The 72,089-nt window shown below is 39.1% G+C and overlaps 1 protein-coding gene across 4 annotated transcripts; it reads left to right on the top strand.

The window, feature by feature from the left end:
- Positions 1 to 14,329: 14,329 nt before the first annotated feature.
- SERTM1 (serine rich and transmembrane domain containing 1) lies at positions 14,330 to 54,685 on the top strand. 4 transcript variants are annotated; one of them, XM_054701439.1, is made up of 3 exons: positions 14,330 to 14,369; positions 18,334 to 18,417; positions 53,708 to 54,685. In XM_054701439.1, exon 3 carries the CDS (start codon positions 53,893 to 53,895, stop codon positions 54,214 to 54,216), a length of 324 nt encoding a protein of 107 aa, XP_054557414.1. In that variant the 5' UTR covers positions 14,330 to 14,369; positions 18,334 to 18,417; positions 53,708 to 53,892; the 3' UTR covers positions 54,217 to 54,685. The 4 variants fall into 4 exon arrangements, 3 of the variants coding, with proteins under 3 accessions (XP_054557414.1, XP_054557413.1, XP_037383084.1); XR_008554198.1 differs by lacking the exon at positions 53,708 to 54,685 and adding an exon at positions 26,174 to 26,347 and having other exon boundaries at positions 14,342 to 14,529; XM_054701438.1 differs by having other exon boundaries at positions 14,342 to 14,529.
- Positions 54,686 to 72,089: the final 17,404 nt, after the last annotated feature.

Below are 72,089 nucleotides of genomic sequence, written 5' to 3' on the forward strand. Positions count from 1 at the left end.
TCCATAGGCAGATTGTTAGAATTAACTTAAAAGAAATGATAACATGACATAAAATTGTATTCTATCAGAATATCTAACTCCAGGCAACATTGCTGCAACTGAAATAAAGTTCTAAATTTCTTTGATGGTGCATTACTGCCATAAAAAGAGAATAAAATGCAAATAAATTAGCAAATGTTAATGTCAGCCCGAATGAGTTAATTTGTATTAAACAATTATATTGCTTATATGGTCACATAAATCAACAAAATGTCAGTTGACTGTTCCATGTCAAGTGCCAAATTTAGAGACTTTCATCAAATAAATTAACATTCATTTTAGAAATTCATACATACTGGCAGAAAACAGAATCTAACTTTAGTGGTTGAAGGAATTTTCATAAAAAGGTGGATCAAGATAAGATGTGGCCTGATGACAGATGTGAAGAACCTTAGAAATTAGTCACAGAATAATGATTTCACAAATACACCTAATGGGGCCAGGGAACCCAGGAAAAACCAAGGCTATGGGAGATCTGCAGCCAGGAATGCAGCTCAGGAATCCATATTTTGCCAGATAACTCTGCTGAAAGCTGGGAAGAATCAGGTAAGACAGTACAATCTCTTTCTCCCATCACTTATTCATGTCTCAGTCAGTATTTTTATTTGATTATAAATTTCTGCTGATCCAGATCACTGAATCCTAGTGCTGCTGTCTTCCCATGGTAACCAGTAAATCATACTCTTACAGAGTTGATGTAGAGTTAGCTATTTTGGGGTACTATACACAAATTCAAGTTAACATCATAAGTGTGTTTTGATGAGTAAGTATATTAGTAATTAAACCTTAGTACTAAGTCCTATTTACTGGATTCAGGAACATGAAATAGTTATCCTAAAAGGGGCAATTTACTTTCTCAGTTGAGAGGTTACAATTATTATACCTTCCAACGTCCAATCTCCTATATGTGATTCCTACTGTTCGAACCTAAACATAAGTGAAAGGGTCAGGAAAGGCAGTTCAGAGGGGAAGCTTCCTAGGGTACCGAGGAAGATGCAGGAAGGCACAGAATAGATTTAAAAGGTAAAAAATGAAGGATAACCAGCATCCATGGAACTCCCAAAATTCTGAATGCACTCTACCAGCCCAGTTTTGAAAATAAGATTTGTGTCATCTTTGTAACTTATTTATGAGTCATTGACATATCTACTCTGCATGATACTTATAGTGATGCCAATTAGTTGTATGGCCTGGGCTTTGATTAGCTACACATCTGACCTTTGAGTAACAGAAAGGCCCAATGGGTTAAATTGAGAGATGCTCATGTAACATTTGGAGGCAATAGGTTGCTGGCAATGGCAGCACTAAAGGCAACATAGCTATAGTCAGTTGTTGTCCGAACTTATTTTTCATGAATTTCCCATCAAGACTGCAATATAGGGGTCTCCCTGGTGGCACAAGGGGTTAAGCACAGAACTATGGAGCTATCCACAGCCTCTGCAGCACGAGTTGGATCCCTGGCCAGCCAGGGAGCAACCCATATGGTGCAACAGACCTCTCCTGTCTCACCTGCTGCTCCCCTTTCAATGTCAATCAGCCAATCTGCCTGTTTTGCTCCCCACTCTGTCTCTGGTGCATCCTCTTACCCCCCGCAGCCCCCACACCTCTAGCCTGTACCCCAGCTCTTGTATGCATAAATAAATAAATCTTTTTTAAAAAAAGACTGCTTCCATAGCTTAGTTATTGTAAATAGTGGTGCTATAAACATAGGGGTGCAGATGCCCTTTTGAATTAATGATTCTGTGTCCTTTGGGTAAATTCCTAGGAGTGGAATTGCTGGATCATATGGAAGCTCCATCTTTAGCAAGTTGAGGAATCTCCACACAGCAAAAATAGATGACTGGATCAAGAAGATGTGGTACATATACACAACGGATTATTACTCAGCAATCAAAAAACATAAACTCATGCAATTTGCAGCAACATGGATGGAGCTGGAAGGGATCATGCTCAGCGAAATAAGCCAGAAAGAAAAAGAAAAATACCGGATGGTCTCACTCATAGCAGGAATTTAGAAAATCTAAATAAGGGACCAGGAAAAAGACTAATTATAATAAAGTAAAAATCAAAATCAACAAGCAACTATAAACCAAAGACACACTGGGAGGGGGGAAGAATGAGGGAGTAGGGTCAAAATAACGGGGGTGGGAATCATATGGGGAATATAACCAAGATGAAAATGCATACATTGTGAAAAAATTAAAAATGATGTAAAAATATATAAAATAAAATAAAAGACTGCAATATAGATGCTGCAGCTCTGGACATCATGTCTCTGAGGAAGAAGAAAAGCAAAGTTTAGGGGAGAATAATGCTAGCTGTATCTCTCCATTTTTATCAAGAGAACAAATACTTTTCTAGAAAGTCTAATCACATCCTACCTTGGTTTCATTGGTCACAACTGCAACATATTCCTAATTACAAAAGAGACTTTATACGTATGTATTTGAGTAAATGTTCTTCCCTCCATAAAATCCAGATTCTAGCAACAAGAAATAAGGAGATATATAATAAGCAATTGAAAGTGTCTGCCACAATATTGTGTGATGTCCTTGTCTGCTTTTATTATATGTCCTTTTATTATCTGTCCTTATATGTAACTCAAAAGACTCCCTCCCATACTCATTAAACTTTAGATACAAAAAAAGCAAAATAGAAATCAGACAGTCCCAAAGATCTATGAATCTAAAAGCTGGTTCTTTGAAAAAATAAACAAAATAGACAAGCCTCTATCTAGACTAAGAAAAAAAAAAAAAAAGGAAGAAAATAACAACAAACAGAATCAGAAAACAAAAGAGAAGTTACAACTGAAAGCTCAAAAATACAGAGGATGAAAGAGACTATTGTGAACATCTATATTCCAATAAATTGGGTAACCTGAAGAAATGGACAAAATATGAGAAGTATACAACCTTCCAAAACTCAGTCAAGAAGAAACAGAAAGTCTGAACAGATGAATCACAAGCAAGGAAGTTGAAACAGTAATCAACTCCACCCCCAAAAAGCCCAGAACCAGACAGTTTCACTAGTGAGTTCAACCAAACCTTCAAAGACAAACTAACAGCTATCCTCAATTCTTTGCAAAAATTAAGAGAGAACACTTCCAAACACATTCTATGAGACAAACATTAATAACAAAAGCAGACAAGTACATCACACAAAAAAGAAAACTGTAGACCAATATCTGTGATGAACGTAGATGCAAAAATGCTCAACAATATCTTAGCAAACTGAATTCAACAATACTTTAAATGCATTGTGATCATATCATCACTTCTCAGCTTTTGTCTAAGATCAAGTAAAGATGAGCATACATCATAGCCACTACATAACTTTTCCTTATGTTTTCCTCTATCCCTTTAATCTTACTTTTCACTTAAAATTATGAAAATAGTAAAGTGGGTCTATTAGACCAAAAAATTAAAAGAATGTAATTCTCTCCTTTTTGGATTATTTTGTGTTCCTGAATCCTCATTACTACTAGGGCTTATATATTTGCTTCCCCAAATTAGCCCAATTACACTGTTAATGAATTTGTATTTGGGTCCCAAATATAACAAATTCTGCAAGACTGTGATCTAGAGATAGCAAAGAAGGCAGTAGCACTAGAATATAGAAATAAAGTCAACAGAAGTTTTATTATGATAGTTAGAAATAGTGAATAAGATGTCCCTAGATGTACCAATTCTATCAGTTGCAGAATAACATATCATAGACCAAGAGATATGACAATCTAATTATTGCTTTATATCCTGTGATCCTACCGCTCATCTTAATAAATAGCTGCAAAGTAATAGTCAAAGTAACTGTGAAGGGGAGAACAGAAACCACATTTCAGACTTCACAATGGCAGTAATTTATGCCACTTGTACATACCTGGCATGGGATAGGACCTTAAGTTACTGTCACTTCAGTGGGTTTAGTTTTTTTCTACCATTGTTTTATTCTGCATCACATTGCATCTATTTTCATGTTAATTCTGGAGCAAAACTAATCTTTCTGCCACATCACCTTGTTTTTTTGTCACACTCCTTTTCTGGCCACATCTTCCCTAGAGCACTCTTGATGGAAGCATTTGTAATACAATCAACCAACAATGCAAACTTGTTCTTTGGTCTAATTTGACACTGACTTGCAAAACGGAAGGAAAATCCTATTTTGAAGGGCAGAATTTAAAACCTGAACAATGCAGGTACATCTAAATCACTGAAAGAACAATGTGTCAAAGATACCCTGATACAAAACACTAGATTTAATTTAGTAATACTGTTTTATGTTTTAGTTAATCAGTATTGTAGAAATATAACAGAAAAAGGATTCCTTTATCATAGTGAACTATGGTAGACTATAGGATATAACTCTTGTGAAGCTTTAAAAATTAAGTTTGAAATGGAATTGTATGATCATGAAGCCATGTCCTTCATCTAACATGGACAAAAATGTCTCAGACAGCTCCTGAGATACTTCCTTTTAAAAAAGCTAGTAGAACATACCATCATTTGCCCTTTTTTCTTCATCTCTTCCTCTATATCCTGCCGCCAAGAACAGCCCTGGAGCTCCTGACACCATCTTGGATCATGACAATGAAGGGTACACCTTAGGAATGATGGAGTAGTGACCTAGAAAGAGTTTGGGTCTCTGAGGACCAGGTTTGGACTTTCTGTTAGGGGGTCTCTATATGAAAGAGAAAAAAGCTTCTATTGAAGTCACTCCTGTTGGGATCTTTTTTATCATCATCAAACTCAATGTTATTAGAAACAAGCACATAGTAAAAATAATGACAGCAAACATTAATTGACCTCTTTGTCAAATACTGTGCTGACCACTTTATTTCCATTATCATCATTAATCTTCACAACAACCACACAAGTCAGGTGCTATCACTATGCAGAGGGAAAAAGTAGAGCTTGGAGAAGTTAACTTGCACCTGACTCCAGGACCCGTGCTCAAAAACAACAATCAGGCCTCCCCTGGTGGCGCAGGCGTAGAGAGCGCAGCCCTGTGAAGCTGTCCACAGCCTCTGCAGTGTCGGTTCGATCCTAGTCAGCCGGTGAGGATACCACATGGCGCGGCAGACCTCTTCTGTCGCGCCCGCTGCTCCCCTCAGCAGTGTATTTCGTCAGTCAGCTTGTTCTGTTCCCTTCTCTCTCTCGGGTGAATCCTCTCACCCTCCCACGCATCTGGCCTGTACCCCAGTTCTTGTATAAATAAATAAATAAATCTTAAAAAAAAAACAAAACCCTGGTGAGAAATATCTTTGTGACTTGAACTCGTGGTTTCTCTATACCATACATCTATGTAATTTTAAGTACTATTTCAAACCTTCCCTACTTTCAAACACCCTACCCATTATTTTTAACACAAATACTAGAACTTCTTATAGTACTCTGTTATCCAAGGTTAAGGAAGGAGGGATGACATTTATTCTGATAGAGAATATATATATTGGCATGTGCTTTGTAGCACAAGAAATAATTTCATTTTCCTTACTGCTGCACAAGGGGAAAAAGAAGTAAAAGATAGATACAACATCTGGAAGACTGATTTAGCAAGAAGAGATATGGTCAGAGAACAATCTGCAACCTATACTGTTTCATTGCAATTTTCTAAAATATTTATAGTAGTTTATAGGTCAACAGTTATATAAATAAAGAAAAATAAGCTTTAAAATGCAGAAAGAAGAGTGCTTGCCAAAGAAGTTAAATAGAACTAGCTTTGGTGGACTGTTTTAGGATAACTTTTTTTTTTTTTTTTGAATTTCCTTTCCTTTAATTTCTTTTTTTTTTTAAATATTAAATTTTATTTTTATATTCCCCCATACAATTGCAAACGCCCCATTCTGACCCCAATCCTTCCCTCCCGCCCCCCCCACCCCAAAAAGTGTCTCTGGTTCATAGTTTTTTGTTGATTTTGATTTTCACTTTCTTATATTCATTTCCTGGTCCCTTATTTAAGTTTTCTAGATTCCTGCTATGAGTGAGACCATCCGGTATTTTCTTTTTCTTTTTGGCTTATTTCGCTGAGCATGATCCCTTCCAGTGCCATCCATGTTGCTGCAAATTGCATGTGTTTATCTTTTTTGAATGCTGAGTAATATTCCATGGTATATATGTACCACATCTTCTTGATCCAGTCATCTATTTTTGGGCATTTGGGTTGTTTCCAAAGCTTAGCTATTGTAAACAGTGCTGCTAAAACATAGGAGTGCAGGTGCTCTTTGGAATTGATGTTTCTGTGTCCTTTGGGTAAATACCTAGGAGTGGAATTGCTGGATCATATGGAAGCTCTATGTTTAGTAGGTCCAGAAATCTCCACACAGCTCTCCATAGTGGTTGGACCAGTTTGCACTCCCACCAACAGTGCACAAGAGTTCCTTTTTCTCCACATCCTCGCCAACATTTGTTGTTGCTAGTTTTTTTAATATGTGCCATTCTCACTGGTGTGAGATGGTATCTCATGGTAGTTTTGATTTGCATTTCCCTGATTACAAGTGATGTTGAACATTTTTCATATGTCTGTTGGCCATTTGCATTTCCTCTTCAGAGAAGTTTTTTTTAGCTCTTCTGCCCATTTTTTGACTGGATTAGTTTCTTTGTTGTGCTGAGTCTCATCAGCTCTTTGCAGATTTTGTGATCAATCCTTTATCATTAGTGTTGGGTTGCAAAAATGTTCTCCCAGTTGGTGGGGTTTCTCTTTGTTTTTGTTATTGTCTCTTTTGCTGTGCAGAAGCTCTTTAATTTGATGTAGTCCCAGCTGTTTATCTTTCTCTTCACTATCACTGCTTTGGGTGATGTGTCTGTAAAGATGTCTTTGATGTGCAAATCCCGTAGTGTTTCGCCTATATTTCCTTCTATGTATTTTATGGTTTCAGGTCTTATGTCTAGTTCTTTAATCCATTTTGAGTTGATTTTTGTGTATGGTGTGAGGTAGTGGTCAAGCTTCATTCTTTTGCATGTAGCGACCCAGTTTTCCCAGCACCATTTATTGAACAAACTTTCTTTGCTCCAATGCATAGTCTTTGCTCCTTTGTCAAAGATTAGTTGACCATAAATCTGTGGGTTTATTTCTGGATTTTCTATTCGATTCCATTGGTCTGTATGTCTGTTCTTGTTCCAATACCATGCAGTTTTGATGATTATGGCTTTGTAGTATAGTTTGAAGTCTGGGAGTGTGATGCCTCCATTTCCTTCTTTTTTTTTCAGTGGAGCTTTGGCTATTCGGGGTTTTTGGTGATTCCATATGAATTTCATCAATAATTGTTCTATTTCTTTGAAGAATGCCATTGAGATTTTGATTGGAATAGCATTGAATCTGTATATTGCTTTTGGTAGGATGGCCATTTTAATAATGTTTATTCTTCCAATCCATGAGCAGGGGATGTCTTTCCATTTCTTTGTGTCTTCTTCTATTTCTTTTAACAGTGTTTTATAGTTTTCTTTGTATAGGTCCTTTACCTCTTTTGTTAGATTTATTCCCAAATATTTGATTTTTTTTGTTTCGATAATAAAAGGGGTGGTTTTTTTGATTTCTTCTTCTTCAGATTTATTGTTTGTGTATAGGAAGGCTACTGACTTTTGCGTGTTGATTTTGTATCCTGCCACTTTACTGAATTGATTGATGAGTTGAATTAGTTTTTCTGTGGAGTTTTTGGGGTTCTCTATGTATATTTCATATCATCTGCAAATAGTGATAGTTTGACTTCTTCTTTTCCTATTTGGATTCCTTGGATGTCTTTCTCTTGTCTTATTGCTCTGGCTAGGACTTCCAGTATTATATTGAAAAGCAGTGGTGAGAGTGGACATCCTTGTCTTGTTCCAGATCTTAATGGAATTGCTTTCAGCTTTTCACCATTGAGAATGATACTGGCTGTTGGCTTGTCATAGATGGCCTTTATGATGTTGAGGTATGTTCCTGTATCCCAAGAATTTCAAGGGCTTTTATCATGAATGGGTGTTGCACTTTGTCGAAAGCTTTCTCAGCATCTATTGATATTATCATATGGTTTTTATATTCTTTTTGTTGATGTGTTGGATAACGTTGATTGATTTTCGGATGTTAAACCATCCTTGTGCCCCTGGAATGAATCCAACTTGGTCGTGGTGAATTATCTTATGGATACATTGTTGGATTCTGATAGCTAAAATTTTATTGAGGATTTTTGCATCAGTGTTCATTAGGGAGATTGGCCTATAGTTTTCCTTTTTTGTGTTGTCCTTATTCGGTTTTGGTATTAGTGTAATATTGGCTTCATAGAACGTGTTTGGTATTGTCCCTTCCTTCTCAATTTTTTGGAAGAGTTTGTGAAGGATAGGCACTAATTCGTCTCTGAATGTTTGGTAGAATTCATTTGTAAATCCATCAGGTCCTGGGCTTTTGTTTTTGGGGAGGTTTTTAATTACCATTTCAATTTCGCTGCTTGTAATTGGTCTGTTTAGGTGTTCTATTTCTTCTTTATCTAGCTTTGGGTGATTGTAGAGTTGTAGGAATTTGTCCATCTCCTCTAGATTGTTGAACTTGTTTCCATATAACTGTTCATAGTAGTTACTGATTATTCTTTTGATTTCTGCTGTGTCCGTTGTGATTTCTCCTCTTTCATTTATGATTCTGTGTATTTGTGCTTTCTCCCTTTTTTCCTTTGTGAGCCTGGCTAGGGGTTTGTCTATTTTATTTATTTTTTCAAAGAACCAGCTCTTGGTTTCATTGATCTTTTGGATTGTTTTTTTAGTTTCAATTTCATTTATTTCTGCTTGGTTTTTATTATTTCTTTTCTTCTACTGGTTCTGGGGTTTTTTTGTTGTTCTTTTTCTAGATCTTTGAGCTTTGAGATTAGGTTGTTTCTTTGAGTTCTTTCTTGTTTTTTGATGTGAGCTTCTATTGCTATATATTTTCCTCTTATTACTGCTTTTGCTGCATCCCATACATTTAGGATATTGGTGTCCTCCTTGTCATTCAATTCAAAGAATTTTTTAATTTCTTCTTTGATCTCCTCGTTAATCCAGTGGTCTTCCAGTAGTGTGGCTTTTAATCTCCATGAGGTAGGATAGTTCCTTGCCTTCTTTTTATGATTTATTTCTAGTTTGATGCCTTCGTGGTCAGAAAAGATGTTGGTATGATTTCAATCTTGGTGTATCTGTTGATGTTTGTCTTGTGCCCCAGTATGTGATCGATCCTGGAGATGATCCGTGTGCGCTTGAGAAAAATGTGTACTCCGTTTTTTTGGGTTTAGTGTTCTATAGATGTCTGTTAAGCCCAAATGCTCTAGGTCCTTATTTAGAGCTTTAGTTTCTTTACTTATTTTTTTTCTTGTTGATCTATCCATTGTTGATAGTGGTGTGTTGAAGTCTCCCACTACATATGTGTTTTCTCTGATGTCTGTTTTCAGAGAGGACAACAGTTGTCTGATATATTTTGGTGCTCTTTCGTTTGGTGAGTATATGTTAATGAGTGTTATTTCTTCTTGAAGTATTGTCCCCTTGATCATAATGTAGTGACCATTGGGGTCTCTTTTTATTTTGTTGAGTTTGAAGTCTGTTTTATCTGATATAAGTATAGCTGTTCCTGCTTTCTTTTTGGCCCATTTGCTTGTAGGATTGTTTTCCATCCTTTGACTTTGAGCCTATTTTTATCTTTTGTAGCTAAATGTGTTTCCTGGAGACAGCAAAGGTTGGGTTTTGTTTCTTAATCCAGGCTGCAACTCTGTGTCTTTTTATTGAAGAGTTTAGTCCATTTACATTTAGAGTTAATATTGATATGTTAGCATCTGTATTTGCCATTATGTTTGTCTTTCCTTTGATTTTATTTATTTATTCTTTAATAACTTTTTTTTTTTTTTTTGGTCTTCTTTCGTTGTTATTCGTCCCTCTGAGGTTCTGGCTTTAGGATTCCTTGTAGTATTTTTGGAGTGGGGGTTTAGTCGCAATGAAATTCCGGAGTTTCTCTTTGTCTGGGAAGGTCCATATTCTTTCTTCATGGAGGAAAGAGAGCTTTGCGGGATAGAGTATTCTTGGTTGGCATCTGTTTTCTTGGAGTCTGTTGACTATGTCCCTCCACTCTCTCCTTGCCCGTAGTGTTTCTTCAGAGAAGTCTGATGTCAGCCTGATTGGTTTTCCTTGAATGTTATCTGTTTCTTCCCTCTTGTCAGCTTCATTATTTTTTCCTTGTCCTGGATTCTTGGGAGCTTTACTATTATGTGTCTTGCTGTGTTTTTCCTTTCGTCGTGGAAGTTTGGTGTTCTTCTTGCTTCTTGTATATCAATTTTCAGCTCCTTCTTCTCATTTGGGAAGTTCTCTTCAATTATATCCATGAATATTTTCTCTGTTCCTACATCTCTCTCCTCTCCTTCTGGAATTCCTATAACTCTTATATTTCCTTTCCTCATGGAGTCAGATAGTTCCCGAAGTCTTTCTTCATTCTTTTCCTTCGTACTTCTCTTTCCTTTTGTTTTGGTTCTTTTTATTTCTGTGTCTTCAAGATTACTTATTCGTTCTTCCATTTCATCTATTCTGCTTTCATTGCTTTTCCCAGAGTTCTTTAGTTCCTCCATTAATTCTTTGATCTCCTGCATTTCTCTTACTTCCCTCTTTAGGGACTCAATTTCCTTCTTCTGATCTATCACTTTTTTAATCATGGCAATTTTAAATTCTCTTTCTGGAAGGCTCAGAAGTTCTTCCAAGTTGCTGTCGTTGCAATCTGGGGAGTGGTTTTCTTTTTGTGGTGTGCTTCTTTCCTGAGGAGTTTTTAGGTTGCGTGTGGTTCTTCTACTCCCTACTGTCTGTTTTCTAATTTGTCGTATGCATTGGGACACTGTGTTGCTCGGACTGACTGACATCTTGGGTGAACTTCTCCGCTCCCCTCTGGCTCTTCCAGGAGCCATCTCTGTCTTCTGGGGAGCTTTCTGCTGGTTTTAGGCAGTTTTTACTGAAGAAATGTCCCTGTTCTCAAATGGCGAAGCGGGATGCAGTCTCTGCGCCTCCGGTTTCAGGCACACTCTTCTGCGCACCCGGTCTGCCCCGGACGTGGGTGCCTGCTCCCTCTGTGGGCTCAGACTGCTGGTCGGAAGGGGCCTGGCGTGGAATAACTTCCCAGCTGGCCACTGGGTCCTCCAGAAACCTTCTGCCCTTTTCAAGCAGTCTTAAGAAATGTCCTGTTTTATAGGGTGTTAGTGACTTTTTTTTTTCCTGGTCGCTAGGTGGCGCCAGAGATCTCTTCTATTGTCCTTGGGGGGCTGTTTTTCGCCTCCCCCCACCCCGTGGGACAGAGAACAGAGCGGGAATGGTAGGGTACACCTCAACAGCTTTGGGTGCTGTGTCTGCCTTGTGCCCCACCGTCGTGGAGAAACCACGCCCCGAATTTTGGTGCCCCGGGTCTCAGTTCAAAGCCCTCAGTTCCAGGACGTGGGCTGTAGCCCAGTTCAGTGGCGCGGGAAGGGCGCCTTTTGCACAGCTCCCGTGCCTGGGCGCCTGGTTCCTGCTCACTCAGGGAGGGACCTTCACCTCAGTGAGGACCTCCGTGCGTCTCCCAGCAAGCCTAGGTCGTCTCCCCGCAAGCCTAGGTCGCAGGCGCAGGGACCTGGGCAGCCGCGATCCCAGTCTGCACTTGCTTTTCAAGCGCACCGAGCGCGCCGCGTTTCCGCGCCAGCTTACCGGCAGCCTGGGCTGTGTGCGCGTCTCCCGGGGTCTTTGTTCTTCTCTAATGGCGCCAGGAGCCGTTCGCTCACCGCCGCGGCGGATCCTGCAGGGTTCGCCTCAGCTCCCGTTCACGGGGTGTGGTGGCTGCAATAGTTCCTTTCCACGCACAGTCCCGCTTGCTGCGTCGTTTGTTCTTGTTGGCCGTTTTGGTTTGTTGTTTCCTCCTCTCTGCCGGTCGGAGAGTGCCGCCTCTGTGGGCGGGGGAGGGAGCAGGGTTCTGCGCTTCCCTCCCTTCTGGTCCTTTTATGCCACTTTCTTCTTCGGGCAGTTCGCTGGCGTCACCCGTTTATCTTCTGTGTCCCAGTTCTCACTGGGACCTGCCGCTTTTCCTCCCTATTCACTTTTTTTAATGGGAGATCTTACTCGCAGCGTCTCCTCGCCGCCATGTTGCTCCGCTAGGATAACTTTTGTAATGAACTCATTATAGTTTCTATCCTGTAAAAAATTTTCTTTTATCCTCTCCCTAGAATATTTGATAAAAAGCTGACAGATTTTTGGGTTTCAACCAATGGTATTCCTGTTCTTCATACAACATTTTCAGTAAATATTCACTGGGTCCCTATTAAGTGCTGGGCATGATATGCTCAAAAGTGAGTATAAAGATAAAGAAGACGTTGTCCTTGCCCTACTGTTACGGGGTAGACAGATGAGGAGAATGCAGTGAGATGCAGGGGCCAGAGAGGGCAGATGTGCTGCAGAGAAGGCAGAAATGGCAGGCAGAGGCCAGAACAAGACAGGCTAGTCTCACTGGCTGAGAGGTTTGGACATCACCAATGGCATTAAGAGCCACTGAAAAATATTAGGCTTCGGGGTAACATCAGTTTTGTTTTAAAAATCTAATTCTACACAAGAGCATGAAAGATGGACTAAGTGAGATAAATATGGAGGAAACTAAACTACAATAATCCAAGCAAAAAAATAAAATGTCAAAGGACCAAACCAAGGCAGGGGAGTGGGATTAAAAAAGGGCTGGATGTAAAGACATCTCATAGAGAATATCAATAGGCTTAGTTGAAGAGATGAGAGAGGGAAAGGAAAGAATCTGTGAAGATTTTAGGTTTTACAGATTGTTGGAGTATGTTTGATATTTTAGATGTAGCTGAGTTGAAGAATATATTTATAAGCTTTGGCTGATTAGTTTTTCTTTGGCTCTTCCTCTTAGTAGTGGACAAATCATATTGACTTGTTAACATTCACCTTCCTTCTCTTTAAACTGAAGATAATCTTTCTTTAAGACTTTCAAATAAGGCGAGGCAGACCTCTCCTGTCTCACCCGCTGCTCCCCTCAGCAGTGTGTTTCAGTCAATCTGCCTGTTCTGTTCCCTACTCTGTCTCTGGTGGATCCTCTTAACCCCCTGCATCTCTGGCCTGTACCCCAGCTCTTGTATGCATAAATATATAAATCTTTAAATAAAAAGACTTTCAAATAAGACTTAACTAAGGTAATGTAAGAAAAGACCAAGCAAAACAAGAACTGGAACAAAATAAGACCTATGTCAGTTAGGATTCAATTAAGGGAGCAGAAACCACACAAAGTACATCAAGTACATAAGTTATTTAGTGCAAGGAATTAGAGGTCTACAAATTCACTGAAAAGACTAGAGGAATGAATGTTATGGCTACTTGGTTTTTATATACAACATTGCAACTATAATCTGGAGATTATGAAATTGGCTTTGCTACCTCTCAAGAAACAGCTGTCAATGTCACAGGTGCTGCGCTGTCCACAACTAACAATTGTCAGCAAATTGTGAAGCCAACTCATCGCAGAAGTCATGTCTGTCAAGGACCATGTCAGCCACCACTGCTGCTGGAGAAAATGACTTTGCCTCCCTAATGTAGGCAGATAATTCTCTATGTTTTTCATCAACTTTTTTTCATATTTCTCTTTCTTCTTTCACTTAGGTCTCTCTTCATTCCCACCTTTGAGGTCACTGATTCAATCTTCTGTTTGTTCTTGTCTGCTTCCATAACTTTCGGGATGGGGGTCTGCTTGCCCTTCTCCTCTTTTGATCTTTTTATTTTCTGAATCTCTGTTATGTTGTTATTTAAAGCTTCATTTGTTTTTCTGAGTTTTCATGGATCTCTTTGACAAGCTTTCCTGCATTTTTTTTCATTTCTTTGAATTTCTTAATCATGTTAATTTTAAAATCTGTATCTGATAGGAAGAAAAAATCTTCCATATCTTTATAGTTAGATTCTGGAAAGAGATTCTCTCCTTGCGATGTAATACTTTGAGTGTTCAATGTGCCCTGTGTTGTACTGTTGTCTGCCCATTTTGCTGCTTTAAATTTTCCCTGTTTTTGAAGTTATTTGTATCAGTATCTTAGAGATTTGCAGTACTTACACTTTTCTGGTAGATGACACTGTAGTTTGTTTTTTGGTCTTTGGGAGGTTTTTTTATTTTTAATTTTTTTTTTTAGCTTTTCCAAGCTCTATATAATTTTAGATATTTAGCCTTTTGGGGCTTTCATGTCTGGAGATCTGATCTTGCAGCTTTGGAGTCAAGATGTGGGGGAAGGTCCTGTCACTGGCGGAATTAGGATGGGGGTCTGCTTGCCCTTGTGACATCACTAATATCCCTCCTCTCTGGGGTTCCAGTTCCAAGTCTCAGCAATCTGCATGCTGACTGTGTTTCACAAGGTCAGTTTTAGTCCTGAGATGTTGGGGAGGGGAAACGCAGCCCAGCACACTGTTCTTTTCAGTGGATCCATCTTACTGGGAGCACCTTAGCTCTTCTGCATGTATCTCCTTTCAGTGAAGGATGTGTGCCTTTCGAACATTCAGCTTTCCCCTGCCCAAGGTTTGTATGGCAGCCACCAGGCATTTCTCGACCTCGACCTCTTATTTTATGAAGCATGAATCTCCTCAAGGTCCCTTCTGTTGTGGTCTATGCTGGTCTACTGTGTTCAAGAGGTGTTTCATCTTCACTCCAAGCCATGGGACTCTTCAGATTTAGTCCTTTTCTAGTGACACTCAAATTATCTTCCTGGAAGCAAGCAAGGAAATTCCTTTTATGCCATCTTTTTTTTTTTTTAAATTTTTTTTTTTTTTATAGAGGCATGTTTTTATTTATTTATTTGTTTGTTTGTTCGTTCGTTTTGTTTATACATGCACTGGGTACAGGCAGAAGCGCGGGAGGGTGAGAGAATTCACCAGAGCCAGAGCAGGGAGCAGAGCAGGCAGAAGGACCGAAGTACACTGCTGAGGGGAGCAGCGGGCGGCAGGAGAGGTCTGCGCGCCATGTGGGACCCTCCTCCGGTGGCCGGGAGCAGCCGGGGATCGAACCGGCGCCGCAGAGGTCGCCGGCAGCTTTGCAACCCAGCGCTCAACCGCTGCGCCACGGGGGAGGCCCCCTTTTATGCCATCTTGATCCAGTCTTCATCTCGTATGTTTTATTGGAATTCAGTGAGGCTTATTTGTTCACATCTGATCTATGGCTGACGAGTTGTCACAGAAACTGTATAGCATACAACCTAAAGTTAAAAATAGCCACTATTGGCCATTTACAAAATAAGCTTGACCACATCTGTATTACATTAATGTTCTTCAATTTGCACAGATTTTACCCAATTTACCCTAGTGAAATTCTGAAAGATTGTTTCTTTTAGGAATCAGAAACTTTTTTTCCTCTCTCCCTTTTATCCTCTTCCAATCAATACCACTGACTGCTGATCAGGACCAGAAGAAAGGCCATATAATATTTTAAGGTGTTAATTTAAATTGTTGTACTTCTATTTATTTATTCTATTTATTCCTTCTTTTTTATTCCTTCTTTTTTGAACTTTATTTTCCTCTTAGATTTATGATTTATTAGAGTACAGTTGGAAATTAAAAATGTGTATAGGTGCTTACATATAGTGTATAATATAAGCAATTTTCAGTTTGATATAGTCCTAACTTGTCTATTTTCTATTTTACCTGTATTTCCTGTGCTCTGGTATCATCTCCAAAAATATCATTGCCAACACAAATGTCAAGAAGCCTTGTCACTATGTTTTATTCTAGGAGTTTTGTAGTTTCAGGTATTACATTTAAGTGATTAATTCATTTTGAGTGAATTTTTACAATGATGTAAGATCAGAACCCAGTTTCATTATTTTGAGTATGGATATTCAGTTTTCAGTACCATTTTTTAAAAAGGCTATTCTTTCTCACATATTTGTACTTGGCACCCTTATCAAAGATTAGATAAATGTATATTCATGGATTTATTTCTGGAATTTCTATTGTGTTCCATTGGTCTTTGTGTCTGCTTTTATGCCTGTACCATACTCCCTTTGCCAGCAATTCTTTCAGTCCTTGACTTGTATACACATTAATCTCTTCCTTCACCTTCACATGACCTTCTCCCTCTGTCTTTCTCTGTGTCTCCTCTTATACAGACACCACACATATTGAATTAAAGGCCTATCCTACTCCAATATGATCTCACCTTAACTTAAAAATAAATTAAATCTTCAAGAAAACATATTTCCAAATAAAGTCACATTTTCAGGTACTAGGAAGCTGAACTTTAAAACTCTTTTTGACAAATGCAATGTAACCTATATACTCATAAATTTAAAAATGGTTCTAAAAAGAAAAACTGTGCTAGAAGAATATGAGCAAAGAAATCAATAAATGTGAATAAAACAAAACCAAAAATGTTGCACAGAATGATAAAGAAATATTTAAACAAAATGTTAAAAATAAAAATAAATTTAAAATAAGAAAAATTTATATATATGGTAGTAATCAAAGCTCAAGTCATCTAAGATAATCAGAAGAGTAGGGCTACTGTAATTTTTAGACCTTCAGTCAAATATGCAATTGAAAATTTTAGTAGTTAGTTCTGAGAGAAAAAAATTGAAAATATACTTTCCAAATAGTATTGGAGAAAATTTTTCTATTAAACAACTAATTTATAATGAATTCAAGAAAGAAAAAAAAAAACAAGTAACATTAAACACATATGCATGCACAAAATGACAGAAATAATTCCAAATGTATCAGTGATCATGTTAAATGTAAGTGCACTGAACTCTCCAATTGAAAGGCAAAGACTGCCCAGTAGATAAGAGGTGTTAAAAGAGAATTTCCTAAAACATAGGGTAGATAAATCTCTGATTGTTTTAACCCAGTCTTGATATAGATATGTTAGAATCAGGGAAAAAACTTTTTAAGGCAAAATTATTAGAGATTTAAAAAAAGATACTATAAAATGATAAAAAGTCAAAATTCACCAAATGATAGTGAATTCTCAATTTTTATGTATCTAACAGTGAGGTCTCATACAATCAAAAGCTGAAATTATTGGAGGAACAATAAGGAGCAAACTCTGAGCCTATGAATGATATTGCACCTCCATCACATTTTAATAGACTCCACCCATCTCCATGCTCAAGAGATCTCAGGTGCCTGGGATTACAACTCCCAGTATGTCATGAATCTAATTTCTTGAACCAGGATCCACAGGGAACTAGGGGTGGAGTTAAGCAGTCATGCTTGGTATATAATTTAACACATGTGATCTCAGCTCTCTTGTTTTTTCTGACTTTTGACTTGCACCCTGGTGTCTCAGCTCAGACAGCATTACTGTTGACCAATTAATCTTCTCCATTTTTCTGTTCTCTTTTTGCTCATTCCCCTTATAAATAAAACCTTTTTGACAATTTTTCTCTGCATGCCTGCTTTTGAGTCTTGTCCTGAGTTCCTAAGAACACACAAGTCACCTTGTTTCCCTCTGGGGCTGCACTGAACAAAATAATGCACCATTATAATAGAGAATTTTAAAAATCCTCTCTCAAAAATTGATCAAGGCCAAAACAGAAATTGTAAGTATAGAAATTTTTGTTTGAAAATACAATTTGCCAGTTTGATCTCATGGATCCCAGCAATTAAAAATACATTTTTAAGTATCTATGAAATATTTTCAAAAGTTGGCCAGTTATTAGGTCACAAAGCAACTCTCAGAACATCAAAAGAATTAATATAAATACATTTTGAAGTTGTAGAAGATAGAATTTTTTGGATGGATTAATGCTGCACCTCCCCCTGCAGTGACCTTTAGGGCTAATGGCTTTCGCCAAGGTCCCTAGGTCCGGCTGGGCAAGGAACCAGCGCGCAGGGGGAGAACAGCAAAACTCCCTAAAGCAGGGGAGTACATCAAAGTTCCCTGAAGACATGGATAAGACAGAAGCCTATCAAAGGATTACGACCACCAGGAGCTAAAACCTTATCTCATCTTTCTAGAACTACAAACTTTATCCCTTCATTGTCTTTCTAAAACTTCCTTCTTTCTTCCATAAAGGTCATTTGTTGTTAATTAAAAAATCATATGAAATCCTTAACACAAGGCTGACTCAAATGAAACGTTACTAAACCCTGTAATAATTAAAATATAGTTTAAGTGAAAAAGTAGCTAGTAAAACAAAAAATGCGATCATATAGCTTAAAAACAAAACTAAGGGATTATCTACTTAAGAAAGAGGCTAGGTCCAGATGTAAACCACTCAGCAATAAGCTAAATCCATTCACTGCTCCTGTATATATACTGGCAACTAACTCAAAATCGCACTCAGATTTACACTCTCTCTTGAAGTGTGTCTGTTTGTCATTTCTTCAGCCGAATCCCTGACCACCCTGCGCAGTCTCTCAACCCTGAGACGGCCTCATCGTTCACTGCTGTGCTGGTCCGCGGCAGATTAATGTAAGTAATAAGAAAAAGAGTTATCAAGGATAACTGCTCAATTATAATTTAAGAACTCAGTAGATGGTCATTCCATTAGCTAAGACTGTGAATGCAAGACAAAATAAAGATATGAGGGTAAGGGGGGAGCCTAGAAATCCATAGTTCTATGTTGACTATGTTACAGATACTAGATATAAAAGTGAAGATGCCAATTAGGACCTTCTGAGGAAAAATAAAGTTTAACATACAGATTAGAGAATCATTAGCATAAAATATGGTATTTTACTCATGAGACACCTAAAAGAGGTATCTATTGAGTAAGAAAGTAATAATAAATAAAGAGGAACTATAAGATAAAGAGAACTGCAAATTTAGAGATCTAGATGAGATTAAAAAGGCAAAGGAAATTAAGGAGTAATCAGTGAAATCTGAGATAAACTAGGAGAGTATAGAACCATGGGCATCAAACTGAGATAAGCTCTTCTAGTAGGAAGAGTGATTATTCAGTCCATTGGATAAGAACAAAGAAGTGGTCATTGTTTTGAGCACTATGGAAACCATTATGAACTTGGCATTATGGAAATCATTGAACTAATTCTCCATGGTGTGGTGTGAAGGAATTCTATTTGGAGTGGATTAGTTGGAGAATATAAAGAAAGGAAGTAAAATATTAACTACAGAAAACTCTCTTCAGAAGTTTAAGTATGAAGGAGAGTAGAGAGATGGGGAGAATAAAATAAGGGACAGAAGGTAAGAGTTTTTATTTTTAGGCAGGACATATGAGAGGAGGTTATTATGGAATGGTGTTATACAAAAGGATAGTGATGATGTGACAGGTGAGAGAGATAACTGCAAGGGCAATGTCCTCAAAAATTTGAGAGAGGAGGGAACCCAGAGCATAAGAAGTGCTGTACTTATACCCAGTAACAAGAAGGGAGACATTGCAAGGGTACAGATGAAGACGAGGATGTTCTTATTTCAGTCATTTTCTCAAGGAAGTATAACCGCCATTTAAGAAGTGAAGGAAGTGGTATAGGAGTACTGAGGGAAGAAAAGACATGTAAAATAATTGTTTAGAAGTGAAAATTTGAATGTGCCAGAGTAGTAGGATTGCTAGGTAATGAGGTGTGTCTTTTTGAATGTTGTAATCATGGATTGAATGTGAAAACAATCAGCATGGTGAATGTGAAACCAAGCAGCAATATTAAGCTGCTTGAGTGCAGGGAGAGAATCAGTTGAGCTCAATCAGAGTTGGACTTATGCCTAATGAGCACAATGATAGGGGAGAGGGACATATGACTTAAGGTGGCTGGAAGGTTCTGATTTCAGTATCACATGACCTACGGCTTTGTTTGCATATGCCCTAAAAATAGTTTTGAAAAACTAGATACACTCCACTCATTGTTTAAGGTAATATCTAATTTTCTCATTATAAGTTAAAATGTGATAAGACTTTTTGACATAATACGGTTTGATATGTCATTTAAAAAACTGTCTTAGTTCATTGAGGGATCCATAACACAATAAAATGGACTTAGTGACTTATAAATAGCAGAAAATTATTTCATACACTTATGAAAGTTAGGAAGTCCAAGTTCAAGGCACTAGGAGACTGGACCTCTGATGAGATCCCACTTCCTGGTTCATACTTTGCATCTTCCCACTGTGTCCTCATGTTGGAGAGGAGAGAGCAATCTTGGGCTCAAGACCAAATCACCTCACAAGATCCTACCTCCAGATGCCATTTAATTGGGAATTAGGTTTCAGCTTATGAATTTTGAGAGGACACAAATATTCAGTCTATAGCAATAACCAATGCACTTTAACACTATATCAATCTGGTATCCACCATTACCTATTAAAGAATGTACTTATATGTGCTGCTCAATTTGAAATTTTATCTTGTTTTTCTATTTGAATTTATACTTCCAGCCCATTTACTCTCCTTAACGACTGAATTTTATAATATATTTTTGTGCTCACAAGTTTTTATTTATCACCTTCACACATTTCTCTGCAACAAACATATGGATATAAAGTGAAGTTTAATATAATTTTTATATTTTGTGCAATCATAAGGTTCTAAGTACTAAAACTTCTAGATTAGTTACTATTATAATTATTATATACATTGATTAAAATAATTTCTATATTAAAACTTTTTTCAGAACATATATTTAAGTTTGACAAATAGCTATTAAATATAACAAGTAACATTTTATTAAAACTGTAAATTAAGACATTTTTTCTTAATGAATTACTTCATTCATACATGAATGTTAATTTCTTGACTAAGTTATAGAAAACAAAGGCCATCAATTATTTCTTCATTTTTCACTATTATACCTATGTGCTAAGAACCTTTTGCTCACAACTAAGTAGATAGAAAATGGAAAACGTCTATATGGAAAACTTCTATAGCAATGTCATTCAATTGCTTGAACTAATTGTTTCAACTTCTGAGTTGAAAGCCAAAAAGTATCATATGAAGATAGGAAATAGGTAAATAGTATATCAACTGATAACTCATTTTACTAAAAGCAAAGAAGAGGAACACTTTTAACTTGCAAAAGGATTTGTTAATGGATTATTAGAATCACTTGGCTTCTCAATTTCTAAGAACTATACCAAAAATGCTTTACTGAGATTTATCTGAAAGTAAATAATACTTGCTATTCTTTCACTTTAAGGCATATTGTTTAATTCAATGTACTCAGGAAGAAATCCACAAAAGTGAATATTATTGATTTCATTACACTTTTGTCGATATAGTGTGTGATGAAATGCTATTTAATCATGTTTCTTAAATCAAGCTTCTTATGTTGAGGTAATTGTAGATTCACATTCAGTTTTAAAGAAAACCCAGAGAGAGAGCCCCTAAACCTTTCATTGGATTTCCCTCCTTTAATAACAAGAGTTTCTAATATATTTTCATCAGTACTTTTAAGGCATAGATTTAGCTCATGCAATATCATGAAAAGCCTTGCATGCAATCCAACTGATAAAGTCAATAATCAATGTTAGGTCAACCAGCAAAATTAGACCCAATTGCTTAGAGGTTGGTTCATTTTTAAATTGTTTTACATATATATATATTTTGAAGATTTATTAATATGCTGAGAAAAAAAATCAGAGTATTATTTTGTCAACCAGATCACTTGTTTCTGCAGATAAGATTAAAATAAATTACATGGAATCAATTGAATTATTTCATCATTTCCAGTCAGTTATAATAAAAACAAGACAATAATAACATATTGTAATATACATATTACAAAATACATATTTTGTAATAATGCAATTAAATGACTAGCTAAAACAGTTTTTTATGACATGAGGAATATGACAACTGCAGCGGCAGGAAGGCATAGTGCAGGATTTCTATGATCCTGTGCAGACGGATTCACGGAGGAGTCCTGGAACCCTCTGTGGCTTTTGCAGGACTTCATTGGGATTTACCAGGTACATGGCAGGCAGGGGTGTCAGGAGGCTGGCAGGCCTCCCAGCCCCTGGTGAATCTTCACTCTTTCTGGGCTCTCTGGCGTCCTCTCATGGCCTCTGCTTCTCTGCTGGTGCTGTTCTTGTTCTGGTGTTCTCTCCCGCTCTGCTGGCATCCCCAAGACCCCGCCCTTATAAACACAGTCTCTCAGCCCGGGTGTACCCACCTACATATGCCCACACTCTATTCCAGGCACCCGCTATCAGGCATGCATTCAGAACCACAGGGATCCATCATCAATGCTGTTGACGTGAGGGCAGAAATGCCTGACAAACATTTACCCTACGCTAGTTTGGTAAGTGAATGTATGTGCAAGCATCTAGCTTTGTGTAAGGGCAGGACAGGACATGGGGCAGGTTTTCTAATATCCAGCAGACCGGGCGAAGGAGGACTCAGAATCCTCAGTGGTTTTTTGCAGGTCTTTTATTGGGATTTACCCGGTACACAGCAGGCAGGGCTGCTGGGGGGCCGGGAGGCTGGCAGTCCTCCAGCCCCCAGCAAATCCTCACTCTATCTGGGCTCTCCGGTGATCTCTGCTTCTGCTTCTCTTTCGGCTTCTGCTGGCATCCCCGTGACACCACCCTTAAAAGCCCAGTCTCAGCCCAGGTGAATCCCATCTGCCTATGCCCACACCCTACTCCAGGTGCCCGCCATCAGGCATGCATTCAGGACAAGGATCCATCATCTATCCTGATGGCGGGAGGGCAGAAAAACCTGACATTTTTCCTTACCCTACACTTTGTTTTCATCCTTTTGGAATGTTTAAAGAAGAATTAATACAAAATCAGATATTACTTCATTAATTTTGTTAGATATGGTGGTCTTCAATATAATTTCAAACTTTTCCCAGAATGTATTAAAGGGAAAAATATATACTAAAACCTGACCAGTCCTACAGGCAATTTATAGTATTTTGTTTTGTTGTTGTTGTTGTTATTAGGAAGTAAAAATTATTAAACAGTTTATAAGGTGAAATCATATTAATATTAACTTAAATTAGAAGTATTTATTATTCTTTTTACTAATAAATAAATGATATTTAATTTGGAAAAGCATATTTTTTAGTTATTTTAATTACATCAGTTGCATGACCTAATTCTCTTACTTTCTATTCTATTTCCGTTACTTTCTATTAATCCAGAGTCTTGAAAAAACCTTTGTACTGATATTTCCTTTTTTTTTTTAAAGATTTATTTATTTATTTATACAAGCACTGGGTACAGTCAGAAGTGCGGGAGGGTGATAGAATTCACCAGAGCCAGAGTGGGGAAGAGAAACAGGCAGAACGACAAAATACACTGCTGAGGGGAGTAGCGGGCGGCAGGAGAGGTCTGCGCGCCATGTGGGACCCTCACCGGTTGCCAGGGATCAAACTGGCGTTGCAGAAACTGCAGGCAGCTTCACAGACCAGCGCTCAACTGCTGTGCCACCGGGGAGGCCCTGTGATATTTCTAAGTATCAATACCATGAATCTGTTTTACTTAAGTTGGTCAAAGTTCTTTTCACTTCAGCTAATAAGCAATCTTAGAGTAAAGGGAAAAGATTAACCTCACAGTGGAGAAACCTGACAAACATTCTCCCAGCAAGGTGAACAACATTAGCATTGACAGTGGTAAATCATGTTGACTATGCATCAATATGATATCTTGGATCCTGGATCTTGGATAGGAGGTGATAAAAGTATACTTCACTGCTACACTCTTCTTCCCCTAAATCTATAATTCCATTCTACTCATGAGAAAAATATCAGACAAAACTCAACTGAGAGGCATTCTATAAAATACCCCCACTAGTCAACTCAAAATTTTCAAGGTCATCATAACCAAGAAAGTTGGAGAAACTGATAGCTAAAAGAAGGCGAAGGAGACATGATGACTAAATATAACATTGGACCCTGGAACAGAAAAATAATATTGGGTAAAAGCTAAGAAAACCTGAATAAAATATGGGCTTAATGATATAATATCGTCATTGGCTTACTGGTTGTGAAAAATATACCATAATAATGTAAGATGTTAATGGTAGGGGCAATATGAGATAATAGGGGTATATTAGAACTCTGTAATATCTTTACAAATTAAAATTTTTAATTCTTAAAAAAGCACTAGGGACAGGAAATTTGAATAGCTTGGGTAAAAAATTTAAATGGATTTTTAAATCTTGGTTTTCATTTTCTGCATTTTTTCCCTTTGCTTTCCTCTTGTGGGATTCTCCCTCCAGAGTGACTACAAATCAGAGGCAAACTCACTGACCAAAATTGTTTTTAACCCCACTACACTACACCATGCTATCCAATATCTGAATTCAGAACATGACATGTGGCAAATATACTGTTCATAAGACCATGTTTCCCCTTAAATGAAATACACAGATGACATGAATACCTGAAAAATCTTAAGGGTTTTAATTATTTCAAAATCAGTATTATTTTTTGTCTTTTTTTTTTTCATAGAACTGGGGATAGGCAGTGGTGAGATGATTCACCAGAGACACTGAGGGACACAAGAAGCAGATCTACTGAAATTCACTGCTAAAGGGGAAGTAGTGGGCGAGACAGGAGAGGTCTGCTGTACCATAGGTGGGTTAGCTCCTTGGCTAGGTATCAAACTCCAGCCATTGAGGTGATAGTGCTAATACTTAACCCCAAGGAGTTAAAGCCACCAGGGAGATCCAAAACCAAAAATTGATATTTTGATTTGTTATTCTATTTGGCAGCTCAAGACTTTACAGTCCAATGGGATACACCTCAGGAAAATTTGGGATCAGTGAGGGTTTTGGCTTCTCATACATGCTTGGAAAATACATGCCTGTGAGTTCTCAGGCAGCTCAATTTAAGACAAGCAATCATTAAAAAGGTCAAAGGTTTCCTTAAGACTATCTTTACACAAGTCCTTCCTTGGAATGTCTTCCTGTATGTAATGGGCACCTAGTGTGAAAACCACTGGAGTGATGAATGTTGGAATCTCAGAGGGGTAGGAGGGAAATGAGGACAAGAAGGGAATGATCCATTGTGAAGCAGAGTTTAGAGAGTTTGATGAAATTTAAATGGAAGTTCCTGGAAAAAGAAAGTAGGAAAAGAAAGAATGAGAGCAAAAAAGATAGGAAACAAAATTTGTTTTAAGAGAGAGAAAGCAAGAGAAAAGACAAGTTTGCATGCTATTTGGAAGAATGGGAAAGCATCAGAACCAAGCAGCATCTTCAAGAAGGTCTCTGAAAACCTTTTTTTTAAAGATTTATTTATTTATTTATACAAGCACTGGGTACAGTCAGAAGCGCGGGAGGGTGAGAGAATTCACCAGAGCCAGAGCGGACAGCAGAACAGGCAGACTGACAAAATATACTGCTGAGGGGAGCAGTGGGTAGCAGGAGAGGTCTGCATGCCATGTGGGACCCTCACCCAGCAGCCAGGGATCAGGATCGAACCAGCGCTGCAGAGGCTGCGGGCAGCTTTGCAACCCAGCGCTCAACCGCTGCGCCACCAGGGAAACCCTTTGAAAACCTTTCTAAAAGGTTTCTCAGACATCTTCATGAAGGCCAAGTCTACTCCTGCTCAATCCTAATCATGTCCATGTACAAGTTCCTGGCTCTTGGGAGGTGCTCGATAAATATGTGTTCACTGCTTGAACGTAGTATAGACTGCAAGGCACTATTCAGAGGATTTTCTCTATCTCTCTGCCTTGCATATCAAGGCAAGAAGTGAAAACAGGGCCTCCCCTGGTGGCACAGGAGGTTGAGCGTAGCACTGTAAAGCTGTCCACAGGCTCTGCAGCGGAGGTTTGATCCCAGTCGGCCAGCAAAAATCCCACGTGGCATGGCAGACCTCTCCTATCTTGCCCGCTGCTCCCCTCAGCAGTGTATTTCAGTCAGTCTGCCTGTCTGTTCCCCGCTCTGTCTCTGGTGAATCCTCTCACCCTCCCGCACATAGGGCCTATAACCCAGTTCTTGTATGCATGAATAAATATTGAAAAAAATAAAAGTGAAAACATGGTTACTACTGGCTTTGTTTTTATTGTAGCATTTCCCAAAACATTTCAATCACATGTACTTTATATGGAAATATCTCATTTAACTTTTCTAAAAGACATTTTAACATATGAAAATTAAAAAAAAAAAAAATCCACTCTGCAATTGTAACCCTACTGGGTCTGAGTTCCTCCTTCTCCTTCCCCTGCAGGGTTCGTGAAAGTCCATGCCTCCTTAGTCTGCACCTTGTTCATATGTGCTGTATTGAAAGAATTAAGATCTAATTGTGCTTTCTTCTTTTCTTGACTTTAGAACACATTTGCTCAAGATGCATATTTTCCCCAGCTACTGATTGCTGATTCTTTTACACCAGAAAGTCTGGGGAGGCGGTGTCTGCACACCAACACGCCACTTAACTGTCAATCCCATTTACACACAACTTTCTGATGAGGATCCCTTTGAGTAAAGTCTTAAATAAGGCAAAAATACCAGATATATTTGGCTCAGAACCTTTTTCTTACAGGTAGTCAACTCTAGAATTGTTAAATTATTCATTATGCTACTGGAATAATTATTCATTATTCTATTATTGTTTTGCCATAAAGTAAATATATTTTAGTTCATGCTGAAGACTCCTCCCTAAATAGATTTTCCCAATAGTACCTGAGGATTACATTGAGAAATAGATAGCAAAGCTAATGCCAAGCACTGGGAATTCCTAGTGCTATACATTAGAGTGAAGATTCAGCCTAAATATTTCAAACTCCTTCACCCACCCCTTCTCCATGTTCCCCCTAACTCGCCTTCCCAATTTCTAGCTAATTCCTTCAAAGTTTGTTTTTCTATCCTAATACCCAAGTTGCCCTTTTGCTGTTATGAAATTGTAAACCATGTCAAGGAAAACCTATCTTTGAGAAGTACCTAAGTGGCACATTATAAACTGCAAAGCTCCCATAGAGCAATTTAAAATGATGAATATACTTTCAAACTTGCACATGGACTTCAGCCAGTCACAAGACAGAGATGTGGAGGATGCATTAAACTCCCCATCTGCTCTTCACATTGCTCATCATTGATTTATAACCCACAGTAAGTCATTTGACCACACAAACAGGGCTGACGAGCAAATGCAGCACTGAACAACTTAGGTAGGTGCCCTATGAAAAGATATGTCTGTGGCATTAACATTTTTCTCCTACCTGCACCCTGATGTGACTCACTGCTATTCCAAGAACAGTTCTGCCCACAATTCTCAGTAAGAAGAAAATAAAACTCTGAGGTATATTTTAGACTTTGAGAAAATAAATAAAGCTCTTAGGGATAACTTTAGACTTGAAAAAGAAACTCTGATGCATCTTCTCTACCTTCAAATACAGCAGCATATGTAAATCCATTACTCCCTGGGTCATTTGTCATTAAAAGAGTCACTTTTCCCCCTAGATTGTGTACAGTCACTGGCAAAGTGAGACATATAGATATTTCCATTTTTGCAAATGATGAGAGGGCACAGTATGTTTCAAAAGATAAAATGAAGACTCACAGGCACAGCTAATGCTGGTGTGATTTCTGAGCAGAAACTTCAAATAGGCAGCTATGATGGTAAGTGTCTGCCATGTTAATCCTGTCCCATCTCCTATAACAACTAAGGGTAACAGTAAACTACGTAAGGCCATATTCTGCAGCTGGTAGAAGGCAGAATGTGAAGGTAAGAATGTTTGGTGTTGGTATCCAACTTGTTGCATGGCTGCCATCTTGGCCCTTCTGCTCCCAGGCATTCTTCAACTGGCTGCCTGCAGCATCTTCTCTATGGGAATGTTCTATGAGACACTATCTTAGAATATCCCAGGTACCTCTCGCTGCCATTCTTTATCATTCACTCTCTACCCTCCCCAGCTCTGAGTGCAATTTTCCTGTTCTAATCTAGCTCATCTTCTAACTATCATACCTTTAAGATTTCAAATTTAAGAATAAATTCATATGATCTGCTCAGGTGTTACTGGCAAATGTAGAGAGATACACTCCTGGCTCTTCTTTCCCTCCAGCACATTTTAAACAGGGGTTTATTATAAACCGTTATCTCAGCCCAAAGGAAGATTCTCCTGCTGGGAATTTCAAGTGAGGGAGGGAAAGAAAGGACATCTTTGGAGAGGCAGGTCACTGACTTATGAAATACACAATTTGATGGTTATTTACTGGATCCCAGAGTCTTTAGGACTCTGGTCATATAGAAGAGTCTTACCTTTGTTACTGAACTAATGTGGAGTTGTTATAACACTGCACATAAAAATCTGAGCAAAATAAGAGCAAATGGAATTTCAAAGGAACCCATGAGTAGCCAGTGTTAATCAGCTTCATAGAAATGCATTTTGGAAATGTGAAAACAGTTTGGTACAGAAGGTACATTTAGGAAATGAGTTAGCTTGGAATTCCCTGGAGGGCAGATGCTCATGGGTTCACCCATTCCCTCTCCATCTTGAGGACACAGACTCTGCAGTCTGGTTCCTAGTTGCTATCTGCCAACCACCTCTTCCTTTCCTCTGCATGTATTTTGATTTCTGCTAACTCATAACTTCTGCTTATTCATAACTTCTGTTTGCTCATAATTTCAGCCTACACCATAACCCCTCATACTCCTCGGGTGCGTGATTTTAGCTTCTGTTCTGGATTCTAATTGACCCACTCAAATATTTCCAACTTGAGTATCTCAGAAGAGATGTTACTTGGATCAGGGATCAGTTAATTAGCAATCTCGTTTTTGAGGTAGAACCTTTGTAATTGGCCTCAGTGAAAGTATTCTTAGTTGCAAAATTCAATTTGGCTACCTTAAGCAGAAAAGGCAAAGAAAAAAGAAAACAAGAATTTATTGGAAAGATATTGGATCAGAATGATGCTCAGAAAATGAACAGAAGCAAAGGGGGCTATGCAGACACAATCACAGCCAAATCATACCCCGGAATTAGCCAAGAGAGGGCACTGTTGCCATCACTGAATTGCAGGAGTTATAACTTGTAACTGAAACCTGAGTACTGGTAACCAGATATCACTGCCTGTTGCCCTCCTGCCAGTGCTGGTCCTCCACACTGGACATTGTTGCAGTCCGTGCCACAAAGTGTTCTCCTCATCTCAGCTCTCTTATATGACCAACTCCAAGAAAGGTGTGTGTGTGTGTATGTGTGTGTGTATATATCTTTTTTACAGTTTATTTTTTTTAATTGAAGTAATTGGCTATAGCACTGTATATGGTTCAGAAGTATTGGAAGGTATATTTAAGTGGTCAAGTCTAAGTCACATGCTCTCCCTAGCTGCATGGAGGTGGGGTGGAGATAAGGAGGAGGATGAGAAAAAGTATATGGCCTTTTGGACTTGATCAGTAAGAAATGGGCTCTTCTTCTCAACAAGTTTCAAGCAGTGGAAAAGTCCTTCAGTATATCTGTGGACTGTCTTATTTATTTTTTTAAGAGTTATTTATGCATGAAAGAACTGGGGTAAAGGCCGGGGGGGAGGTGAGAGGATTCACCAGAGACAGAGTGGGGAACACAACAGGCAGATAGACCAAAATACACTGCTGAGGGGAGCAGTGGGTAAGTCAGGAGAGGTCTGCTGCGCCATGTGGGTATCTCCCTGGCCAGGGATCGACTTGTGCTGCAGTGGCTGTGAATAGCTTCATAGGTTGCATCTTAACCCCTTGCACCACCAGGGAGGCCCTGTCTTATTTATTTTTATCTACCTAGTACCTGGGGAAACTGCCTGGCATCTAACAGGTACCCTAACATAGTTGTCAATTATCAAAGGAATCATGATTCAGTAATTTTTTTCCATAATACTAAATAACATAATTTCTCCATACTTTTGGAAAGACTGATTTAAACAAACAAAAAAGCACCTATTGACACATCAATGGAAAAGCAAAAGAAGAGTTTTATGATGTACAGATTTATGACATTGTGGCAGATGGAATGTGAGAACTACTTAAAAGAAGAGAGATTAAGGCAGGAAAGAGAATAGAGTTTGGAAAAGGAACATCAAAGTGGGTTAGGGGTGGATATGGAGGAATCAACAAAAGGGAGAAGAGAGAGTCCAAGACACATAAGAAACAGAAAGTAAGTTTCCTAGTAATTTAGAAGGAAATTAGAAAATTCTGAAAGTTGCTTTAATGCAGCAAGGAAGGAATGATAATGCTAGCAATTTAAATACTACATGCAGGACAATGGCTAGAAAGTGTGTGTGTGTGTGTGTGTGTGTGTGTGTGTAACGGCAACAACAACCTATTAAGATGGATTCTGTTATTTCCATTTTATAAAGAAAATGCGGCTCAGAGAGGTTAAATGATTGGCTTAAGTCAAGCAGGTAGTGACAATAGCAGATTTTAATGATCCTATCTGAATCCAACTTTCACAATTTTCCCAACAACCCATCTCTCTCTAAGTAAGACAGAAAAGGGCTACAAATTGGGGTGGGGGATGATCATGTGCAGTAGAGATTAGCACTGTTTCCAAACCTGCCTGCAAACTACGATGCCCTTAAGAGGTGACTAACCTACTTTTGAAGTCTTTCTATAGAAGTAAATTTGACAATTAAAATTCTCTAGATTGTTTGTATAGGAAATTTTAATAAATAAATAGACAAGAGAAGCTTCATCTCACATGTCAGGCTAACTGCCTCAATTATCACTGTACTTGGACACAATAAAGGAGATTTGTGCCAGCTCAAACAATGGTGGTTTTTTTTTAATGCACTTCAATCCAAAGGAATGGAAAAGAAGATTTAGATACTCTCTGCATTTAAAATAATACCCTAAAAACAGATTTGCATGGTTTCCCTGTCATATTTAGGTGGTGAGTGTTTTCCTAGTGCATTTCATTCATGGCCCTGTTGACTTTAGCAACTACTTAACAGTCAAGCATGGCTAGCGTTTACCTGCTGTCATCCTGGGAAGGTAGACTACCATGATACAGAAGGCTGAGTGTTTGGTCAATCACTAATGCTAACAGAGACTGATTGCATGGTCCCCAAAATATATGTCCACCCAGAATCTGTAAATCTGTAACCACCCTACAAAGGGTGTTTGTAGATGAGATCATCCTTGATTCAGGTGGGTCCTTAATCCAGTGAAAGTGTCTTTAGATGAGTATGAATGCAGTAGGACAGAAGAAGAAACAAAGCAAGATTATGAGAAGACAGAGACAGTTGCTGCATCTACAAGCTAAGAAATACTACGAATTGCCAGCAGCTACCAGAAACTAGGGAAAAAAACAAACCATGAAATGGTTCTCTTTCAGAGTCTCTACAAGGAACCATTCTGCTGACACCTTAATTTCTTGCCTCCAGAACTATGAGAGAACACATTTCTCTTGCTGTAAGTCATCCAGTTATGGAAATTTGTTACGGCAACCCTAGGAAACTAACACCACTAGCAAAGTTCAGGAAATGTCAAGAAAAGTCTTACAGATAACTCATTTAATATTTATTCTGCACTGAACTACAAGCGTATGTAACACACTAAGGGAGTTCATGGATATTACTCTTTGTGATGAGGTTAAATTTAAAAATCTAAGGTAAATTATAAGGTACAAAATAGAGAAGGGTGCAGATGGATGTAACAGTGCTCATGACAGCAGCAGGTGAATGCGTCAAGTTTAGGACAAATGCAAGTGTGTTGGAAGAAGAGCAGGTCTTTGAATCTGCCCTCTTGACAATGCAGCTCATTTCACTGCCCTGCATTTTATAGCAAATACATAAATATTCAAATGTTCAAAAGATTTGCACACACACAATTCCCCTGGAGAAGGAAGGGGGAGAGGTACTGACATCACTCACTTACCAAGGGGGTTTTCAGTTAAGCCACGTGCCTGTATCTGCTCTTCCTTGGAGAGCTATTAAAATTGTGTACAACTAACAAGATTCCAGGAGCTGGGCACTGGTGGGTGGCAGTATTTGTGCAAGTTTAAATGGTTGCTGAGACATGGGCAGCATCTTTCTGTATTGATCCGCAAGATTTGCTTTCATGGACAAGTATTGGGATGAATGCAGCAGGACCTGAAAGAAAAGGTAGCCAACTGACACTTCAAAGGGGCTGAGTCCTTCATAGGTCACTCGGGAAGGAGAGTCATTTGGATTGTTGATTGTCAGAGCAGAAGAGGCCTCAGACAGCAACAGACCTAAGTCTTTCATTTTTTCAGCTGGAAAATAGAAAGCCAGAGGAGAGTCAATTTGTGAAGGTCACAGGATTGATTTGAAAGCTAAGTTATTTATATACGTTAAATGGTCTCTTCCAGGGGTCTTTTACCATCTATGACTGTCTCTAAGCCGTTGTCCAGCAGGACTTTTATGATTGCCTGTCTTCTGGGCAGTGATAGAAATTGCCATCCTATTCAATTGATGATTTGGCTGAGGATTCAGAAGGAAAAGAAGAGACGGGCTGAAGGAGTCAACTGAGGCTTAACACGTCCTCCTTTGGGAGATGCCCTTACGCAGCACAGAACACCCCCTTAGGACCAGTGAGGCACTGGGGCTCATGGTTTGGAGTGGGGGCTGCGTGGGACTCATAAAAGATTTAAGAGGGTAAGAAACTTGGCAGAAAGTAGATGGCTTCGTCTGCAGAGAGAGGGCTCCAAACCCCCAAACAAATTGCACTCCCCCACCGCGCCACACACACTCTTTAACTGCACCACACCTGTCTTCGCCAGATGGGGCTTCCAGAGCAAACGCCTCCCGGTCCTCTGGGATTTTCCAAAGCTGGCGCAAGCTCCACCCTCGCTGGAGTGGGGCTGCTGCCCTAACAGCAAGCTCCCACCCGAGAAGTGGCTGGGGCGGGGGGGCGGCCCGGTGCTCCCCCATTGGCTGTGTGGACCGGAGGGGCGGAGGAAAAACCGCACAGTCTGGCCGGCGGGCACCCTCCGGCTCACTCCCACTGCGCCTGCAGCCGGCTAGTGCGCCCAGCGGGTAGCGGCACCACAGCGCCCAGCTTTACCGCGGACGGTTTTGCGGGCGCAGATCGCAGAGACTGGGGCACCAGCAACGAGCTTGGCGCGGCCCGCGTCTTACCCCGAGCGCTGGAGCACGGCCCCGGAGGCTGGCGCATCCCATCCCGCAGGTCAGTGGAGGGCTCCCGAGACCGCCCGCGAGGCACAAGAGTGGGGAACAGGAGATCTGCAGGGTGCCGAGCGCGAGAGCTGGCTGGCTCTCTGTGTGGGGCTCCCAGACTCTTCGCCTGGGGCGGCGTTGGGATTGCGAGGCTCCGCTTCCTCCGACGCTGCCTTCTACACTTTCCGTGGCTCCCAGAGGTTTGGCTCCTTGAGGTGGACATCCCGAATCGGTCCGCGCAGTCCTTACGGCCCCGAGCAGTCTGCGCGGCCCGCTTTCCTGATTCTCGGGATGATCAGGGTGACAGGAGGACACACTGTCCTTGGCCGGGGGATAACCCACTTCTGTCCCGGACACTGGGAACCGGGAAGGTCTGCCCTAGAATCCCCTGCTACAGAGCTTGAGTCCTCTATGCAAATGTAGACAGTTCTACACTTTCTGCAGACTGTTTTTAGGTGCATTCTGGCCCCCCCACCCCACCCCCTTGGAGTGTGTGCGGTCATTCTTCTGCTTGTTTTGCGCTTACCTGCATTTCTAGGGTTCCATGTTCCTTCGTGGGGTCTTGCCACGCGCACACTGGCGGTGTTCTATTGATCCATACCGGTCTTCGGTGGTTCCAAATCCAGGAAGTTTTACCTGGTTCTGAACATTAGCTTTCCCCAGCAGTGGTTTCCTGAGTTCCACGAAAGCCTGGTAAGAAACGACACTAGCCACCTTCCCCCTTTCCGAGGGCTGATGAGGTGCTGGAATCCTGCGTTTCCATGTCGAGGTGTTAGGATTATGGGCGCAAGTTTGAGTTCTGATGTAGGCGGGAAGTGTGAGATGTGCCCTCCTCCGGGGAGCAGGACCTTCATTCACAGAAACATCTCGTTAAGGCTCAGGTTTGCGCTCTGTACTAGTGCCCTGGCTCCCCGCTGCTCTTGGGTTCAGTGTCAGACTCCAGAGACAGGGTTTCTTTCTTGATCTTACTCATTTTCCCTGCCCGTTAAATTTCCTTGGGAAATTTTTCTGCTAAAATGAGTAAGGATTTAGGTGCTTCTTTGGTAGTGGATAATGGGATCGGATGGCTGGAAGACAACTCAAAGCCATCACATTTGGTTGGGGCCACAGGGCAGGTTTAAAGGGCAGAGGAAATAAGAATCGATTATGTCCAGGGTGACTCGAGGCACCACTCTCCAAAATATGTCTCCTTGGAAGCGTTTTGCTTTAGATTTTCATATTCATTGTCAGACAATGGCATATCAACAGGAAAAGAGGCAGGATAAGTGATGTTCTTTTCTTAAAACGTTTACTTCTTAATGCATTTTCCCAGCACAATGCATCGTCCTTTTGTTAAAGAAGGTATCGAACTAGCTTAAGTTATGTGACTAGTCTGCGTGCTTCAGCTTGCTTGTGATCTAGCTTTTAGAAATTCTTGTATTTTGTGACGTAAATGATTCATTTTCCTGAGTATAAAAACATCAAGCCCCACTCTCATCACCAGGCAGGTACACCCTTTAAAGTCCACTTGTAGTTGAGCCCTGATGCGAATGGTTTTTTGAAATATCTGCCAGTGAGTCTCCCTTCTAACGGAATTGCAAGGACACCTCTCCCACAGGGTATGTCCTAGACGTCTTCAAAGGCAGGGCATTGTGGGAACATTCAGACAATCTCAGAAGTATTCTGGGAATACTGAGCTCCAGAAAGTGAGTGGGATATTCCATTTCTGTGTTTTGGTTTTGAGGGGCTTACTTATTTATTTTTGATTCAATTACATAAGGAAAGGTTCTTTGAAGAGCTCAACAAACATCCATGGGTCTCATTAAAGAATGTTCATTTAAGGTAAGATCCATTCCATTCTCCCTGCTGTTGGTTAGTTCAATTCAACAGATTTCAGTGGATACTGTGATGTGCACAAGCTTGCCAGGGGTTAAGAGATAAATAATGGTGTAATGGTGTGTGGCATCAAATCCATCAGAGGATTTATTTGCAGGTTTTCTGAGTTTCTTTTCCTTTTTTTTCTTTTTTAATAAGGGAGATGATTGGTGAGAATGACAGAGATGATTGGTGAGAATGATTAATCATACTAATGATTAAGTAAACTTAGAGTCATATATTTATTCAAAGAGTGAACGATTAACCCATCACAGGAAAAATCACCTGACTTGTTCTCTACTCTAGATCAAGTCTCAGCCTATCTGATAATATCCCTTCATGTGTGGGCTCACCCTTCTGCTTGCACCTGTATTTTTTACCCCTCCCCCCACACTTTTTTAAAGCCTGTAGAGCTTATATAAGCATTTCGTTGTATTTAATTAGTTACTAGGAAAAAAGCAGAAAAAGTGAATTCATGACTGAATTTTTGTTTTACTCATTTGGGTTTTTAGAATAGTAATTTATTATCTGGATAAAAATAGAACTATGGATAAAAATGGATAAAAATAGGACATCAGGAACTATGTAGGTTCCACTTGCCCCATTCCTGGCACCCATGAGCTATTCAGGAAATATTATTAAATGAAATCTGAAGCCAAAAACTACTGGTGCAGAAGAATGTCATTTTCTTCAACTAGATATGTGTGGAAGATATTATATTATTATATTACTATATTTACATAAAGCAGCACAAGCTTAACTTTTTTAGACTGTCATTATGGTTAGTAATGACAGCTATAAAATAATATAGCCTCTCAGTTAGTTAATGGAAGAGAGAGCCCAGCAAAGAAACTCAGACAAAGCAGGATTCCTTTCAGCTAACAGATGTACCTAGAGGATTCAGCCAGAGGCTTAGACAGAAGTCAGTGATATGGACAGGTAGACCAGCTTTTGATTCAAACTCAGGAACTTCATCAGTGCATCACTGGTCATCTCAGGTACAGAGTTGAATGGGACCCCTTCAGTTCTGACTCTGATTTGTGGCAGAGGTGTTCCTCTAATACAGTGTTCTGAAAAGCCTGGTCACATCACACAAAATGCCTCGTATGGTACATGTTAATGCTTATATGTAACCAGAAAATGGTCATAATTTGTTGATAACAAGTGCTGGCAACAACAACAACAACAAAAACTTGGAGATTCTGAGCAGTGAAGAAGCCATATACACTTCAACAGTGTCTCTCAGCATGGAATGGCACAATTCAACCAAAGAAGTGCCAATATTTAAAGTCTTTGAATTCATATCAGGAACAGGATAGACTGTCATTAATATTTCCTCAGTTCCTAACTTTTAAAGGATCACCTACTAGGTTATTTTAAGGAGGAAAGTCAATCCAGATTTATAATTTGTATTATGCACTTGATTGTTGAAGCCCATATTGTTACAGACAACAGTATATAAGGGTTTGGAAATTGTATTGTTGTTATGGATACTTAAGAAGGCAATATAGGGGCCTCCCTGGCGGTGCAAGGGGTTAAGCACAGCACTATGAAGCAATCCACAGCCTCTGCAGCATGAGTTGATCCCTGGCTGGCCAGGGAGCAATCCACATGGCGCAGCAGACCTCTCCTGCCTCGCCTGCTGCTCCCCTCAGCAGTGTACTTCGGTCGGTCTGCCTGTTCTGGTTCCCCACTTTGTCTCTGGTTGAATCCTCTCACACACTCCCCCACCCCCGCCCCGGCATCTCTGGCCTGTACCCCAGCTCTTGTATGCATAAATAAATAAAATCTTTTAAAAAAAATAAGGCAATATATACAATTTTTGGTGGGAAACAAAAGGATAGGTGGTAAGAAGAACATGTTTTAAATTCATGAATACAGGAAGGTGACTTAAATCACAGATAAAATACTTAATATAGGGAACACTCAACACACAGATTCAACACTCCCAGAGGAAGCCAAAATAGCAGCTTTCTTGATTAATTTGCCAGAGATATCTGGTACTGATAAGAAGTACCTGCTAATTAATATTTTTTTTAAGATTTATTTATTTATACATGGAACTGGGGTGTAGGCCAGAGGTGCAAGGGGTGAGAGGATTCACCAGAGATAGAGTGGGGAGCAGAACAGGCAGATCTACTGAAATACACTGCTGAGGGGAGCAGCAGGCAAGACAGGAGAGGTCTGCTGTGCCATGTGGGTTACCTTCCTGGGGGATGCTAGCTTGATAGTCTGTGACTGAACCCTTGAGCCACCAAGGAGTCCCTGTACCTGCTAATGTATTTACTGTTGTCAATTAAACTTTTAGGTTTGTTTCTTACTCACTTTAAATTTCCCTGTGGCCAGGATTATAGCAGAGGAATCTACTTTTCTCATTTCTTAGATAGACCATCCACAATATCCTATAAACTGCAACTGTGATGCAAGGTGCAATGAAGCTCTATTGGGCATATTGACTTTCTGGTCTCAACCTGAGAGTCTTAAACTTTGAAAGAAAAGGTATATATGAATCATTTCAAAGGTTTACATTAAGTACATACAAGATCAAAAAAAAAAAAAAGAGGAGGGGAGGAGGGAGGGGGAGAACAACATGAAGGAGATGGAGAAGAGAATAGGGGAGCAAAAGAGGGAAGGGAGCATTTTCACTGCATAAGCTATAATTAAATTTGATTTCTATTTCTTTTTTCTTTTATTTGTTTTTTTTTTTTGTTTTTTTTTTTTTTTTTATAGAGGCATGCTTTATTTATTTATTTATTTGTTTGTTTGTTTTGTTTATACATGCACTGGGTACAGTCAGAAGCGCGGGAGGGTGAGAGAATTCACCAGAGCCAGAGCGGGGAGCAGAGCAGGCAGAAGGACCGAAGTACACTGCTGAGGGGAGCAGCGGGCGGCAGGAGAGGTCTGCACGCCATGTGGGACCCTCCTCTGGTGGCCGTGGAGCAGCCGGGGATCAAACCGGCGCCACAGAGGCCGCGGGCAGCTTCGCAACCCAGCGCTCAACCGCTGCGCCACCGGGGAGGCCCTCTTTTTTCTTTTAAAGCAATATAGGATACCTTCTTTTTTTTTAAGATTTATTTATTTATTTATTTATACAAGCACTGGGTACAGTCAGAGGCGTGGAAGGGTGAGAGAATTCACCAGAGCCAGAGTGGAGAGCAGAACAGGCACATTGACGAAGTACACTGCTGAGGGGAGCAGTGGGCGGCAGGAGAGGTCTGTACGCCATGTGGGACCCTAACCCGGTTGCCGGGGATCAAACGCGCTGCAGAGGCTGCGGGCAGCTTCGCAACTCAGTGCTCAACCGCTGCGCCACCGGGGAGGCCCTGATTTCTATTTCTTAATGAAAATACCTTTATAACTTTTTCTGATCATAAGACACTAAATGTTCTTTGTATCAAAATTCAAATGCAGAAATGAACAACAAAGAATATGAGAATGTAGGGCCTCCCCGGTGGCACAGCGGTTGAGCGCTGGGTTGTGAAGCTGCCCCCGGCCTCTGCAGCGCCGGTTGGATCCCCGGATGCTCCCCGGCCACCAGAGGAGGGTCCCACATGGCGTGCAGACCTCTCCTGCCGCCCGCTGCTCCCCTCAGCAGTGTACTTCGGTCCTTCTGCCTGCTCTGCTCCCCGCTCTGGCTCTGGTGAATTCTCTCACCCTCCCGCGCTTCTGACTGTACCCAGTGCATGTATAAACAAACAAACAAATAAATAAATAAAATAAATAAATAATGCATGCCTCTTAAAAAAATCATTAAAAAAAAAAAAAAGAATATGAGAATGTAATATCACCCGTTAACAAAAACATGTTAACAGCTTGGTCCACAGCCTCTTTAGTTTAGTTTATAAGCTTTTGCATTTTTGTGAGATTGTGTATGCAGGGAGAGTAGTAGTAGCAGTGCTAATAGTTGCTTTTTTACAAAAATATCCTATGCCCTGTTTTGAAGTTTACATTTTGATGTAGCCAATATGTTGTTCAACATCTTTCCATATTAGAAAATACAATAAGTTTTATTATATTAGAATCCTCTATTTTATGTTTCATTCATCATTTATCAGTCTTTGACTAATGGACATCCTGGTAGTTCCGGTGTTTAGCTACAGAATACTTCCTTGTACTTTTAAACTTATCTGATTTTTCCCCCATACAACAAAATCTCAGAATTATTTACATTGTTTTTTAATTTAATCCTACTTCTTTATTTTAATTGAGGTTATATTCGGATACCCCCATAAGGTATTACCACCGTAACATACCCACCACCAACACACCCATATTCCACCACCATGAAGACCACTGTGTTTACATTGTTAACCTATAATGCCATACATTTTTGGTTGAAAAGGGAAGCACTTAAATAATGCCCTACTGTGTAGGTATTTGCCTACTGTGACCCAAGATGACTTCTATCTGCTTGGTACATGATATCTTTTTACCTTTAAAGGCATTTTTATTGATACTTAATATTGCTATAGAAAACCACATAAGTATATAATTTATTATTTATGTGCTTCATTTGTACACACCCATGTAAATGGAACCCAAGTAAAAAACTGAAATATTTATCCCTTCATGCCTCAAAATAAAATACCCTCCTCATGACCTTCATATACTTTGGCAAACTTTCGTTCTAACAGTTGTTCATGAGAAAGTCCTTGCCGAGCTGGTTAACCTCAGTTTCCATAAGTATTAGACTAAGGGTGCAATGCCTCTAAGATTCACAGTGGAATACACTGATTGGTGGTCTTTAGATGTTCAAAAAGATTCTTTGCCAATAAATTTGGTCTGGATCCACTGAATGAGTTTCCAAGATCTTTCATTCTTTCCCCATATATATTTATTTCCCCTGTCAATTTTGGTCTCAAACTTGTCTCTTGGATCTGGCTTGGCACATATTTTGAGTCATGATGAAACTGGATGACAAAAGAAACTAAATAACTTGTTTTGTATCTGATTTCCTCTTATTAGCCACCAGCTCAGCTCTGAACACAGAGTGGATCTGGAGATGGAAAAGGAGTTCTGGGCTCCCAGTTTGTGGTTTCTGTCACCAGCTGTCTCCTTCTGCCACATTTTTTTTTCAGAAGGAATATAAACAATGATGTTCAAACTTAACTTTTGGAGACTTCTGTTTCCTCACTTTAAAGGACTTTCAGCTCCCTAGCTCTATGAAAAACATTTCCTCTTCTTGTTGGTTGTTTGGTTTTTGTTTTGGTATCATTTGGTATGTTTTCCTTTTTTTTTTTTTTTTTTTTTGTAAAGGAAAGTTAATATTGAAAGAGACCATAAGGAAAGAAGGAATAAATTAGGAACATACTAAATGTTTTAAGTTAGTTTCACAATGAATGAGAAGAGAAAATATTTGCTTCTTTTGTGCTCATCTGTTTTTATTTACCTTATTCTTTTTCTAAGAAGCTAAGGTCTGGATTAGTTTCCTAGCATAATACTGCTTAGGATATGACTGCTCACATTCCCATAGCTATTATCTAAATGAAGCACTACTCAAAGTATAGCTCATCCTTTGAAGATGGTCATTATAAAAACCATATGTGATCAGAACTAATGGAGCTCTAATATCTCATTGGCTTTCTGTATACAATAGTTAGTTAATAAGTATTTGTTAAATAAATATTTGGATGCCTTAAAGAATATAGTTTTCAACCAAAGGCAGTACTGCTGACATATCACTTGTATAATGAGTTCTTTTTCCCATTAGTGGTCATGTGTCAGTCTTAATGTCTTTTTTGTCTCTCACTTATTCCCACTTAAAGCACCTGGTACATGTTTAAGTGAGGACTATGTTTAAGTGCAGGACTATCTTTATACAGTAGTACTTCATGCTCTGACTTGTTAGGGAATACATTTTGGCTATGCCAATAGCTAACTCTCATCCCTTTAAGTCTTACTCTTCTATGGAATTGAAGCTAGTCAAAATATCCTTTACAATCTTCTTTCTCACCAGTCCCACACAGAAGTTTTAATATATTACATATATGATTCACACAAGTATCGTTATTCAGAACTTCTCTTCTTCGTAGCCAGTTTCTTGAATACCCATCATAACCTCTGCTGGTGACCTTATGTCACATAATTGAAGGTACCAAAGAACAATTAAACCAAAAATCTGCCTTAAAACATTGAAAGTTTATACTCATTGTTCACACAAATGTTAATAAGGCCAGCAAGGTGTGAGGTATTCATATGGTCACCCTGGAAAACCAGATTGACAGAAACTAGTCCTTGCTTACATGATTGCTGCTCCAGAAGGAGGAGATGTGGTAAATCTCACAATGAGTCTTACATTTTCTACCCAGAAGTGATACATGTCACTTTTCCCACATTTCATCCAAAACAAGTAATGTGATCACCCTAAAATCAGAGCGTGTAGGAACATGCAATCCTAAAAGTTGCCTGGAAGGAAGAGAGAATAGCAGAAACTCCTGAACAGCATTAATGACAAGTCCCAAATTTATCCCTCTTTTACCATCACACTCCTAGAGAGAAGGAATGAAATGGACATAGAAATTGAGCCCACAGGGATATAGATTTTAATTCAAGTCCTTCCTCAATGACTGGGTGACCTTGGGCAAGCTTTTAAATTCTCTGATCCTTAATTTCTGTATCTGTTACATAAAGGGCTAATAATAACTACCTTAAAGAGATGAGAAGATTAGAGAAAATATGCATGCTTCATGTGTGCACATAAAGATATATACAAACCTAGTATATGCTGGCTACTATCATTCGTGTTGCTGTTCTTGTTTTTCCTACGCTGGTTTGTCTGGAACTTCTTTCTCCTATATAGGCATCCATGATTTACCTGCCTCTCTCTATTATGTCCTAAAAACATTCCCATTCCATGACTTGGTGATGCCTCCACCACCTTGTTCCCCTCCCCTCTACTTCCTACCACTCTTCTGGGATGATCTACACCCTTCATGCAAACCTATATCATTGAAAGAAAAGAGAAGTAAGACTAAATAGAAAGAGTGAGTGATGTGTGAATGTATGTTTCTGACCAAGGTTGATCCTACAATTGAATGAAAACACAAGCACAAACCATAAAGGATAGGGGAAGAGCTTTACAAAGGACAAAGTTCATATGAAAAGTACTGCTGATTTCCCTGAGAGAAATTAAATTATTTATATATTTTTTGCTTTCTTTTTTAATTGAGGTAACATTGGTTTACAACAGTATATATATGATTCAGAGGTATAGGATGACACCTCTTCAGAAGTAGGTTACCACACCACACCCACTACCAAATTATTTATATTCTTGAAAGAATGTATCATTATTTTATATAGGTCACAAGTAAGGTAGTATCTTTTCTACAAACTATTCTGACTTTTTTGTTTTACATCTTTCATTTTTAAGTTGAAATACCTTCTGGGAAACTTTGAGCCTACACTGTTTATTGCTTCCATATTGTCTTTGACAGATTCTGGTCTTGAGTCGTTATCTAAAATGACAACAGGCTGCCAAGGACTTGATTTCCTCCCACACTTGATAGCCTGCCATATCATTTTGTTCCATGTTATAAGGAACATGTAGACATTTTTTTTTTTTTTGTTAGCCAGACTTTTAAGTTCATTCTGCATCCTGAGAGAAAGAGGGAGAGAGAGAAACAGAGGCAGAAAGAGAGACAGAAAAAGAGATAGAAAGATAGAGAGAGAGAGAGAGAGAGAGAGAGAGAGAGAGAGAGAAAAGAAGAAGAAGAACAGGAAGAGAAGGAGGAGGAGGAGAATGAATGAAAGAGAAAGAAAGCACTAGACAAACTCTGCTGTTTGGTGCACACCAAGGATTATCAGGACCACGAGAAATCCCAAATGGGAACATACTCTCCTGATGAAGGACACAATATCCACTTTTCTGTGTCTCCATATACCAGGAAATCCTTGGATGAGTAATTTCAGAGCCATGAGATAGCACTTTATCTCCTTATATCTTTGGTGTAAAATTTGATTCATCTGGTACTCATAATTTTAGAGTACCTACCTATATCCTCAGTCATCTGATTTATGATTCTTGGTGATAAGTACCGTTAATATCAATGCTTCTTATTTTTTCATTTGCAGGTACATTCTGCAATGTCTAGACTCAATTCATAAACTGTTTATTGACACCTTATTTCAAAAGATATTGACCCTAAACAGTAAAAGGGTTTATGGGATCAGACAGAGTTTCTTGTCACACTAGAAACCTCACCCAAGCCAGGGTGGCCTGCTAGTAGTTGCTAGTTTAAAATTTGTAAGGAGTGTGAGTTCTTTGTTCTGCAGAACTTGCAATTTGAAACCTGTTTGACACTTTCTGCCTAAAGTCTCCTATGTGGGCTTAGTCTATTTACAGCTATTGTTCCTTCTAATCCCTATGTTTTAGCCGGATCTCATTGGCCATTGTGGGTTCTCAATGAGAACCAGTCTACCTCCTCATCAGTCCTCATTAAAAATGGTTCTCTCTTGACCCAAGATATCTCCAAAGTCCCTACTATTGGGTATTTTATTTTATTTTTTATTTTTTTTAAGATTTATTTATTTATACAAGAACCGGGGTACAGGCCAGATGTGCGGGAGGGTGAGAGGATTCACCAGAGACAGAGTGGGGAACAGAACAGGCAGACTGACGAAATACACTGCTGAGGGGAGCAGCGGACGAGACAGGAGAGGTCTGCTTCACCATGTGGGATTCCCGCTGGCCGGCTGGGATCGAACCCACGCTTCAGAGGCTGCGGACAGCTTCACAGTGCAGCGCTCAACCACCTGTGCCACCAGGGAGGCCCCCATTGGGTATTTTAAATTGCAGGGTAGATGTCCTTGGCTCTGAAGATGACTGATGAATAAAATGAATATAACTAAATTCCATGGATTCTGGAAGCCCATATTGAAATTCAGTGGGTGGTATCAGGGATGAAGTCATATGTAAGGGTGACTGGTGAATCACCATATCTTATCTTCAGGTAGCATCTCCTACCACCCTGGATCCAATTTCCAGGCATATTAAACTTCTAAATCATCCTCTGATGCTTCACCTCTATTCACTTGGAAGAAGTAGGTATCATGACCTGGTGGTAGTAACAAATATTTAAATTTTTTAATGTCCACTGAAGAATCAGACATCCATTATTATATTTCTTTTTATTTATTTATGCATACAAGAACTGGGGCACAGGCCAGAGGTGTGGGGGGTCAGAGGATTCACAAGAGAAAGAATGGAGAGCATAACAGGCAGACTGACTGAAACACACTGCTGAGGGGAGCAGCGGGCAAGTCATGAGCGGTCTGCTGCACCACGTGGGTATTGCCCTGGCCGGGGATGGAACCCATGCTGCAGTGGCTGTGGACAACTTCATAGGCTGTGTCTCAACCCTTGCGCCAACAGGAAGGTCCCGGTTTTTATATTTCTTTAGAAGATTCTAACTTCTGAACTGATTTACTCCATATTATACCAAGCACATTTTCTTAATATCCTTGGAGATAAATTCATTTTTCCAACTTGTTTGTTGAAAAATCCAAGCCTACTGAAAATTTACAAGAACAACAACCTATATGTCCTTGAACCAACCAATTATTAACATTTGACACATTTGCTTTGTCATTTTCCTTTGTGTATGTATTTGTGTATACTTTCAAAAAAATTGGATGAACCATTTGAAGGAAAGTAGATATTATGATACTTTATAGCTACATGCCTCACCATGCATTTCCTAATGACAAGAACATTCTCCTAATCACACTTAGGGAATTTTGTATTGCTATAATACAATTACCTAATGTAGGCCCTCCCTGGTGGCAGAGGGATGACAGTCTTAGCACTATCAAGCTATAGCCAGCCACTGCAACATGAGTTTGATTCCCGGCCAGGAAGCTGACCTAGATGGCATAGTAGACCTCTCCTGTTTTGCCCACTGTTCCCCTCAGCTGTGTATTTCAGTAGATCTGCCTGTTCTTCTCCCCATTCTGTCTCTGGTGAATCCTCTCACCGCCCACACCTCTGGCCTACACCCCAGTTCTTATATGACTAAATAAAAACAAATCTTTTTAAAGAAACCAATTACCTAATGTAGAGTCTATATTCAAACTTTCCCAGGCTTTCCTATAATATCCTTTATAGAAAAGCTGCTTTTTTCTTTTAATTGGTGCAAGGATTTTGAATTGCATGAAGGGAAGAAATCTTAAAGTCTGCATCTGACTTTTTCCCGAGTATCCAGCTGACTTAATATTAAATAGCAAAATATGGCCAAAACTGGATGTACTCAAAACTTAGCTTTCTGAGCTGCCAATTTCTAAACATTATTCCTTTTAAATAATAATATGGGCTAATATCCAGAAGGGATGGGCAATTTATACATTATAATCAAATAAGGTTCTATTTTTGTAGTTATATTATGAGTGGTAATGGTTCATTAATTCATGTAAATGCTATGCTTTGATTTAAAATGCCATCATGTGGAAGACACTTGTGAGCTTGAGTCCCTTTGGGAAATACAAGACTTAAAACACTTAAAACACAATTTCTGATATTTTAATCTATTTTTAAGGAGTAGGTTTTTATTACACCATAGCTTAAATAAATGACTATAGCTATTAAAAAAGATATGGTGGCCTGAAAATTTACTAATACCAAAGTTCTTTTCCAACAACCTGTGTCATCACTTTATTTCAAATTATATCTGCACATGTGATTTCATAGCGATAGAATGGCTATTAGTCTTAGGCATATTCTCAAATATAAAAATAGAAAATTGGATACATTTGATGATTTAATTTCTTTCTTCCCTATGCCTCAATTATCAATATATTTCAGTAGAAATGAAGTTTCGTGTTTAAGTTGTGGAGTGAATGAAATATTTACTGTATATCCATCCTTGTTGATTGAAAATTTATAATACAAATGAAATTTGCAAGGAATTTACACAAAACAGGCAATAGGAAATAGGCATTCACAGGAAATAGGCATTCACAGAAACATGAAAACAGAAAATTTCTCATTAAACACATTAGCCCCAATGTCTATGGGAGATGGTAGGAAATAGAATGAGGAATGGTGAGAAAGAGGAGGAAACAACAATAATGAAATGCTATGAACTGAGAAATACATGTATTTAAAGAGCAGAAAGAAAAAAAGAGTGGCATTGTTAGAGAGTGACATAATTTCACATTTTCCCCTTATTACACTGAATAGCAATAATGACCTGTGACTTCCGAAAAATCTCCTTAAATTTAGGGTAGACTTCGTCAAATGGCTGTAGAGAAATCAAATTTTCATGCTCTTCCCTGTTCCCTTACGGCAATTTTAGAGGGCATCAAAGTCCCTTGAACCTAAGAGAGTAGACTAGGGATATCTAGTGGTCTACATGTAAAAGTTTAAAAAATAAAACACTTATAATCATCAACAAATTAAGTTTAGAAGAACAAAATCTTTTCAAATATCATACTCTGTCAAGAGATTATTACGAGCATTTCCTGACTAGACAAAAAATATAATGAATACAAATTATTTTAACTGTAAAGACAGAATGAGTGACAATAGTAAAGGAGCAAATGTCATTCTATTTTTCTACCACAGCATGATTTAATGAGAATTTTTAAAAACATGTCTAATCTTGTTAAAGATAAGCAAGCCTTTTTTATATATTAATAGTATGATTTAACCAACTCTAGCTGCCCCAAGAATAGGAAACGTTTTTCTTAATACATTTCTAAAATACTGGATACGGGGCCTCCCCAGTGGCGCAGCGGTTGAGCGCTGGGTTGCGAAGCTGCCCGCAGTCTCTGCAGCACCAGTTCGATCCCCGGCTGCTCCCCAGCCACAGGAGGAGGGCCCCACATGGCGCCCGCTGCTCCCCTCAGCAGTGTACTTCGGTCCTTCTGCCTGCTCTGCTCCCTGCTCTGGCTCTGGTGAATTCTTTCACCCTCCCACGCTTCTGGCTCTACCCAGTGCATGTATAAACAAATAAATAAATCTTTAAAAAAAAAAAAAACTGTATAGGAAAACCACTTAAGGAAAGTAAAGGAACCAAAAAACAAAATTAAAAAATAAATAAATAAATAAAATACTGGATACCATCAGAGCTGAATGGAGGGAGAGAAATGAATCCAAAGTCCTCATTAAAAATGTAATATTTTGAAAGGCCAAACTTGCTTCTTAACTTTTTCCTTCCCACTGATTTATTTCAGCCTTGCCTGTGATCTTCAAGTCATTATTCTCTGGCTGTTTGCTTTGTCTTTAAAATGTCAATGACATTTTCTCCTGCTCCCTAAAACTGAATGTCATTGTTTTATTTTTCTGCTATTTCTTAACCAATTCACACATCCTTCAACTTTCCAGTTGCCTTTTTTTTTTTTTTTCATTTTGATTTAGATGAGTCAAGATGAGCCTAAACACCTCAAAGTGCAGAGTAGAGCCCTTCTTGATGTATTATGCCTAGAATTGATTTTACATTTGGTCTTATTCAGAAAACTATCCATTTAAACAATCTTATTTTTAAATAATTATTCTTACTAAGGGCAGTGTATGAACATAAAATAGTTACATGAAATATAAAATAGGAATGTAAAAATAATAGTTTGATTTTCCCAGAAAAAAGGGATACATAGATGCAAAGGGAATCATAGCTACAATTGCTGTCTGGCATAAGATAGATGGTCAAGGGAGTTATGTAATTTTCCCCTTTTGAAATACATTCTTGTGTTTTTTCTAACTTCACTCAATCTATACTGTATAACAAAAAGGTATACTGTGAATATTCTCTGAATTACATATTACACAGATTATTAATTTTTAATGAATTAGGACAAAATCTGAAAATTAAAAGCATTCTGAGTGTAATTTGTTTTTCTGAGGAAATATTTTACTGAACCTAAGGGTAATCCAGATAGACAAAGTTATTACCAATGGAGAAAGATGCAGGAGATTGTACTGAATCCTAAGCAACCTGTAATGACTACCCTAAAAATCGAGTTTTAAAATAAATCACAAATAGTAAGTTATTACTTTGTCGTTTCTTTAATTTTCACCAAAGTACTATGAAAAGGTGCTAATATTTTCTAATTTCTGGGCCTCCCCAGTGGCGCAGCGGTTGAACGCTGGGTTGCAAAGCTGCCTGCAGCCTCTGCAGTGCCGGTTTGATCCCCGACCGCAGGGCGAGGGTCCCACATGGCGTGCAGACCTCTCCTGCTGCCCGCTGCTCCCCTGAGCAGTGTACTTTGTCACTCTGCCTGTTCTGCTCTCTGCTCTGGCTCTGGTGAATTCTCTCACCCTTCCGCACCTCTGGCTGTACCCAGTGCTTATATAAATAAATAAATAAATCTTTAAAAAAATATATTTTCTAATTTCTTTAAACAGTGGGTAGAGAGGATTGTTAAATTTTTGTCTTACATTATTCAGTACACATCTATGGATTCTAGCACATTATTCACATTATTTGGAATCTCTGCCTTTCCACATTTCTTCTTATAAGAAGTTTCTCTAAGTCAATATTTGATAGCAAATAGACTCAGTTTATTTCCTTAATTGGCTTTGATTTTTATTGGGCTGATAGAAGGAAGCATAATGAAAGTTTACACAAATTTTACACTTGCAAAGCAGTGTATGGATAAGTAAGTGTAGTTCTCAAATAGGCAACTACATCAGTGGCTAGATCAGCTTTGAAGAGGATAGAACTTAAGACATTAAATGTTATTTTTTAGATAACATTTAAACATTAAACATTAAATTTTTTAAATGTTATTTTTTTAAATGTTATTTTTCATGGTTGCAGGACTAAGGGTAGTCTTGCCATTGACTGCAAGTGAAGATTTACATTTAGAGAAGAGTGGATAGGAATTATTGTCAGTACCAACTTTTTCTCATCAAACATGATGTAAAAGCTATTCTAAGAGTTGACTGAATGTGAGTAAAGATGGGGCATGATGAATTGTTCACCGAATTCTAGATTATTATAGCTGGGGACACTACTTAAAACTTGATACCAGTATACTGAAGACCGTAAAAAAAGGCTTTAAATACCTAGTTATGTTCTTGTGGAACACGGTATCCTGAGAAATTATATAGGCTGCAAATGCAATATGGAATAAATAAAGAGTTAAAGAGAAAAAAAGGCTATTATACATAAAGAGAAAGCATTAAGAGAGAAGCTAATCATGCGGATTACAAAGGAATGGCTAGTCTTATATAAAACATGCTGTTTTCTGAGTAGAACTAAAAATAGCTTTCCTCAAATGTAATAAAGTCCTTTCTGGCTCCTGGAAAAGGTAGTTTCTATGTGTTCTATAGAGCAAGAAATCCAATATAGCATCTAAAACCATTTATTGCAATAAAATATCAAATTTTACATTTGTAGACCAGAAAAAACATTTACCATGTCTTATCAATATTTTATTAAATCATTACTAATGGTTTGGGGAGGAACTCCTTTTGAAGAATGATACAGCAAGACCTGATAATGATGAAATATTGACTGGATATCATAACAGCTAGAGTACTCTTTAAATATGTCTACAAGGGAACACAGCAGTTTGGGCCTGGTTTTCCATAACCAAAAAAAAAAAAAAAAAACCAACTTTCAAGTAGTAGTTATTCACATAGAAACATCCTGCAATGAAAGTCAAAAACTCAGAAATTGCTATGCCAAGATCTCAGGCTGACTGTAGGCTGAGTAATACACCGCTGTATTGAAGATGTGAAGGCTACAGTATAGGCTCTGCCCACATGCTGGCTGACAGACTGGGAGATGAGGGCCTGTCAGCTCTTCTCCCTCTCACTAGGCATGAAGATATACTCTAAAGAGTATACTCGTTTTTGTTCGTCCCAAACTTCACAACTCTCATGATCATCCCATAGAAAGCAAAGTTCCCATTCTTTCAGAGGAGTCAAAGAGGCATGGTGCTGAGTGGAACCAGAGACCCCCCACAAGATCAGTCCTATCAGTGCTCCCCACCCTACTGGGCTCATGGTAAGATGATACATCTCTCCTTTCTCAATTCAGTAGGTGACTGCCTTTTGTAGATTTCTTCCTGGCACAGGTTTTTATTCCGAGAGACAAAGGGAATGCTGGCTGACCATGAACTAACATATTTCCACAAAGTTTCATTTACAGTGTTGTGATCCAGCTGTCTCATTTTCCTTTCTCACAAGCCACTTTCTGAAGATGGCTTAGAAAAAAAAAGCATCGCATCCCCCAGGTGGCTTTAGGTGTCACTTGAAATGAGAGTCTAATGGCACGGCCCCAAGTTAGGTCAAGGCTATGCATTTAAGATGAAGTCTCTTTCCTATTTTCTTTAAATGTAATCTGTTTTGGAGAAACAGCCCAAGAAACATCATCTTGAAACATACTCATCTGATTTCATTTCCACAGTGCCACCTTCAGCCTCATCCATACTGTCATATTGCCTGAACATGTACTATTTCGTTTTTCCTAAGCATTACACACACATTCATCAGAAAAAAGTTGTATCAATTTTGTAATTTGCAAGAAGAATATGCAACTGCCATAAAATAAAAATCATCTCCCTCAGGGCATAGCCTCTATTGTTCAGAGCAGAAGAGTGATGCAATTTTTATATCTGTCATTTTTTATTAAGAAATAGTCTAGAGATGATGTTAAAAGTAAAATATTGCAGAGGGAATATTTAATTGGGAATATCAAAAGGACACAAGGTTTCCTTTGTTCATATCTACTGTTTATTTAAGGGCTCTTGGAAGATTAGATGGGGTTGTGATGCTTTTTTTTTTTTTTCTGAACCATCTTCAGAAACTGACTTGTGGGAAAGAAAAATGAGACAGCTGGATCACAACATTGTAAATGAAACTTTGTGGAAATGTGTTAGTTCATGGTCAGCCAGCATTCCCTTTGTCTCTGAGAATAAAAATCACTATCAGGAAGATAGCTGAAGTTCACAGTAGGCTCTCTGACTGAAAGAAAGTAATCCTTGGGATATGAAAGTACTCAGAATTTTTATACTATGGGTATACCTTTGTTTTTACAAGTTGTCTGATAACCAGTTGTGGGTTCTGCTACTTAACTTGTATGCTACAGTCTGTGCCTCCAGCCCACGCCCAAAAAATGACACAGATATAGGTAGCGAAGGTAGGTTTAGAAAAGTCAGTCAATTCCAGCTGAATCTATGACCTGCACCTGTCAAATCTGTGGGACTAGCAGAGACTTAAAATTTCATCTAGTCTTTCCAGGCATTTGGCAAGAACTGTCTACTCGTAGTTTACTTGGGATGGTCTTTTATAGTCTAAGGATGATTATGGAAATGTTATCACATTTTAATTCAGCGCCTCCTGGAAAGGTAGGAAAGGTGAGTATCATACAAATGAAAAAACTGAATATCTAGACTAAATTGTGAGCTTTCCCTAAGTAAGTGTCAGACAGGATCCAATTACCCAAGCCCCACAATTTTTCTCTTCCTACTACAGTTGAGAAAACCAAGAACACAATCAAGCTTGGATTCTAGTCACTTTTCTGTCACTGTCTAGCTGTATTCTGAGTAATTACAACATATTGCAGTCTACAAATTGGGAATAATTCCTGCTCTTTCTGCCGTACAATGAACACACAAAATGCTGATCCCCTACCTTCTTTACCTATGCTAAAAAAAAAAGAGGATATAAAATCCTTACTACAAAAATGACAGGAAGATTGAAACCAGATGGTATAAGGAGTGAGGATGGCAGATGAGAAGAGATGCCATTGTTTTAATAAGTAGTCTGGTGCCAGTTGTGAGCTCTTCCACTGAATTGCTGATTCTCCAGTGACACTGTCTGTGCCTCTAGTCCACTCCCAGAAAAATGATACAGATCTAAGTAGTGAAGGTAGCTTCAGAAAAATAGTCCATTTTTGGCTTATCATCTAATCAGATGTTTCTGTGGGAAATCAGCTAGCATCTTTGCTTCTCAGTTTCCTCAGCTAGACTTAGGAAGTCTTACCAGAACATCCTGAATATTTCTTCTGATCTAGTCCATGAGGTTTCTCTCCTAGTTTTCTTTCTTATACATCATGCTGCCTCTGAGACTGTTATTTCCCTAAAGATGAATAGCTAAAACATTTAATGTGTTGTAAAAAAAAAAGCAAGGTATTGCCAAATCAGTGTAACACATTTACAGTCCCACTGTGATTCTCTCTCTCTTCTTTTTAAAGACTGTTAGGAGCCTGAAGCAGCCTAATGGAAAAAAATCACCAGGTAAAGCATAATGAGGAGTAGTAGTCAAATTATTTTAGGAACTGCTGAGACACTGTTGGTGGTCTACTCAGAGGGACTCATCAAGATCATTAGTTTGTGCATCTCCCAACAGAGACAACCCTCTCTGAAGGTGTCCCTCCATCCCAGGGGTCATTAGTGCTGCTCACCTCTTGCCTAACAGCCAATGTCAGTTCTCAAAGAATCAGTCATTTAATTGGATTTGAAGAACAGAAAGGAAAAGTAAATTTTCAAGGTAAAATTCAGGGCAGAATTTAGGAAATGGAAGACCAGGATAGAGTAGCAGATTTCACAAAGTCTGATCCAAGATTTAGGCATTTCAAGCAAAATGCTACAAATGTCATAAAAAGCTAGGAAGAGCATCTCTTCTGAACTTGAAGAGTCATCTACCCAAAGGGATTCTCCTCCTTCAGGCTCTTTCCCTCACTCTTACGTGGACTGAGTGAGCTGAAGACCCAGGCAGAAACCAGCTGTGACTTCTCTAGAGGTTGAGGAGAGAAGCCTGGGACACACTGCACCCACATCTGGAGCCTAGAGAATCAGACTCTGCCCCAGTCACTACTTGCCTATCATAGTCCACTTTGCTTCTATGGTTCCCCCCAGGGCCACATTAGGAAGATGATCATGTTGAAGAATGTTTCTGTGTCCCTGGTGGAGAGGATATTATTTCTTCTTCACATTTATTAACACACACACACACACACACACACTCTCTCTCTAAACTCATTTTGGCCCAGTTCTTACAATTCACAAAGTGCTTCCATATCTGCTATCTTTTTTTAATATATTTTTTAAATAACATTGGTTTACAGCACTGTTTGTATATTAGAAGCACAGGATCTGCCCCCTCAGATGTTGTTATCACATGGCACCCACCACCAAGACATCCATAGTCCACCTCTGTTATCTTGAACCTTGCCTAACAGGTGAGGAGACACAGCAGGTGCCATACCAGTTTACCAATGCGACCGGTGACGTTCAGAAAATGTAGGCAATCTGTCCATCCTCCCAAAAATAAAGGGAAATGCAGGCCTCACTGTAAGTCTCTTAATAGCAAACCTAGTACTCTTGCTACCATTCAGTAGGAATTTAATCTTTGTTTTTCTAAATTAATCTAAAGATTTTTATTCAATGCCTTAAAAAATATGCAGGGAAATCTAAAAAAAATGAAATACATAAAAACAGTCCCTGAACTCAAGGAGGTAAATTTTATAAACAAATGAACAAATTATAAATGCTTAAGAAAAAGCAGTGATTCTCCAAAGTGTGTTAGAGGGAGACACTGGTCAGGAATTGTGCTGGTGGGCTGGAGAACTCATGTAATTAATTTTCTGGAGGAAGGTTTGGAGTTAACTTTTGGGTCTTTTTCTCAAAGCATCCACTTGGAGCATCTGTTGAAACAGGAGCAGATGGAGCACATCAGAAATGTATTTTCCTCTTTATTTCATCTCTAGTTCCTTGGAGAAACCTGGCAGCTAGGGTGCTGCGGAGATGAAATAAAAGTTCATTTTTATATCATCATTTGTATTGTAATGACATAAACAGCACTTGTTCCTGGGGAACATATTGCCCTCCCTGGTGAGTTTTATAATTAAGTCTTACTGAAGGAAACAAAAAAACAAAAAACCCTAGAAATGAGATCTAAGTGTGTTCTTTTCTGAATTATGTACTCACTTGTTTTGCTTTTTTTGCTTTGTTTTTGTTTTGCAGTGTCAATGGACACCTGATCTCCTGCTGCCTGTGATTGAAAACCAAGAGGCTTTGTTGTGCTGATTAACTGCCTACAATTTTTGCTGACACTGCCATGAACACAAAATGCTGATTCTATTCTTTTTAACCTCTGTGTGAAACTCTGACTTTTAATATACTTGTATGTTCATTGACCCTCCATAAAGATGTCTGAACTTGACTCTTCATCTGTATTTTCAGGAAATGTGGAGAATGGAACTTTCCTTGAGCTATTTCCCACATCCCTGTCCACATCAGTAGACCCATCCTCAGGTCACCTGTCAAATGTCTATATCTATGTGTCCATATTCCTCAGCCTTTTAGCGTTTCTGCTTCTGCTTTTAATCATTGCCCTCCAGAGGCTTAAAAATATCATCTCCTCCAGTTCCTCCTACCCAGAGTATCCAAGCGACGCTGGGAGTTCTTTCACCAATTTGGAAGTCTGTAGTATTTCCTCTCAGAGGTCCACTTTTTCAAACCTTTCATCATGAAGAAAATGGAAGATTCCTTAAATGCTGCAGCAGCTTCAGTTTTCCCTTCCGGGAATTATTGCATCTGAGCTGTTATCTCATGAAAGAAATGCCACCTTTGCTTTTTTCAATCAATTAGATCTGTTGCTCCTCCTTCACTTCTGATTTCTTTCTCTGTTCATGATGCTGTTCATTTGGGACTAGAGAAGCTGATTAGCAGAAATGCATGTAAATCTTGAGGTGCAATTTCACACAAACCACTTGACAAGTCTGGAGCTGGCTTCTTCAAGGTGGATCAGTTCCTTCTACCCTGCTGGACACCTGAGGCAGAGCTCACCTGGGGTAGCCTCACAGTGGGTGCTGGGGCTTGCACTTGCTTTCACTTCTAAAACCGTGAAGCCAACTGAACCAGCAGACTGACAAGATGTAATCTAAACTGTTTAGAAGGCATTTTCCATATTAAAAAGATAAAGTGGAATCATCAAATTTTAAAAAGTCACTTTAGATTTAATGTATAACATTTCTAAAACTGGAGTCAAAAATATGTTAAATGTTTTATTTAATTTCACTTTAACAAATGAAAATTACACATATTCATAAATCAAATCACACTTGGAAAAGTTTTGGAAGTTTACCTTTTAATAGCAAGACAAATATTTGTTGCCATGCAATTTGTAATTTATTTCTGCTTCCTGGATTTTTTTCTTATTATTTATAGTATAGCCATAACACCTTACACTTGTGGGAATCTTTGTGATAATCTGTTACTATTACTTAGACAAACATCAAAAGAGACACCAAGAATTCTCAGTAAGAATTAAGTATATGGAAAATATTCATTTTGTTGTGTTCTGTACAGTAATTAACTCCTCATAGTCGTGTAAACATGTTCCTTAATTCAGTTTCCTAGTCTTCATCTTTTCAGTGCAAGATTAAAATAAAGCTCCGCGATGTCATATGCTTGTTTACTCACTTCAGGATGCAAACTTAGACGCTAAATTGCTAATATGTTATTATATACTCCATGAATGTTACATATCTTTATAATTGGTTGTTGTATGTTAATGTGATACTCTGCATTGGAATTCCAGGACATGGGCTTATATTAAAAAATGTAGACTGTGAAGGTGTTAGCTGCTGGGTGCGTAGTGATCCCTGGAGTTGCTATAGTGTGGTCAAGTCATACACATCTAAAATGAGGCATACACGTGAGCTCAGACATGGAATGTAGAGACAAACAAGCTACCCTTAAAAACAAAGCAAAGCAAACCAATTACAGCTTCTTAAGAGTAGAATTTTAATTTAATTTTCAAAATAAATAGCCCACGGCATAAACACTGAATTCATTCAGCCTTTGATCCTACTGCATCCACATGCTGGTCTTCCCACGTCAACCACGTCATTCTTGTTCAAAACCTTTACTAATACAAAGTAGTGGAGCTTCAACACACCCTTTGGTTTGATTGTACGGGCAGCACCACCCAGTAACCAGAAGGGGATAAAGCATTTACCATTTTTTCCAGGGTGTATCTGTCATTCAAGAAGGCCTAGAGAGATGAGAACTGGTAATGAGGATCAGGTTCTTTCCTTTTTTCAATTTGTAAGTCTCTTAAATCCAGACCACAATGAACTATTTATATATCAAAAATGTCCCCAAACATCATAAGACCTGCACAGAGTTGCTGCTCTAAAATGCATAATGAAGAGAAGCTTGCTTCTACTGCCATTTTGAAATGTTCTACCCCTGAGCTATACACTCCTCTACTGCCAAGGAAAGCATGGCAGTGCGTTGGAGGGGTATGCAGTGTAAATGCTGGGCTGAAACACTCTGCTACTTTAGATTACTGTCAGCATTCTCTGATAATGCATCATGTGTCTACACACAAACACACACACACACCCCCTCAGTGAAAAATGTGTGTGTATGTGTAGTCACCCACTGCCAATTAAAAGTTGTGTGAAAGCTATACAGGATTACAGAGGCATCTATGTTATTACTTTTTGCTATTTAATCAATTTTATAATGCCTGGTTATTGAGGGGAAAAATGGACATGGATAGAATGGTTTTGAAAAATCAAGGAACAAGTGTCCCCAAAATAGGACATTCTGGATATGTATGGTATGTTCTAAGGGAAAACTTTATACTCTTTCCTTCTGGAAGAGATACAAAGACTTCTGAAAGTAAAATTATTAAAAATAAATCTTGTAGGCACACCCCACCGCCCCCCCCCATGGTTTTTGCTCTCCAGGTGAAGAAGAATAATTAGGAGCAACATTCAAAGATTCAAGATAAGATTTGTCATTACAAGCTTGTCAGCATAACAGATTGTATAACTTGAGATGAATTTATGTTGTTCAAAAAGTTCAGAAAGATTGCAAGCCTGGTTTATAAATAAAGAAGTAGACTCACTGAAAAGCTGGTTCTTCTCTCATTGTTTTCAGCAAGAGGGCTACAATCGTATCTCCTAGGGAGGCTTTCACATCAGTCTTTTTGCACATCTTCTCTAAAGCAGAGTCAGAACGTGTGACCCAAGGCAGCTTTTCCCCACCTCTGCAAGGCTCAGCTCCCTTTGGGGCAGTGAGTCCTACACTTCCCTGAACTGAAAAATCACTTGGCTGTTTGGGAAATATTCAGGTTGCCAGGCCAAACCCCAGAACTCAGGTACAAAGCCAGGGTCAGGTATTTTTATAAAGAACCCAAGGGGACGCTCACAATCTGTGGAACATACCATTGCAGTGAACAGGGCATACAAGAGTGTATTTCCTCTTGCCCACTGCCTAATTAATGCTGTTTCTTCAAGCTACACACACAGAGATCACAGCCTCCCTCACCAACCCCCTCAAACCACTCTCTATTCCGGTCTGAATTTCAGGTCACCCTCCTCAGCGGAAAACTGCTGCCATTGCAAGGGCTCAGTGGAAGAAGGATGTGGGAAGGTCACATCTCTGTCCTCTCACTTCTCTTGATCCACACAACACCATTTTCACAAGACTATGTACATTTAATTGACGAGGTCAGAGGAATGAGGGTAAATGATGGAATTTGTAAAATGAGAGCAAACATTTTAGACTACAAACTAAATAAGACTATCCCCACAGTTCCAAAGAAACCAACAAACAGCACAGCTAGAGAATTATACATTTTCAAGGAGAAACATCATCTTCTAGACTTGCTGCCCTATCTAAGATCTGAGTTGCCCTGTCAGGCTACCACTCCCAAGAAGTGCCATTCAACCTTAGAAAGTCCTCTAGGATCCATGTCAACAGATACCACACACCAGATCCAAACCTCAGTGCTGCTGAAGTTATCCAAGATAGAATGTGCCAGGGTGTGTGCATGTGGAGGGAGGGGAGCATGGGTGAGTATTGGAGAGAAGACTGCAGCAGAAGAGCCCAAGGAAGCTCTGGACCTCCCACGACCAACTTCTCAGACTCTCTCCATCCATGAGAGTGACTGTTTGTCTCTCTTCTGTTTGTCTCTTTTCTGTTTATCTCTCTTCTGTTTATCCAGGGGGAGGCTCCTATAATCCCACATGTGGCTTTGTATGAGTGCACACACACATAAACACACAAACCCATAAGCATAGAGGTTCTTCCACACACATACACATCCTAAGAACAAACAACATTTCTCAGTATTCAAAGCAACACCTCAGTTTTCAAAGTCTATTTACCTCGATTTAACCCAGGCTTCAATAGCCAGCAAAGCACATTGGCTTCCCCTTAGTCATCTGTCTACTTCAAACATGAGTCTGAAGTCTACATTGCAAAAGAAGCCATTCCTATTAATACTCCTTTTTATTGCTACAGAGCCTACTGACCCTATAGCCCCACCTGACTATCCAGAGACCTTCAAGCCATGGCAAGTACTGATTGCTTTCCTTTAAGATCCATTCTGAGGTAGGGTTTGTGCCACACTGAACAATGTAAGGGGACACTGTTATCAGGGAGGTATTAAATAAATGAGCAAGCAGTCCCTTGTTACTAGAGATAGTAAATATAGAGTTTCTGTTCTCATGAGCTTTACAATCTAGTGAAGAAGATACTCACAAAGACAAATGAATGACAATATGTATAATTATAATTGCAAATTATTATTGAGAAGAGAATAAAAGGGTGAAATAGGCAACAAGAGAAACTTACTTAGGATAGGGAGTTGGCGAGGCCTTTTTGATGAGAACATACATAGTATTGAGCTGTGTTGGGAAGTCATCTCTCAAAGGCAATAGCATGTACTAAGACCCTATGGCAGGAAAGGTCACATTTAATGTGAAGACCAAAGTCACAGTGCTTAGGTATAAAGCATGAAGCTGGAGAAGTGGACTGGGGGAGATTATGTAGGACCCAGTAGGTTAAAGTAAGAGTTTGGGTTTTATTCTAAGTGCAGATGGCATCCATTGAAGGATTTTAAGCAGAAAAGTTAAATCACTGAATTTGTTTAAGAAGACTTATTCAAGCTGTCTTGTGGAAAATAGATGAGAGATGGACAAAAAGTCCTATTCAGAACCACACTGGGTGGGGAATGCGGGTGGATGGAAAGTTGTTCTGCTACAAATAACTGTTCATCCTCTAGCCATGGTAACGTTCTTAGCTTAGAATGAATGTTACCACACAACCACACAAGTCCCTTCCTCCTCCACTGTTTCCACCACCACACCTCACCTCCCTCCCTCCCTCCCTCCCTCCCTTTCTCTCTCTCCCCCCCTCTCTCCCTCTCTCCTTCTTTCTCTCACAGAGACACACCTTGAATTCCCCTCTCCTCCTTTCCTTGTCTATCCCATTTGATCCTTGTTTAAAGTCTTGCAATCATGTTTAGTCCATTTAACTCTTGCTGATACTTTAAACATAATCTGTCACTAATATTGCAAGAAAATTCTAATACTGTAGTAAAATTAAAGTATTTAAAATTTTGCTCCCTTTAAAATTTATTCTCAAAAAAAGTATTCTTTATACACTACATGACTTATTCTTCATGATTTTAGTCTCTTGTGAATAGTTGATATTTTTGGATAGTTCGTACAGTTTCTCTTCAGTTACTTGCCACCTGTTTAACTGACTCTACACACCATAAACAAGGGGTTTGAACTCAAACAGAGCTTTGTTTAAATTACTGAAGGCTAGATATTATTTCTATGACCTCTGGCAACCCCTTTGAGCCCCCAAATCTTATTAACAGAGAGAAAATAGCAATTTCTTTACAAGTTCTGAGGATTATATATGTGAACCGTCAATACCACATTGCTCAATGGGTGGTAATACATATGCAACTATCAAGTAAATATCATTTAGAACTTTTAGTTTCTGAAGGTTCAAATTTTCCCATTTTTTGGCTTTCATAACTTTAATTTTTCTTCCTTTTTCCACCCCTAACTTGTAATCTATCAGTTATGTGCCTTTACTAATCTACTATCATAGTCGTGCTTTCACTTAACCCCTATCTATGTCTCCTCCAGCCTCAGCAAGACCCCATAAGGGGGAGAGAAATCACTGCAGAAATAACTTTCAATACATCCCCTTCCAAAGGACTGTGGATATTGGGGACAGAGTCCCCAATGTAACACAAGCAATATTGTTGGAGAGAAAGATGGAGAACAAAGACTGCTGGTGAGAACCCTCTGATTCATCAAGTATAACAACTATGCTGGAGGGATTTGGGGTTACAATCAAACTTGAAATGATCCTAATTAAGTCAGACTGGGATGAGGTGGTGCCACTCTTGGCAACATCAGACAACAGCCAGGTAACATCAAGGTCTCTGTATTTTTGCCCAAATCTCCAGAGTTGGCCTAATTAACAAGCACCTCTGGATTCCCAGTATGAGCTACTCAGCTGCATAGTATTTTATTGATTCCTAATCATGTCCTTCTATGTAGAATAGTCTTTAGAGTCCTTATCCGTAGCATTCAAGAATGCAAATTTATTAAAGAATTTTTTGCACATTGCTGCTTAAGGATTTCCAAAATGCAGTTTATAGTTTCTTTATAATAGATACACACAACTCCAAGGCCATACTAACTTCAGAAACTAAGTCACTATCTCCCGTAATGGAATGATCATTAGAAGCATCATTTTTTGTTTTGTATACATAAACGTCAGTTGAGAGAGAGTTCTGGTTAACAAAATGCTAGATGAGTCTATTAAAACATCAGTTGAAATAACACTGAAAGTATCTAAACATGCTTACTACTAGTAATAAGAATAAACTGGCTTAGCTCTAAAACATTATTCAAGCAGGAATAATAAAATAATAAATAATATTGACTGCCAAATCTTACATAATTATTATCGTGTATCAGTCCCTCCATCAGAAATTAAGTACTTTCTGTATGGACTCAGACACTTCACAAAAAGATATTATTCTTCCCATTTCACACATGAGGAAACTATGGATGGTCACAGAGCAGGCAGAGTTGTCACCTGAGTGCCAGAATCAGGGCTCCAAACCTGCATCAAGCTGTAAGAGCTATAACTTAACTAGATACTTTACTCCTCCCTTCCTTTCATTTAGAAATTTGTAATAGACACATTTGAGGAAATGTTTACTCATAAAAGTAGGATGAAGAATAACAAAATTTTAACCTTTGTAATATGTCCTAGATCAGTATAAAAACATACAAGCTTGAAGTGGAGAAAGAACATGGGCCACTGCTCTCTTATCTAACTATGGACACAGATGTCATGCAGCCTCTCTCTCAGTTGACATGCCTGAGGTTAAATCCGTGATACTGAGCAAAGTCCCTGCTTCCCCAGTGTGGACACAAAGACCTTAGCTCCCCAGGCAGCCTGGAAGCATGGGAACACATACAAGATACAAACAGAGCCCCTGCTTGGGGTAGATCATTTCTGATAAAAAGTGTTCATTCATTTAGCAAATATTATTGACCACCTACTATATGCTAGGTATTTTTTTTTTTTTTTTTTGCTTTTGGGATTCAAAAGTAAGAAAAATAGACAAAAATGCTTCAAGAAATTTCCATTCATGGAGAAGACAGACAATAACAAGATAAATAAAATATACAGTAGACTGGATAATTTAAGTGATTAGAGAAGAGGAATAAAAGAGTTGAGTGCAACTGAAGATTATACTGGAATAGTTCCTTCTGAGAAGATGCTGTTTACAAAGTGTCTCCTTCCCCAAAATGGAATAAAGCCCCAAGGATGATCATCTGAATTATTATGGTATAAACAAGGTTACTGACCATATTCATTACTTCAACCACTCAAAATCAGTCAACATAAAACCATAAACTGAAACACAGCTTTTACAGATTTACCTAGGGAAAAAAAGGAACAGAAAAAATGCTTCCTTACACATTCAATTGACCTCTCCTTGCTTGCCCGACCTCAAATGTGTTGTGTATGTTCTGCTTACTGTGGCAGCTCCTGCCTCCATGGTTGGCAATGCCACTGTTGCCACCATTGCTCACCAGTAATTGGATGAAATAAAGAGTGGCTGTACTGTGGATGCTCACAAATAGAGTACATAAGACCCTCTTCCCCTGTGCGCTGGACTGGACAGTCAATGACGGGTAAGATTGGGGGCAGACTAAAGAAGGCACTGGCCAGCCTCATGTCTGTGACTCCTGACGACCTAAGACAGACGCAGTCCCCGAGGGGATTCATCATAATAAACTTTGGCGTTCAGATCAAACAAGGCCTGCAAGCCTATAAGCCCAATCTAGGCAATAAGCCTGCAGTAAAAAAACCCTTCTTTGCTTGAAAACAAGGCTGCTGAGAGCGTTGCCTACAAACAAGCCTGATGGAATTACCTACAAAGCAGTTTAACCATTAACCAGTTAATCATTGTTTCTGAATAAGTAGTAACTTAGCAACTTGTCCATAATTAATTTTCTTACCTGACTTTTTCTATATATGTAAAAATCAGTTTCAGGAAATGTAACCACATATGCTTAGCAACTTGTAAACTATTAGCTAGAAAATTGTATTCTATGCCTAGGTAACAAGAAACATTGTTATGCTGGGAAAATAGATTTTGTGTGACCTAATGCCTTTTGAAAATGTATAAATATGCGTAATGATTTGAGCAAATTACACTCAGATTTTCACTCTCCCTTGAGTGTGTCTGTGTGTCATTCTTTCTTGTCCCCCGCCCTAATTCCTTCGACCACCTTTTGCTCGTTCTCACTCAACCCTGAGACTGTCTCGATCTCCCGCCACCGCTGAGCTGGTCTGTGGCAGCTTACCTCCACAGAGAAAATACCTATAAAAACAACTAGTTGGTGAGTTAAAAATTATATTAACCATTTGCTTTTGCTATCCATTTCCAAACTTTTCAGTGATTTTTTTCACTTAATAGAAATGAATGCACACTTGGCGTCCAGGTCAATCTAGCCTCAGCTAAATGGCTAGATGTAGGAACAAACTCCTTAGAACTCACTCACTATAAATGTAGCTCCAATGGAAGTAAGTATAAGGTACAGCAGACACACAGAGGAAGAAGTTTAGTCCCAAGGGGAGGACACTTGTGTCAGCCATTTGCCATGTAGATGGGCACTAAAGGAGGTAGTCCAGTAGGAACAGCAAGTCCAAAGCCATGGAAGTCTGAGAGGGCTTGGTATGCACTAGCATTACACAAATCCCATGATGTTATGACATATATATATAGCTAGAAGGCAGATCAGCATGGGACCACCCTCCAAAGGGCACTGGTCCTTCACCTGTACAGCATCTTCATTCTTGGTGTTCTGGTGTCTAAACAGCACCTTAGAATGTGTAGCTAAATACCTTCCAGGACACTGTTACAGGCTAGAGAAAGAGAACCTGAAATCCAAGATCAAGCACAACAGGTCCTACATGAGGGAGATTGCTTTTCCTCTCTACCTTTCCCCATGTACCTCCATCTCTGAGAATCTGAGGGTGTGCTTCCTGTTAGACCCCACGAGGACAAAGCGGCTAGTTAATGTTCCTCTAGGGACTGGTGGAAGATAGTTCCAGTCGTCTAGGATTGAAACCAACAGAACTTGTAGGCCACAATTAGGTTCAGGCATCATACTGTAGCTGGGGATTGCTGCTGAGTCCTCCTATACTTCACACATTTAAAGTTGGAATAATAGGTTGTGTCCTGGTATACATAAATGAATAAATCTTAAAAAAAAAAAAAACCTTGGAATAATAGTCTACACAAAAGTGCTTTGTGGCTTTAAAGTCTTTCTTTTTTCAGTTCTTGGTGCATCAATGAATTAGTAGGTTTGTAGAATGAATAAGGAAAGACTGATCAAAGAATCAACTGTGCAGCAACAAATTCCCCCAATCCCAGAAGAACAGCATTAGATCCACAGGCATCATCTAAAATAATCAATGGAAACAGCTTGAATCAAAGCCTTCTATGTTACTCTTTGGCTTAGAAAACTGAGTGGAAAGAAGTCAGACTGGAAGATATGTGACCACAGCTTGGATAACTGAGTTTTTTAATTGAGAAGAAGTTCGTGAGGACATGAGGAAAGTAGTAATAAGCCAAAGAACCCAATAGATTGTTACACAGGAAAAAGGAATCTTACTCGGTTCAGCAAACCTGGCATCTTTGAGACTTATTATTTGTGTTAATGCATATAAATATCGAAGTATTTCAAGCTTATTTGTAGTCTTTACTTCAGTGACCCTGCAGACAATTATCCTGCACTGTTTACAAGACTGAGTGAAACCCATAGTTCTGCTTGAATTCTTTTTCCCTTTTAGAGATTTTGCTGCCCCCTGGTTTGGGTTCCCTCTAACTTATGAGGATAATGTGTTCTACTGCCTTGCCTCTCCTGCTTCCTTGTGGGGCCATTCCTCATTAACCTCAACGGTTCCTCTTCTCCAGGGATCCCACTAATTTCTTAACCTTTTTCCAGGAACAAGCAGCCCTCTCTCTTTGATAATTGTCTAACTTGTGCTCAGAATCAGCAACACATGCTGACTTGCTCTCGGCTACACCGAGCTATTTCACACCCTCTTGACTTGTAACCCCAGCAAAGCTAATGTCCTGGAGACATTTAGACTCCAAACTACCAGAGTTTCTACATAGGATTTGATTTTCAGTTACTTGATTACATAGTTATTTGATTTAATTTTCCGTTACTTGATTACATAGTTATTTGATTTTCTGTGAGAAAGCCTTAAAGGAGGAAACTGATTTATGAAATCTACATGCATGTTCTAATCATCAATCATTTGTAATAGAGTATGACATAAATTTTTCAAAAAATATTTGGAATGATCAGATTTTCTTCGGGGATGAAATGACTTAATATTTTTTTCTATTTCTGTTCCGAAATATAACTAAAATGTATAGTAATATTTCACTCTACTCTTGATACCACTATTTCTTCCTACCTTAATTGCACATTCAGCATCTCAAATTTGACATCACAATTCAGTTAACAAATTTCATCATGTATACAGAGTATTATTTTTACAGATGTTCATTTCCTTTTAATACACTCATTCTTCAGTGGGTTTCCATGGTCCTAAATTAAGTTGGGAGGGAGAAAGCTAACTAGTAGGAAGGATGTCAAGAACTTGGGGGCATGGGCTAGGAAACAGGGACAGATTGAGGTTGCCAGAAACTGGTGAGCAGCTACGAAGGAAAATTATTACCCTATAAAGTGGGTTTGTAGCATGCATTTGAATGAGCCATGCCAACTATCCATAGCAACAATGGGGGAGGGGGTTTCAGTCTTCACCCTCTCTTCTCCCCTGTCATCTGGAGATTTGCCTCCCTTCTTCCACTTCCATTCATTCCTTAACCTGCTACAATCTTGATTTCTATACATTCACACACACACACACACACACACAGTGACTGATTCCACTGTTTTCTTTGTTTTCTTTGATGATCACCAATGGATTATGGGTTTTGTCCATAAATCCAGTGATCAGGTCTCAGCATTTGACACACTGTCCCCGCTTCTCAAAACTCACTCTTTGCTGTTAAGATCCTATAACTCTCCTGGCATTTCTCTGATCATTGCTTTCTAATCCCTTCCTCTGCATCTTTTTGCTTGTCTCTTAACTATTAGTGTTCCACAGATTTTGTTATTGGTCTTTTTTTCGTTCCACACAATCACATCCACTCCATGGAGTCTTTTCTGTTTACCTACTGATGACTCCCAGCCCCAAACTCAGCACATTCTAAACTAAATTCCTCATTTTCCTGCCCTCCTTTGCCCCAAATCTACTTCTTTTTTGTTTACCAGGCTTGACTCCTACTGCATCACCAACATTCAAACAATCACAAAATCCTGACCATCAGACCTCCAAAGATCTCTTGAATTCACCCATTTCTCCATAATATCATTGCTCCATTTCAGGCCACTTAGCATCAGTTTTTAAATACACTTTTAGTTTCTACTCTTAGTCCCTTCCAATCCATTCTCCAACCTGCAGCCAAAGTAATCTTAAGAGAATGCAAATCTGATCCAATATTTGCCATCTTTCAGTGGCTTTCTATTGATCTTAGAACAAAGTGATTATGAGGCATTCAGGCACTGTTCCTTATTTTTTGCCACTACCCCAGCCTTACCCTTCCATCCTCCTATTCAGTCCTGCCAATCCTCTGCACCACACAATGGAAGAACTTGCATTGCACTCATTTGTCTCTTCCCCAGATATTTGCACGTGCTGCTCCTTTTGTTTGAAAACACCTGTTCCTCTCCTCATCCCCAATTCATGGCAAGATCATATGATTCCTTTCATTTTTCATTTAGATGTCAGGTGTTTCTGGGGAGGGATGGGGTCTTTGACTCTCCCAGGTGGATTCAGGTATCTCCTATATGTTTCATATATTCCAACTTATTGGTGGGATACACTGTACTCATCACTACTCATCACTCTTGTCATGTCTCCCCTGATACATCATACTCTGAGCAGCTCCCTGCAAACAAAGTTGCAAGTTATCCTCACAGCCAGGGTTCAGTACCTGAGGGGCCCTCAATAAAAGGTCCACAAGTGGAAGAGTATAATCTAAAAAAAAGAATTATATTTTCTTTGTTGCACATCAATATCTCCATATAGAATTTATTTAGGGTAACATACCACATAAAATTAATTTTAAATGTTTAAAGACAACACAATAACTCCCAAACAAGTGAAAACAGGGAGTTTAAATGATTTTTCCAATTAACTTCATGATGCTCTTCCAGTATTTGCTCTTCCCAACCTGCAGGCTGCCTGGGGACCTGCTCCTGTTCCTATCAGCTTTTCTTAAAGCCGTTGGGGGAGCATCATGCACTCCTCTCAGGCCTTTGCTGTGGGCTGTGTGTGCCCCGGCTGTCACTAATACTCTTTTGGACCTATTTTCTCTTTTGTTAAAGAAAGCCCAGTGACTCAGCAGTTTGGAAGTCGCCTTCTTAAATGAGTAGATATTTTCTCAAAGCAGACTGAACATAATTAACCACTATACACCACACAATAATTAAGTTAGAAAAACACTGGACAGATCTTGGTATAATCAGAAAATATCTGCTTATTTATAAGCTGAAGGTATCTAGAATCTATTTTTTTTTTTCTGAGTGAGATCACAATTTGGCCATGTTTAGCTACGTTGTCATAGTGAATGCTAAACTACAACAAATAATTCCTCATGAAGGAAGTGTATCATTAGTCCTCAGTGCTCTGATTCCTACACACACACACAGGCTAAAGACAGTATTCTACCAAAATAACTTATATCTTGGCATCTGATAGAATGCAAACTCCTTTGGCTTACACAGTGTGCAGATTGAGAATTTCGGTGAATTTTGGAACCGTGGGCTGCAGATTGTGTTCTGAATGCACTAATATAGGTTGTATAGATGATTTGTTCCTGATATGTGTGAAATACATCCTATATAAAACCCTTAATGAATATTACTGCCATTGATGTATAGAATTTAGCCTAAATTTATACTTCTTTATAGTATGCAGGCAGAAAGTTCCAAGATTGGCAGCCCCCAAATTTTTAAACACAGATTTAGAGGGCCTATACATTTTACGTTTCTGTTGTATAGGTTCAGTGAATCACTAAACAATTACACCATGTTGAAACAAAAGAGACACAGACCCCCCTCTTTAGTTTGCTCATAATCTGGTGTTGAAAGAGGAGGAGAAGGAAAAATAAAAGAAAAACATGTTGACTGTCTGCTAGTGTCAGGCATTGTGTGAAATATTATATATAATTTCAGTTATTCTTCATGAAAAGTCCATGTGGTTGAGATTGCTAGCTCTGCCTAAGAAAGAAAGAGTGGTTCAGAAATATCTACTCCCCAAGATTCTACCATGGGTAACCTACTGCAAAGTAATGTGATTAAAACTGCAAGAGCCCAGATAAGACACAGGGAGGTGGGAAGGAGGTTTGCGTGTTTAGGTAGAATGGATTTGGAGATCCCAGATCTGATGTCTCTATAAGTCACTCTTAAAATAGGGGTCTCAGACAGCTTGAGTTCAGGGGGATGCTAGGACTAAGACAGGAATGAGATCCCTAGGGATGGGGTACAAATCCAGAAGAGAAAAGGCTGAGGAATGAACTTTGGGGTTAAAAAAAAAAAGCCAATGCTTAAGAGGCATATAAAAGAAGAGGAATCCTTCAAAAAGCCTAGCAAGTTTTCTGAAACACAAGATAAGGAGTACAAGAACACAGAGTCATGGAATTAAAAACTACAAAATAAAAGCATATATCAAAAAAGGGCAGCTGAGCCCAGGCTGAGAAGTCTGCCCTGACTGAGCAGAGAGGGAGAAGATGGATCTAAGTAGGGACAGCTTTCTTCCACTGGATGGCAAACACCATGGCAGGTCAGCATTTGTTTATGCCCAGACCTGTGTATAGAGTCTCAGAAATAATTTTGAATGACTGAATGAATGGCTTAATTAATTAATAATAGAAGGATGTTAGAAATTAAATCCAGAGTATATATAGTTGAGATCTGCCCTGGACAAATGAGAGTCACCTCTTCTTTTGAAAATGAAATCACCAACACTGAGCATGTTGTTCAGAATGGAGGAGACACTCAAATGTTTGTGAAGGAAGGAATAATATTTTATTAAGTTCATTATCAAAATATAGTTCTTCACTGGTATGCCTTAATTTCAGTTAGAAATATGTATTTAAAAAAAATAAGTCTAGGGCCTCCCCGGTGATGCAGCGGTTGAGCGCTGGGATGCGAAGCTGCCCGCAGCCTCTGCAGTGCCGGTTCGATCCCTGGTCACCGGGTGAGGGTCCCACATGGCAGGACAGATCTCTCCTACCGCACCCGCTGCTCTCCTCAGCAGTGTATTTTGTCAGTCTGCCTGTTCTGTTCCCCAGTCTGGCTCTGGTGAATTCTCTCACCCTCCTGTGCTTCTGACTGTACCCAGTGCTTGTATAAATAAATAAATAAATCCTTAAAAAAAAAGTCTAGTAAACTAAGCTGAACTTTGTTCATCAGCAATAATTTTGAACTAGAAATGTTAAAATGAACTTCTCTTGATTTTCACCATGAATGGCACTGTTTTTCATGTTGAGTTTAATGCTACATGCTTGAAAATGAAATCAATTATTAAATATTATAGTTATTTTCAAATATGATTCTAAAGCTATTATAATATAGGATACATATATAGATAAACAAAAAGACGAGATACATAAAAATAAGAATGAAGTGTAGAAAAATGCTCTTCTAACTTAATGTTAATTCAATGGGGAAAAGAGAAAATGCTGGGCCTCCCCAGTGGCACAGCAGATGAGCGCTGGGTTGCGTAGCTGCCCGCAGTCTCTGCAGCGCCGATTCGATCCCTGGCTGCCATATGAGGGTCCCACATGGTGTGCAGACCTCTCCTGCCGCCCGCTGCTCCCCTCAGCAGTGTACTTCGTCACTCTGCCTGTTCTGCTCTCCCCTCTAGCTCTGGTGAATTCTCTCACCCTCCCATGCTTCTGACTGTACCCAGTGCTTGTATAAATAAATGAATGAATGAATGAATGAATAAACAAATCTTTAAAAAAGAGAGAAAATGATTAAGAACTTTATTAAAAAAACAGTCATTTGGGCTTACAACCTATGACTTCATCAAAAGAAATGTAAATGTGTATAGAACTTAGAAATCTCTTAGGAAGGTTTTCTTTTCCATTCATATCCTCTACATGCCATATGCCATCCTAGATAGTTCTATGACCTCAGTTCCCAGATAAGAGCAGATTCTGTACCACACCGCCCTCCATCACAGAAATGTCAGTCATTTCATTTCCCTCTGTATTTCTTCTCTGATTTGGAAAGGCTAAATTCCTATACACACTGTCTTCTGGATTCCAGCTGAAATATCACCTTCTTCCCTATCTAGGTTTTTATATCCCCACTTATAGAAATACAAAGCCAATCATTTTCAATGATGCAACTGCCCCTTCAGGTTATGGAACACCAGAGAATCATGACATCTTCCCAGATTATCCAATGGAAAAATTGATTAGCTATTTTCCTAGGAGTCAAATACCAAGTTTCTCCAAACTCTTCCCCAAAATGTTTTCCTCAAGGAGTGATAGTTAGAGAATAAAAGGTGATCAAATGAGTTTGTGTCCTTCCCATTCCTACTGTTACAAGTTCACTGAATGTGAATAATTGCACAAACTTAGAAAACTGCTACAATATCCCGGTAACTTTCTCCCATGTCTTATCCATTCTCTACTAGGTTGCCAGATAAATCTTCCAAGCACATGCATTATTTACCATTTTGACACCTGTCAAGAACCTGCAATGTCTCCTACTGCTCCTATATCCTATATCAAGTCTTAATTTCTTTTGCAGCTTTTAAGACCTTCAGAATTTGACTCAATTTCTATTCATCCTGCTGCAGTCTAAAGAATAAATTCCACCCATCCTCCATGAATAAAACTCTTTTCTGTACAGGGACATTCTCATCTCTACCCCATGCCATGCTGTCTTGTTTCCATTCCTGCCAACTGGAATGCCTTCCTTCCCCCTCCAAAACCCTCCCAATTCCTTCCCCATAGCCACATTCTCTACACCTTCCAGAAATTTATCCAACCCTCCTAGTTCCTGCTGGGTACTCTTTTGCTCACAGCAGTCAAAACTAGGTAATATTTGGTAGAGGGAGTTATACGTAATTGTTCTTTGTTTGTCGGGGTCTCTTTGGAAATATTTCTTTCCATACCCACTATAAAACCTAGGACAGGGTAAAGTAGGTTGTGAACATAAATACTTAGTGAATCTTGGTGGCAGAGCACCACCTGCTTTTTAGCTCTGGGACACAATGTTTATCTCTGTTTAAATGACAGCAGCGGGAGATCCAGTCACTAACATTCTTATTACAAACCCAATTCTCACATTACATCTTTAAACAAATGCAAATCTGTAACTGACTGAGTTGGAGAAAACCTTCTATAACTTCATTCAGTATTACAAAATTTAATGCTTACCTCTGGTGGGTTTATTGCTCTCTCTCATCTGTGCAATTAGTTTGGAATTTTCCCTTTTAAGTGTGATAGGAAATAGGAGAAGAAATGATGGGGAAACTTATGACTATGGAAACTATTAAGTTTTAGTCATCCCAGCTCCTTTATGTCATCTCCAGCCTAAGTGCTTACATTGCCTGAAAGATTTTTCATGACTTACATTCTGTGGCTGTTTTAATACTTTTGACTCACTTGGGAGAGACATGGCTGATGCAGAAAGAAATGAAACTAGGGATTCTTGGTTTAACTCCTGTCTTTCATACATTTACAGAAATTTCAGGCCTCTCCTAGATTCTGTCAATCTGATTCTTCAATCATTTCAAATATTAGAATTAGCCTCCCCCCTCCCTGGATTTCAATTATGAATGTTAATTATATATTAACAGCAGAACCCAAAAATAAATAGCATTTATATTTTGGGGTTTTTGTGATTATTTATATCTCTGCCTCCAGAATGAAATCATTTCCTTCCTGCCTAACCAGAGACTGAATTTAGGTGACAGAGTCTAGCTGTGGACCTAAGACAGATTTAAAAAACAGAAGAAAAAAAAATTCACAGCTGACTATGCTGGTCGATTGCCACTCCCAGTTTGTCTTAATTGAATGCTGTCCCCGCACTTCCTGGCAACTGCATATTCGTCCTTCAAGACCCAGTTCAAATGTCTTTCTCTGCAAAGCCTTTTCTTGCTTCCCCAAGCGGAGTTTGGCATCTCTTTTAAATATTCTAGCAGCATGTCTTTGATTCCTGAAGTCACTAATATTTACCCAGTATGTGCTTTACATTACTCAGTCTCTTATGCCCTTGCCAAAATGTACAATACTTTAGGGAGTTATCAGTTTGCCTGTCTGTCTTGTTCTCTCACTCAATTTCCAGAGGGTGAGTACTGTGTTTTACTCATTTTTGTATACCCATGCATAGCAGATGCTCAGTGAAATGATTCACGCCATAAGAAGGAGGCAATGGTACAGAGCAGTTACATGAGTTACACCAAAATTGACAGATCATTTCTGGACTGCGGTTTTGAAGTGCTTTCTAGCCACAGACAACTGAGAGTAGATGACAAAAAAGGGCTGAAAATATGAGAATTTGAAGCTTTACAGAAATCACCTAAAAAGCACCTGAATTTTCCTCCTCTTTCATCTCTCTTACCGCTGCCTGGAACTTTTTCAGGCATTCCTCATTTCTTGCCTGAATTTACTAATGACTTCTAAATTGGTCTCCTTAACTCAATTATAAGATTCTTTTCCTCCCTCGTCTCCTCTAATCCTTCTAGAACATGACCGCTCACTTAACCTTGCTACAGACAAATCCATTACTGGCCTAAAGTCTTTCAGTACTTGAAATCTATCACATACATACCGACATGCATCCATGCAGGCACACAACTTGCATATACACATATACCCACACATACATAAGCATATGCACACACACACTGTTGTCAAAGTGAAATCCAGATTCCTTGTTGTGATTTC

Source organism: Talpa occidentalis, unplaced genomic scaffold (genome assembly GCF_014898055.3).
Source record: "Talpa occidentalis isolate TD23 unplaced genomic scaffold, MPIMG_talOcc4v2.1 talOcc4.5, whole genome shotgun sequence".
Classification (NCBI taxonomy): domain Eukaryota; kingdom Metazoa; phylum Chordata; class Mammalia; order Eulipotyphla; family Talpidae; genus Talpa; species Talpa occidentalis.

Excerpts from the sequence above, each read along its gene's own strand:
- SERTM1 (XM_054701439.1), top strand. The coding sequence starts at position 53,893 with ATGTCTGAACTTGACTCTTCATCTGTATTTTCAGGAAATGTGGAGAAT.